General features: G+C 49.6%; 1 protein-coding gene across 1 annotated transcript; it reads right to left on the bottom strand.

The window, feature by feature from the left end:
- Window positions 1–25610: 25610 nt before the first annotated feature.
- On the bottom strand, window positions 25611–68844 carry XYLB (xylulokinase). The gene is made up of 20 exons (XM_029243645.1): window positions 68743–68844; window positions 67432–67514; window positions 64349–64418; window positions 62483–62563; window positions 60393–60483; window positions 60090–60226; window positions 59630–59758; window positions 58763–58828; window positions 57012–57084; window positions 54880–54998; window positions 52082–52163; window positions 48053–48093; window positions 47355–47470; window positions 46445–46560; window positions 45718–45791; window positions 40896–40992; window positions 35493–35551; window positions 33930–34017; window positions 31335–31429; window positions 25611–26017 (listed from the first exon to the last, which is right to left on the bottom strand). The coding sequence occupies exons 1-20, from the start codon at window positions 68797–68799 to the stop codon at window positions 25940–25942; spliced, it is 1752 nt and encodes a 583-aa protein (XP_029099478.1). The 5' UTR covers window positions 68800–68844; the 3' UTR covers window positions 25611–25939.
- Window positions 68845–71246: the final 2402 nt, after the last annotated feature.

The following is a 71246-nucleotide window of genomic DNA, read 5'->3' as shown; positions in this document are numbered from 1 at the left end:
GAGACTGGGAGACTCCATGCCCCCCTCACCACACCCAGGCTCTGCTGCCAGCTGGAGAGGGATTCCCCCTCCTCCCCGGCACTCCGCTTCTGCACACACTCAGCTATTTATAGCCTCTGGCACCACTCCAACCACAAGGCTGCCTCCGCCTTTTAACAGACACAGGGTTCCTGCCCACACTCACAGAGCCAGGGCCCCCTGCAGAGGAGGCTCCCCGATCCCAGCCCACTCGCCCATCCCTCTCACGTGCTGCCTCAGAGCCCCGTGGGGAACCTCCCCCAAGACGCCTGGGCAAGGGGCTCACTCTACCCCTGAGCACCAGCCAACCCAACCGGTAGCCTCCAAAGGAAGCAGGTATACAAGCGTCAGTGTCCCCAGCAGGCAGCCCTTATGTTCCAAGGGGCCTACACCTTGGTAGAAAGATGCCCCCAGTGCTCCCCTAGCCCCCAGTCCAGGGAGAACAGAGAAACCCCGCTCCTGGACACGCACCACCACCAAAAGAAAGAATATATGCAGATTCTACTCAGAACCCACATTCCAGGAGCGGGATGAACCTAAATGATGGGCTTTGATACTTGAGGTCAATTTCCCAAGGCCAGCTGACTTTGGATGTACCCGACTTGCACTGGGGAGACAAGGGGAAAATCCAGTAGGCAGAGGAAGAGGGATGAAGAGGTGAGGCAGAGCCTTGGTGGGAGGGTTTGGAGCTAGAGGGGCCACGCCTCCCCTGGGGTCCCCCGAGCTCTGGCCTTGGGGTGCATCTAGCTCAGCCAACAACTCCCAGAGGTAGCGCGGACCCCAGTAGCCAGTGGGCCACTGCACCCTGCCCCTGGCTCCTGGAGGCCCTTCGGCAGCCCCCGCCTCCCTGTGGGCTCAGCCCACCTACACTGTAGAGTGGTGAGAATGCGATGCCAGCCGCCACCACGTCCACCTCAGGCCCCTTGCACCAGCGCACCCCCCCCAGGAGCCGCCACGCCCGAGGGGGGCCGCACGAGGCGAGCCTAGCCTTCTCCCTCATGGTCCAGCCTCCAGGTCTGCCCAGAGAGGAGGGGCAGCCCCCCACACACACAGTGGCCAGGCTTTCTTCCCGGGAGGCCCTGCTTCAGGCTCCCCAGCCCTGCCCCCTCAGGGGGCCCTGCCATCAGCTGAGCACCTGCTGTCCCCGCAGGTTCCTCCAGAGGAGCCAAGGGTCCTGAAGGTGAGGGTTCCCTGCCACAGTGTCTGTATCCAAGTTTATGACTCCACCTCCCCCAATCCACACAGGAGCATCTTCACCATCTTCCCACGACCAGAGTGAGGATGGCCCGTGGCGGGGGCGGGGGGGTGAATCAAGGGAACCTAAATGGAGGTGAGGGGGTGGGCGAAGGGGAGGGCTAGAGCACGAGAGAGACAGACAGACAGACAGACACACACACACACACACGTGTATGTGTGGACACGCAAGGGTGGAATGGCACATACATACAAGAGGCAGAAAAGAATCCTAAACGTGCCTACGTTTCTTTGAACTTCTTTCACACAAGAGGATAACTCTACCCAAGTTATTTATTGTCAAAACCAGGTTTTGAAACCAGGCAGCCTGGCTCTAGAGTACATGCCCTTTACATGCTCTGTAACGCCTTTACTCTCGGTGCGACAGAACGGTCCACTGTATGGCCTGACCACAAACTAAGTGTCCATCCTCCTGTTGGACCTTTAGGTCATTTACAACATTTACTGACTTAAGCACTGCCTCTGTGAACCCTCCTGAATCCTCTTTTGCGTGTTTTCTGGTGCCCATGAGCGTGCATTTCTCTAGGAAATACAGCCACACGTTAGAGATATGGGACATAAGGATGAGCATCTCCAACTCACTGGATACAGTCACACTGTTCTCCCAAGTGGATGTACCAATTTATGTGCCCAACAGACTCCAGCCCCCCTGAGCCACACCGTCAGCCCCTGGTATGTGCCCACCTGGTCAGGGTGAAATCGTACATCATGGTTTTGATCCACATTTCCTGATTGCTTGCGAGAGTGATCATGTTTGTGTTCATCAGCCCCTTCTGAGAACTGCCTGTTCGCACCCATTCCCATTTTTCTGCTGGGCTGCTTTTCCTTTGGGTTATAGAAAGTTTTTACAGATTCCAATAAAACTTTTCTTCCTACATAGTAACCCCCTTCATTTATGTGTTTGCTCTTTGCCAGAAAGTCTACTTTATGTGACACTAGCATAGCTATATGACATTTCTTGTAGTATTTTCCCAGTTTATCTTTTTCCAACTTTTATTTTAAATCTTTCTGTATCTTTTTTTATCCCAACTCAATCTAACACTGTCTTTGATCCTAGAATTGACTCCTGTTACATCTATGATTACCACTATGTTTAAATTTGTTTTTTCTCTACTGCTACCACCTTGGATTATCTTTTTAAATTCCATTATTTCAGCCACTTCTGGTCTGGAAGTAATGTACCCTATTTCTATCCTATTATAAGCTAGCCTTTAAGTTTTAATATGTACATTTATGCTAAGAGCCTGAAGTTAATCAACATCTCTTCCATCCCTCATTAGAACTTAATTGTTCTAACTCCAATTACCTCCTTCCAACTTACATTAAATTAGTTTAACATAATATCTGTGTTCCACATTTAATCAGTTGTTCTTCTTATCCGCCTCCCAAAGCAGATATTATCTGTGTTTTATAAAGTCAGCATTTTCTTTTTTTTTTTTTAATTTAATTTATTTTTGGCTGCATTGAGTCTCTGTTGCTGCGAGCAGGCTTTTCTCTGGTTGCAGTGAGCGGGGGCTACTCTTCGTTGCAATGCGCGGGCTTCTCATTGCGGTGGCTTCTCTTGTTGCAGAGCATGGGCTCTAGGCGTGCGGGCTTCAGTAGTTGTGGCACACAGGCTCAGTAGTTGTGGCTCGCGGGCTCTAGAGCGCAGGCTCAGTAGTTGTGGCGCACGGGCTTAGTTGCTCTGTGGCATGTAGGATCTTCCCAGACCAGGGCTCGAACCCGTGTCCCCTGCATTGGCAGGCGGATTCTTAACCACTGCGCCACCAGGGAAGCCCAGCATTTTCTTATTAGTCCATACATTCTCCAGCTTGTCTGCTCACCCTTCCTAAAATGAAGATCTCCACTCTTCCTTCTAGGACCACTGTCCTTCCTGACGAACATCTTCCTTCAGTAAAGATCTTTTGGTACAGAAGCCTTTGTTCATCTTTCTGAAAATGTTAGTTTGTTCTTTTTCCTCACTGACAGTTTAGAAGAACATAAGCTTTTAGGTTGAGTTATTTTCTCTCAGCATTTTGAAAATATTATTCCACTGTCTTCTGGCTTCCATCATTATTGCTGAAACGTCTACTATTAGTTTAACTTTGTACATACTCTGTCTTTTCCCTCTGGCTGCTTTCTTAGATCTGCTTCTTGCAGTTTCACTATGAGCTATGTGTCTAAGTCCATGTTTAAATTTCTTTGTACTGCTTGGAAGAATATGCTTTTAATCTGATGATTCATGTCTTTCATCAATCCTGAAAAATTCTTGGCTTTTATCAATTTGAATATTGCCATCTCCCTATTCTATGATTCTGAAATTCCTATTACAAGTATCAGACCATTCCCAGTCTCTTAACTCTGCTTTCACAATTTTCAATTCTGTGTCTAAGCACCATTACAGATAATTCCACAGGTCTAACTTCCAATTCATTAATTTTCTCTTTAGCTGGGTCTAATCTGCTGTTTAGTTCTTCTATTTAATTTATAAATTCAATTATAAAATTCAATTTTTTTATTTCTAGAAGTTCTATTTTTTTTTTTTTCTGGCTGCATTGTGTCTCCATTGCTGTGCGTGTGGCGAGTGGGGGCTACTCTTCTTTGCAGTGTGCAGGCTTCTCACTGTGGTGGCTTCTCTTGCTGCAGAGCACAGGCTCTAGGGCACACAGGCTTCAGTAGTTGTGGCACGCAGGCTCAGTAGTTGTGGCTCACAGGCTTAGTTGCTCCGTAGAATGTGGGATCTTCCCGGATAGGGATCGAACCCAGGTCCCCTGCACTGGCTGGCAGATTCCTATCCACTGCGCCACCAGGGAAGTCCCTATAAGTTTTATTTTTTTAAAAACCTTCTTGGTCAATTTTGATACTTCTGTTCTTTGCCATACTTCCAAATCCCTCACTTCTAATTCCATAATTTAACTTCCTGGACATCTATTTCTGCCACTTGTTACTTCTGATGATTTCACTCATGGTATCTTGTTTCCCTGTGTGTTTTGGAATTTTGGATTCTGTTTTTGGATATGCTTGTGTTCAGTGGGGGCCTTTTCTGTGGGAATAAAAAGTGAAGCCAAGTTTGAGGGGGCAAACTTCCAGAGTTAATTTATATTTTTGCTTCTGCCAAATTCTGCCAAATTCTCTAGGACATTACCAATCTGGAATCACTTTAATTACTTAACTCCCAGGAAACACAGATGGTATATACTCCAACTCCAAGCTCATGGAAGCACAAATCTATGGTTACAAATTCTCAAATGAAACTACCCACCCCCGACCAACCAACAATTTTATTATCTATTCCCTTTATCAGCAAAAGAATGTTCCCTCTAGTCCATACTTTCACTGAATGAATAATGCTGTGGAAGTCTTATCATGTGAGAGCCTCAGTCTCAATTCCACATCTTATCTCCTGTGCCTCACACACTGCTACTAAACCCACATCTCTAAATTATGGAGAGAGGCAAAGTCCCCCAGGAAAAAGCAGCTTTAACCAGTGAAGCGGTACAGCTCTAGCTTCCAGCCCACTCTTGCTTGTCCCTTACTTTGTTATATATGCAATCATGCATATACATTTAAAAAGGATATTTGGGGCTTCCCTGGTGGCGCAGTGGTTGAGAGTCCACCTGCCGATGCAGGGGACACGGGTTCGTGCCCCGGTCCGGGAAGATCCCACATACCGCGGAGCGGCTGGGCCTGTGAGCCACGGCCGCTGAGCCTGCGCATCCGGAGCCTGTGCTCCGCAACGGGAGAGGCCACAACAGTGAGAGGCCCGCGTACCGCAAAAAAAAAAAAAAAAAAAAAGTAAAAAGGATATTTGTTATACTTTATCCAGCATTTCTATGTGTCTTGTATGAAGAGGTTTTTCAGCTGTTTTGTTCACTATTATTGCCAGAAATGGAAGTTCAAGAGCAATCTCCAAGGGTGACGAAAGGAGCTCTATCAGCCTAGGAACAAGGAATCAAGCTAGGTCACCTCAAGTCACTTCCAACCTCGAACTTTGTAAACAATTCCTTGGCACCATCCACGGAACAAGGTGTGGGTCCAGGGCCATTCTCTGAAACACTTGCCTTTCTCCAGGGCCCATCATTCCTGAAGGACAGTGGTGAGAGAGCTTCCAGGTAAAGGGCAAGGATTATACACAAATGCTATTTTTGCTCTCTCCTGTAGCCCCACTAAAACCACAGCAAAGAAAAGGTTTTTAAGGACAAAAAGAATGGGAAAGCACCACAGAAATGAAGTTCTGAAGTTGGAAAGCCAATATAACAAGTGGCCACTGATCACACAGACTCCTAATCTGTCTGTGGAGAAAGCTGAGAAGCAACATGATTTCTACCATCTCACATCTTCATTCCACTTTAGAGTTTGTCTTCTTTTGCCTCCCCCTCACCTCTACATCTTTGGGGTCCCAACCCAAAAAGAGGGGCTCACTATACCCACCCTCTCTTTAGAACTCCAATTCCTGTCTTCCTAGCCCAAGGCTATCAAATGCAAGGCTCAGCTTTTCAGGTGCCCGTATGGAACTGAAAACAGAATCAAATGTAAAAGTCACCACCCAAGCCCTCTTTTCTCACACATATCCTGGCCTGGTAGGTCTCAGCATTGAGAGATAGCTGTACAATGCTTTCAACCAGAGATGTTTTCTCAGTTTGTCCATCTTTTCAGGTGCTTTCAGAAAGAGGGTTGGTCCTGATCATCAAAAGAGGAAATCTCCATATCTACTTTTAACCCAGGTTTTAGATATATTTTCAGGACCATATATAATACCCAAAGGGGATACCCCTACACAAACACAACAACTGAGATACCAGTGTAGAGATAAGACTACCCATAGAAAGTGTCAATTGAGAAGAACACTGACCCCAAAGCCAAGTCCTGAAAAAAGTAACTTCCATTCCAAAGTGTAATTCAAGAGGAAAATTCACTTTCAACCAACTTTATTATTTCAGACCCTTAGGAACTGAATTGTGTCCCCCTCCAAAATTCATAACCACCGATGTGACTGTCCTAGGAAATAAGGTCTCTAAAGAGGCAATTAAGGTCAATTAAGGCCATATGGGTGGGGCCCTAACCCAACAAGACTGATGTCCTTATAAAGAAGAAAAAGAGACACCACGAGTGTACACACCCAGAGAGAAGGCTGTGTGAGGACACAGCAAGAAGGCAGCTATCCGCAAGCCAAGGAGAAAGGACTCACCAAGAACCAATCCTGACAGCAACTTGGTCTTGGACTTCAAGCCTCCAGAACTGTGAAAACTAATTTCTGTTGTTTAAGCCACGCAGTCCGTGGTATTCCATGGTATAGAAGCCTGAGCCGATTAATACACAGACAGTGCACATCACCTGTACAATGTGGGAAAGCTGACTGGGACATCATTTACACTGGAAACAGTACCCTTAACCCACTTCCACCTACCTCCACGAGCAGGGCCTGACATGGGAGCTCACACAAGGAATCCCAGTAAAATGGTAGTGAAAGAGTAGAGTGCACGCTGAAGAAGGGACTAGGAAAGCAGGGGCTTTGGAGAACAAGTCGTCTCAAATTGTCTTCTTTAATTCTTCAGCCAGTTAAGGCAGAAGATCGTGCAAGGGAACGCGGCACACGCTCAGCCAGGGATTGAAGCTCACCAGAACCCGTTCTGGTGTGAAAAGCCTCTCACCAGACTCTAAAATAATTCTTTTACAAGTTTCTCCCATACCTCCTACCACCATTATCATCACACGTGACTTCAGGATCCCTCCATGCCCAGAGCCTGTCAAACACACAGGGTGCACCAGTATAGCCCTGCTCCCCACCACCTTCGGCAAGAGCCTCAGTCTCTCTGAGAGGTGGAGGCAGCATGGAGCCTAGCTAGTGAGCCCACATAGACACACACATGCACAACCACCCCAAACCCAGACCATATCCTGGCTAGTCCACTGCCACCTCCCCTTTGTCGGCACAGTAACCAGGAGCCTCAGACATGGGAAGCAGCCTCTCTGGCGCTCCTGAGATACCAGGTCAGTGGAAGTGAGCACCCTCCCTGTCCGGGCACCCTTCATCAGGTGGGCTATTTCCAACCTCTATAATCTAACATTACACAGGACACACACACCACCACCATCACCACCACCACCAAGACACAGTATAACCATGTATAATCGTTTCTCGATATCTATCAAAATTTAAAATACACATGTCCTGGGGCTTCCCTGGCGGCACAGTGGTTAAGAATCCGCCTACCAATGCAGGGGACATGGGTTCGAGCCCTGGTCCGGGAAGATCCCACATGCTGCGAAGCAACTAAGCCCATGCGCCACAACTACTGAGCCTGAGCTCTAGAGCCCGCGAACCACAACTACTGAAGCCCACATGCCACAACTACTTTAGCCCACGTGCCTAGAGCCTGTGCTCTGCAACAAGAGAAGCCACGGCAACGAGAAGCCAGTGCACCGCAACGAAGAGCAGCCCCCGCTCACCACAACTAGAGGAAGTCCAAGAGCAGCAATGAAGACCCAGAGGGCCAAAAATAATAAAAGTAAATAAATAAATAAAAAGACTGAGGTAGATCCATATACATTAACAAGACTGCCAGAACAGATCTCTGAGTTTAAAAAGCCATGACAGGGACTTCCCTGGCAGTCCAGTGGTTAAGACTCTGCACTTCCGATGCAGGGTTCATGGGTTCAACCTCTGGTTGGGGGAACTAAGATCCCACATGCCGCATGGCACAGCTAAAAGAAAAAGGCCATGACACGCGAGAACACGGACGCAAGTCACAAAACATGGTGAGCAAAAGATGGACATAAAGCAGTTCATCCTGTAACGTTCCATTCATTTAAAGCACAATGACAGGCCAAAATAACATATGCTGTTAGAAGTCGGGATAGTGGTTACCCTTAGGGGTTTAGGGGTAGAGACTGGAATGGAGCAAGAGAGGGCTTGCTTGGGGAGAGGGCAGTAAATTTCTGATTCTCGATCTGAATGCCGATTACATCAGCATATTCAGTTTGTGAAAATTCCTCAAGATGTCACTTATGATAATTACGCTATCCTATACATATTTTATATTTCAGCTAAGTATTTGAAAAAGAGTAATACCATTTTAGGTTCAAAAAAAAAAGCTTTATTTCTCTAAGTACTTCTATAGATACATATGTCAAACGTCTAGAAGATATCCACCAACCTGAGAAAGCTCACTTCTGGAGGAGGACTCAGATGGCGGACCAGGCTGGTAAAAGAGACCCCGGTTTTATCTGTAATATCTAAATTTCTGCAACTGAATCCGTATGTATTACTTGTAAAACTAAAAATTAATAAAATTTTAAATGGGAAAAGAAGTTATGGCCAATGTGACCACCACTCAACTATATGTCAGGGTGGCTAACCAGGAGACCCCTGGATGAGGGGAGACTTGGGAGGGGTTTTTCAGGGTAGGGGAGACAGGACCACATTGCCCTGGCTCTCCTCCCCCACGTAGTCCTGCAGGACCCACTCTCAGGTAGCGGGTTCACAGGAGGGGCCAGCCAGGTGGGAAGGGAAACCAGAATTCACCTAACTTCTCTGCCCCTCTATTTTCTAAGCCCCAGCAGCAGATGGACCCTGATCTCCTCTGCCCTCAGGGCACAAAGGGCTCTACTTATGAGGCCTGGACCACAGGGCTCTCCTCTAACTCCCACCCACACTCCCACCCAAGCCAGCAGTTCCAAGGAAGGCCCTGGTCTGCCTGGCTTTTAAGCACCTGAAGGGAATGTAAAACTTGGGTAAAAAGGAAATTCCCAAACAGGATATAAAGTAAGGGTTTCTTAACCCATGATTGCCAGCCCAAGGCTCTGAGAACTCACGCATGCTTTCTGAATCAATGAGGGGGAAGGGGGAAGGAGGACTGTCAATGACACTGGACATTAAGAGGCATTGTCCTCATACCTAAAAACACTGGGCACCACTGCAAGCCAGAAGGAAAAAACATCCTGGCATCAACACTCAAGAGCGTCAGCTTCCAAGTCAGCCTCCTGTTTTCACTGGTTCAGGTCTAGGAGGTAAGCAAGGGCCCCTCCCTCTCCTCAGATGGACAGACAACAGCTGTCTGGTCACATCTTCCGAAATGCTGGGTCCAAGCCCCAGGAAGCAGCCTCCTCCATCCTCCAGCCAAGGGCTTGGGTTTCCAAGCAGCCTTCCTTTTCCTTCCCCAGAACTAATTTTAGCCTCCTTGTTGTCAGAGTGGAACTGAAATAGTCGGTAGAGAAACGTTTGCAAACAAGAACATGCGCTCACCTCACAGAAAGCCTCAGCTCCAGCCCAGAAACCAGGCAGAGGAGAAGTCCCACTGAGTGGCAGGCCCAGCCCTATAAGGCCCCTGGGAGGAGGACTCACAGGCGCCCACTGGGGCAGGCTTCCTTTCCAACCCCCAGTCCCAGCAATCACGTGCCCATGAATGAAAACACCCAGCTAGGGCTGCCAGTCCCTGAGAGAGTTTGAAAAAGGCGCATGTATGTGTACAGCCAGACTGGGATAACCAGGGCAAGGCATGGGGCTGTCCAAATGCGGGAAGCCATGACTGATCCTGGGCCAGGGGAGGCACAGCTGACCCCCAAACAACCTCAGCCTGCATTACCAGTTGGTTTCCAGTACCTACCATTGTCTCAGACAAAAACAGCACTGAGAAACTTTAAAAACAGACTCAGAAGAGGGCAGCGGACTCTACTCTCCCCCATCCCCGCCCCCACCCAACAACCTAGGCCTCCAGGAGCAGCACCACCAGGACCTCAAGGACCAGGCACCTCTGGGGCTGGGATGGCAGGCCTCTGAGTCTGGTGGAGAAAGGCCAAAAAGGAAGCCCCAAATAAGGGGGTGGGTGTCTATTCCGGAACAAAGAACAGGTGACAGAATGGAAGGGAAGGGAAAAAAAATAAAGAATCCTGAGATGGCAACAAAGTCCACTTTGGAAAGACTCCAAGAGATGGAAGCAGAGTCTCAACCCCAGCAAACAAACAAACAAAAAACCTTTAAAATAAGCACTTCACACACCAGCGACATGGAGAACTTGGAAACTGAAGCTTTGGGAGTGCTTCCTCCTACTCTAAGAAGCGTCTGTAATCCGTTGCCAGTTCAGCAAGCTGTGTTTTGCCGAGTTCAAGATCAGAGAGGAGACCCCATAAAGCTCCCCAGCCGAGCCACGAGTAGGTGGGGGGAGGAGCGGAGGACGAACACGGGCTGCCAGCCTGCCAAGCACAACCAACAGGCGCCGGTAGAGATCAACCCCGGGGTCTGGGCCCGCGCGGTGCGGGCGCAGTCCCGTCTACCGCACTTCCCCGCGGCCAGGGTGGAGCCGCGCACCCGTACCTTTGGGGAGAGGCGGCGCCCCCGCCCCAGGGTCCACGGGCTCGGAGCTCCAGGCCCAGGGCGGCGCCGCCTCCCCAGGGCGCCCGGCGGCCAGCCCGCTTGCTGGGCTCGCCGGGGAGGACATGCCCGGCGCTCTGCTAGGCCCACGTCGGCTGCCAGGTGCGCGCACAGGGCCGCCGCGCGGCGCAGAGGCCCCGGCCCCTCGGGCGAGGCGCGCTGCGAACCTGGCGGCGGGGTCAGGGTGGTGGGCGGGGGCGGCAGGCAGGCTGCCCGGCCACCCACAATCGCCGCCTCCCTGAAACCCGAACCACTTCTGAGAAAACTCAAGGACGCCAGGATTCTTTCCTCGGTGGCCAGCAGGACTCCCAAACCACGAGTTCGAACCAAACCCTGAGGCTGAAGCAGGAATCTCCTAGGTTTTGAGAATCCAACCTCCCACCCTGAATCCGATGGGGGGGGGGGCGGTGTGCGGCGGGGGGTGTATTAGCCATTAACCCCACCGCCCACAACTCTCTGTCCCTTTAAAGGGATGAGAACATTCTAGATCAGGTTCTCAATCAGGCGATCTGTGCCCCCTCCACTCAGCATTTTCGGTTTTCGCGATTGGAAGCGCTACTAGCATTTAGCGGGTAGAGGCCAAGGGATACTGCTAAACATCCTACAATGCACAAGATGCCCTCCACCCCCCGCACACACACACCAAAGAATCATGGGGTCCAAACTGTCAACAGTGTCAAGGTTTAGAAACGCTGCTCTAGAATGAGGTCTACCCAGCCAGGATCCTGCCTGAGGGCTGTCTACCCAGTGTCATTCTCAAAAGTATTACCCAGACCAGCTGCCCCCGACCTAAGCCCCCAGATCCCAGGCCCTGGTAACAGGCCAGTATCTGCAAGTAGATCTAAACTCGGACCTGACGTCTCTTGGTCCTCACTTGCACTACCCTAAGCCCCCAGGTAGCAGTACACAGGCACTCAGGGGAGGGCTTCCTGAAGGAAGGGGGGGTGGGGGATGGATCAGGGCATGTGAACACTGGGCAGGGTCACAAAAGGCAGAAGTAAAGGAGAAGTCATGCCCAGTGCCTAGAACAGGGTAGGTGGAGGCAGCAGTGTGGGAACTTGCCCAGTGCATAGCCCCCGGCCAGGACTGGTACAATGGGCAGGGCAGACAGGGCAGACAGGCCTTCACGGAGTCCAATCCAGGGGGCCATAATTAGCTGGTATCAGTACAAACAGCGAGTGTGCACAACGTATGCACATACTCTCACATGGGTTCTCTTTCTTATTTGCATTTATTTTCTGCGGGGGAAGGGTCCACAGCTTTCATGAGATTCTCAAAGGGGCCCATGGTGTAGGATGGGCACTCTTCACTGGGCTCCCTAGAAAGGAAGTTCCTTAGGCGAAGTGCCAGGGGAAGTCCAGGTGCTATTTGGGAATTGAGATGCCCAGAGCAGTGCACCACAGCAGCCCACCCAAGCTGTGGGAGGCCATGGGGTTCCAGATCTTATGTCTTCACCCAGGTGGAGAGCCAGGGAGTCTGGGTGAGTTTCTTACATCATCTACCGTGGAAGCATCTCTAAGAGCTGAGGAGGGTGCCCACTCCTCCCAAAGGGCAGCCCAGCCAGCCAGACAGGGCAGAGTCTGGAATTCTTAGCAGGTACAAGGACAGGTAGCAGAGGACACCCTTCCCTGGGGAAGGGCACCAACAGCCCATGACTCTGTGGTCCGTGTCCTTGACACCTACCACTACACTGGGCCTGAGGGTCACTTCACTCATTCCACACACACTTCTCCCCTGAGGAAATGGACAGTATCTTTGAGTCAGAGAGAAGCCCACCTATGAGGACAGCTTGGAGCAGTCAAGGCCTGCACTTCCCAATGTGACAGACAGGAATCAGGTCCTCCTCCCCAGCCAGCGGCTCCTGACATTTCACTCAGAACACTCTCCAACCCACAGGCCCTGATCTAAACCCCAAGTACAGAGACAGATGTCAGGAGTTCTTGCAGGATACACAGATGTGTGTCTGGGATATCCACTGCAAGGCAAGAGCCAGATGACTTGTCTCCCAAGGACACTGGGCCAGGCACAGAATACAGAAGACGTGCAAAACTAACACTGATCTTGTAACAAGTACCCTGGACCATTACTGCAGCATCAATTCTGCCTCTTCTTTTAGGCCTGCACCATCCAATACGGTAGCCACTAGCCAAATGAGACTACTGAGCATCTGAGATGTGCAAAGTCTGAATTGGGATGCTCTATAAGTATAAAATACAGAGTGGATTTTTATGACAGTACAAAAATTGGAGAATGTCTGTTTTAATACTGATTACAAGTTGAAATGATTATTTTATATACATTAGGTTAAATAAAATATACCATTAAAGTTAATTTGACCTCGTCACGGACTGAATGTGTCCCCTCAAAATTCGTACATTGAAACCCTAATGCCCAATGCGATGGTATTTGGAGACGGGGCCTTTGCAAAGGGTTAGACTGGTTCATGAGGGTGGAGCCCCCATGATGGGGTTAGTGGAAGAGGAAAAAAAACCTCACAAACCCCCCACCTCCCCACCCCAAGCACCAGGTAAGCCCATGTGAGGATGCAGTGAGAAGGCAGCCATCTGCAAGCCAGGAAGAGGACCCTCACCAAAACCTGACCATGCTGGCACACTGACCTCAGACTTCCAGCCTCCAGACTGTGAGAAAATAACTTGTTGTTTAAGTCACACAGTCAGCCCAAGGAGACTAAGACACACCTGTTTCTTTTTCCTTTTATTAACATAAATACCAGAAAAACTTAAAGTTACATGTGTGGTTCACACTATATTTCCGTTAGACAGTGCTGTTCTAGATCCTCCTTCTACAAGGGCACTGTGTGCTGCGGGGGGGGGGGGGGGTACTTCTAAACAGCAAGCCAGGAACTTGAAGGAAGGGTATCAAGAAGTCAAAGGAACAGGAGGGCCAGCTCTGCTCCCACCTGGGCCTGTCGAGGCTCTTCCCATAGTTCTTCACAAGTCAGGGCAGTGGCCACCAAAGGACTGGCTGGTGTCACCACTAGAAACACCCAGTGACCCCCACTTTCCTCCAGGGCAGGAACACAGGTTGGTGGACTCTGTCCTAACTCTGGCTGCCCCACGTTGCAAGATGCACTGCTGAGCACTGCCCAAGCCAGGGAAGAGGAGGGAAATACAGTCCTTCCAGGGGTCCAATCCCACCCTGGCCCTGGCCTGCATAATCAGGGAGGGACCTGAGACTGGCCAAGCCAGACAGAGATAATTAGGGAGAGGGTTTTGGTCTGAGGCTGTCCTTGTCCTGGGAGGAGGCCCCCTCTGCAGACATGGTCTTGGAAAAGCCCAGCACCTACAGGAGGGATCCACAGACAGTCAGGTGAGCTGCTGCGTGCCTAGTAAGTCGTCAGGCTGCAGCCCTTCCCTCTAGAGGCCAATGCCTTCCTTTCACTTCAGAGATCTCATTCTTGGGGAAAAGCAGCTCCAAGCAGCACTTAAAAGGCAGAGAAAGGAACAGGTTCAACACCACCAACTCTCGGCATCTACGACAAAGGAAATGTCTCCACAAGATCCATGACACCCTTTCCATATTGTGCCCAGGTACCAATAAGGGGTCTCTATCCTTTGGTCGCTGCACTCAGGCTACACAGCTCCAAAGCCCCACTCGGAGAACTCACTTGCCTTCGGTGCAGACAGCTAAACCCTGCTACACTGCAAAGGAGGCGCGTAGAGTGGGAGTGGGGATGAGCTGGAGATGCGCGTTCCCCACCCACTCAGCAGCCGGGGGATCCCAGCCCCGCCCCTGAACGCCCGGCCCCGCCCTTCGCGGGTTTCCCAGACTCTACGCTGCTGCCACCGCGGGCGTCTGGGGACCCGCGCTGCATGTGTAATGGGGGCTGGGAACAAAGACGCGCAGGACCAGGCTCCCGGGCTGCAGCACACCGGCCTCTGAGACCGCCCCGGGCTTCTCCCTGGAGCTTTAATGCGCGGCTCCCCACGCTTCCCAGGGCTGCCCGGAGCCGTCCGAAGCCGAGCGCGGAGCCCGTCCCTGCGCGCACACTGGAGTAGGGCGCGTCCCAGCACCGCTAGAAGAGGAAAATCAGTGCTTCGGCCTGGGGGAAAAGCGGTCTCCCAGCGGAACTCCGCTTTATACACCCGCAACCACACACCCTCACACACCCTCAAACACCCTCACGCGAGCCGAGCGCTGGCCGCGAGGGTCACCCACCCCCGCCACGTGCTTCCCGGTGGCCAGAACGAATAGGGACCTGTTGGTTTGTCTTCTCTCCCCACCTCCCCTCCCAGGAGCCCAAAACAAAGCAGTCCCTCGGGGTGGCCGCACCTCGCGTCCCGGGGCGCCGCAGGGAAAGCGGGCGCAGGTAGGAGCTGGCGCCAACGGCGCGCCTCCGGGGGAATACCACGCAGACGCTGGTGGGATGGGGTGCAAGTGACTCCTCCGGGCTGTGTGAAGCGGCCCGCGTCGCTTCGCTACACCTAGTGGCTCTGAGGGTCAAGCAATCCTGCCCCCAGCCGCTGCTGCACCTACAGTCCCGCTACCCCCCGTATTAGATCTGCCTGCCCCGCTTGACTACCTTCCTCATGCTTGGGATTTTCTCTCACTCTCCCTCGGTTCCACGCACCTGTGTAGCCTGAACCCCGACCCTGGGGTCGCCTCCGCGAACCGGAGCCCCGCAGGCCGCCGCACAGGCAAGATCATCCCCCCAAGATCAGCTAGCAGGGCGCCCCGCGCGCCCCCCGTCCCCGCCCCGGGAGATGCAAGCTGGGTGCAGGTGGTGCGGCGAGGAGGCCGCGGGCCCGCCCTTTGTTGGTAAACACCGCACGGCGCCAGAAGCCGCCCCGCGCCCCCCACGCCGCGCCCCGTCCTTACCGGCGCACAGCGATCCCCAGAGGAGGGCGAGGGCCGCCCAGGGCGCCGTCATGTTCCGCGGCGCCGCCCCGCGGACACCCGGAGCCCGCGGGCAGGGCCGCGCGGCGCTCCCGGGGCGCGCAGGGCCCGGCGGCGGCTGCGCTCTTCTTCCCGCTCCTTCCTTCGGTCTTGTTCCCCGCGCGCTTCCCGAGCCTTCGTCCCGGGGCAGCGTGCAGGCTCCAAGGGCCGGACGGCGGGGCCGGGCTCAGGGCCACTGCGGACGACGCAGGCTTCGGCCCGGGCTCCGGGGCGACGCGGGGGCCGGGGGGCGGCGGCGGGGCGCAGGCCGGGGCGCGCCCGACTCAGGCATAGCGCGGCGGGGCTGGGCCCGGGCCCGGGGCGCAGGGGCCGAGTCCGGAGGGGCCATGAACGGGGGGAGGGGTGGGGGGAGGGGAGCTGAACTGAGTCCAAAATGGCTCCTGAGCCGCGGCCGCGGAGCCGAGCCAGCGGGGAAACCCGGATGTTGGATACAAAGAGGCGGGCGAGCTGGGAGGGGAGGGGGTGGGAGGCGGGCCCTCCGGCCGCGTGGTCCGCGCCCCCCTCAGGGGCGGGGCCCCAGAGAAACAACAACACGGAGGCCCCGCCCCACGCCCGCGCCGTTCCCGAGGCGCGTGCAAACTGCAGGACTGGAGGGCGAGGCAGGGCGAGCTGGCAGAGATCGCGGTTTGAGCCCGGGACTCCGGGACCCCGGGACCCCGGGACCCCGGGACCCCGGGGCCGCGGCACCGGGATTCTTGCTTCGCGCGCTGGATGGAGCCCAAGCTCCTGAACGCAGCCTGCCGTGCGACCCCTGAGTGCTGGGCCGCCCCCGGACTCTGGCCTGAATTCTCCTCTGCGCCACCGTTTCCCCACCTGAGATGGGGGTCACAGTGAACCACAGGAGTCGTGTCTTTATTGATGGATGAACTACTCGGCAGAAAAAAGTCTGATTTCTCTGAAATGACAAGTGGTCCCCCACGTCTGCAACCCAACCCCCCCCCCCCCCCCCCACACACACAAAGGCACAGCTGGGGATCTTGGAATTGGACCCATCCAAGTGAGAGAGGGTGCGAGCCCCGCCCTGCAGAGCAGCAGCAGGTGGAAAAAGGCCTATAGCAACTTGCTTCTTTACCCTTACCCCAAATGTTCTAAGCACTGCCACCCACCTGCCCTCCCCACCCCTGCACTCTGCACCTTCAAAACTTCTCAGTTGCCTCTGGTCCCCGCAGTTGAACTTGTCTAGCGAATGTCTCGGCTATCTTCTTCACTCCCCAGCTTCCTCCTTGGGGGCCTGTTGTTCTCTGTCTCAGATTCCTCCGTCCTTACCACAATCAGAGCTTGGGAGGGGGCATGCTGAGGCTCCCAGCTCAAGAGGGAAAGCCCCCTCACAGCTCGGGGATGAGGCGCAGAACCCTCGGATACAGAAATTGTCCTCCCGCCTCTCCTGATTTGCCACAGCCTCTCTCGGAGCAGGGCAAGAGCGGCCAGGCAGGAGGTGGTGCCTGGAAGTCTGAGTTGTTTCACTTCTGAGCCTCAGTTTCCTTCTACAGAAAGTGAGGAGGGGACGTCCCTGGTGGTCCAGTGGCTAAGATGCCGCGCTCCCAATGCAGGGGGCCCAGGTTCAATCCCTGGCCACCGAACTAGAGCCCATATGCTGTAACTAAGAGTTCACATGCAGCAACTAAAAAGATCCCGCACACCACAACTAAGGATCCCACATGCCACAACTAAGACCCAGCACAGCTAAATAAAAAAGTATTAAAAAAAAACACCAAAAGTGAGGAGGCTAAATATATAAGGGGGGAAATGTGAGGAGGCTATACTTTGCATTATTTTAAATATCAGGAATCTTATTCAAACGAAATCTTATGTAAAACTCCACCTTGTAGAACGTTTATTGCCTTGATTGAAGTTGAAATGAGGGTCCACCACCCCCAGTTTCCACAGCACCAGGAACACCTCAGGGACCACACTTTGGAGTCACTGATAGACTATAGGAGGCTATGCTGATAGACGCATGATGGCAACTATGTCTTTTCTAGGGAAGATAAGTCACTGCTTCCTTCCTACTGGAAGGTAGCGACTATAATCCGTGTGCCAACAATTAGATTGGCTGGTTCTTCCCTTCTGCTTCACATCAAGTCGGGTATCGCAATAAAGGCTCAGGATGGTCCAACTTGCCAACACATCTGTGTCTCCCACGCTGACATCTCTGGGAACTCCAAATTTGTATAACCAACTCCCTACTTGACATCTCTATTGGGCAGCCTATCAGGTATCTCGAAATTGCCCTACCTAAAGCAGAGTTCCTCATTTACCCCATAAAGCTACTCCTCCAGTTGTCCCTGTCTGAATCAATGGCATAACCAGCCAATTGCTCAAACTGAAATTTTATGTCGTTCTTGATTTCTCCCATATTCAGTCCATCAGCAAGTTGGTTTCAAAAACACATTCATGGGCTTCAGGAAGCCACGGGAGGATTTTGAAGAAGGGGCGAAATGTGAAGTGAGTTCCTTTTTTTTTTTTTTTTGCAGTACGCGGGCCTTTCACTGTTGTGGCCTCTCCCGTTGTGGAGCACAGGGTCAGCGGCCACGGCTCACGGGCCCAGCCGCTCCGCGGCATGTGGGATCTTCCCGGACCGGGGCACGAACCCGTGTCCCCTGCATCGGCAGGCGGACTCTCAACCACTGCGCTACCAGGGAAGCCCGTGAGTTCCATTTTAAAAGATAATTTCAGTTGCTATGTAGAAGATGTATTTTAGCCGGGCGAGAATGAAAGCAGGTGACAAGTCACGATCTCTTTCAGTTCACTGCTGTTGCAGTGGTCCACATGTGAGATGCTGGGTGGTGATAATATATATGGAAGAGAACTGGCTTGATGCTCGATGTGTTGGGGGGTTTTTTGTTCGTTTTTTTAAAATTTATTTTTGGTTACATTGGGTCTTTGTTGCTGTGCACGGGCTTTCTCTAGTTGCTGCGAGCGGGGGCTACTCTGCAATGCAGTGCATGGGCTTCTCATTGCCGTGGCTTCTCTTGTTGCAGAGCACGTGCTCTGGGCGCGCGGGCTTCAGCAGTTGCCGCATGCAGGCTCAGTAGTTGTGGCTCGCGGGCTCTGGAGCGCAGGCTCAGTAATTGTGGCACACGGGCTTAGTTGCTCCGCAGCATGTGGGATCTTCCTGGACCAGGGATTTAACCCGTGTCCCCTGCATTGGCAGGTGGATTCTTAACCATTGTGCCACCAGGGAAGTCCGATAAACTCTTAAAGTAACCACAATTTTTGTAATTTTATTTGGAGACCTCTTCACTTAAATACACAGAAGTGGCCCCAGACTCTCTCAGCTCCTGAAAGGCCCTTGGTTAGAGATATGCCACAGTGGGTAATTATGAGAAATACAGGGCGATATACATTAGTATATATTAGTGGGTAATTTAGGTACAGCAATGCATTAAACAATTTCAGGGGGTACCATTAATAGGATGGGTGCATGGCTTTTTTGGCAATACAATTCCCCCAAAACTTACCCATTTATTTCCAATCTGTCCCATGTGCCGTCAACATCAAAAGTTATTTCCCAAACATTTCAAACTGTTTTCTTTTCTTCCTTGCCCCCATAGTTCTTCTTCCCACCCTCTCTCTTAACTTAATGGTGGTTACCTTGAGGTCAACTAAATTAATTGTCTTGGATGGAAAGGTAACTGTCTGTAACTCTCAAAACAGATTAGGTTATGCTGTGCTAATGGAAAATCCCCAAACCCCAGTGGCTCAAAACAACAAAATTTATTTCTCACTCATACTGCGTGTCCATTGGGGGTCACCAAGCAAGCTGTACTCATTATAATAACTTAGGGACACAGGCTAATGGAGGCAACATTTTGATATGTGCTTCTTTACTGCAGAGATAGGGGAAAGAGAGCCTGGTAAATTACATCCAAGCTCTTAAAACTTCTACCAGATTCCGAGAAGATGGGGGGCTAGGGTGGTGGCTGCATAGCTTTTGAATCTTCCAAAATTCTCACAGAGCAACTACATAGAAGAAAAAAAAAACCCAGAAAATCCATGCACATTTACAGTAAAACTAGGTAACAAGGTTTCCCCCAAAATACCAAAATACAAGCAAATGGAGATAACTACAAACTATCAACAGCAATAAAAAATTCATGGACTAGTATCTGTACAAGGGGAAGCTGAGGAACACGGTGGAAGAGGTACCTGGGAAAAACAGAATCCCAAAATAGCTAAGAGATATTCATTGGAAAGCATGGCTCAATAACTTTAGAACAGTAGGTGAAACTAGGAGGGGTTTTCTCCAATCCAACAGCAAGTGAATGCAAAGAGACTCTGGTAAGAATAGAAAGAGCTAGAACAGTCTGTCCCTGTGAACTCTTAAAACTGAGCAGCCAAGCCTCCCTTTTAGGTCAGGCTCCTCCAAAGAGGAGAAACTTCTGGAAGTGGCACCAAAATCAAGCTGGATAAGATGTTTTACTTCCAGCCATCATGCAGTAGCTGGAACGGTGTTTGCCCTTTGGAGCCACAACAAGAAAACTGGACAAAATATAGGCAGCAACTATTTATTTCTGGACCTTGTACAATCCTCTAATCCCTGGGGGGAAAAAAGGCAGTCAAAGTGAGGCTTATGATTGCCCCTGCTTTCTGCCTGGAGACAAATTCCAGTCCACAATGCAGGAAGTGCACCCCAGGCAGAGCCTGGCAACCTTGTCGAGTTGGGGACAGAGAGAGAGGTTGGAGCTCGGGAGATGGGGAAGGCTGCAGCAAACTGACGGGGCAGAGTACAGGGTGGAGGGAGCTGCAGAGAGAAAGCTGGAGGTCTTGCAGAAGAGTCTCCTTGGGGCTTTTGCTGAATTCTAGGTTTCACATACATAGAATGAAACTCCATGAGGTGAGGGAAGAAAGCAAGCAGGCTGAATAGCTCCAAGACTGGCACAGGATAGATTTAGTTCTAACCAGCCAAAGTGGAAAGTCCTCACTGAACACCCAGGACACTGAGAGTAAAGACTCAGAGGGTTACTCCATGGCAGCGGAGCTAAGCTAGCCCTAGAATCAAGGCTACTGTAAGCCCACACTACCAAGCCTTGAAACGATCAAGCTGATCCATAAGTAGCTTAAATACCTACCAGATAACAGGTCAACATTTTTAAAGGAATTTAACAAATCTGGCACTGTATAATAAAAAAAATTTAATTAAAAAAAATTTTAATTACTAGATATGAGAGGAGGCAGGAAAATATGACCCATCAGGAGAAAAATCAGTCAACAGAAACAGAAATGACATAGATGATGTCATTATCAGTCAAGGCATTTTTAAAAGCTATTATAAATATGCTGAAAAATTTCTAGGAAAAGTGAACGTAATGAAGAGAGAATAAAATATCTCAGAAATGGACTTTCTAGAGAGAAAATAACTAGTGTCTTTCTAAAAAAAGATTAATTAGGTGGAATTGCCATTTTTTCCTAATGCGTGATCTGATCTTCATTACTTCTGTCTTTTTTGTTCACTAGTTTATTATTATTACTGCTTTTTAAGTTGTATTTTTAATTCATTTAACTCTTACACTTTTATTTGTATCAATGTTACTGCATTTTAAAGCTATACTTCACCTATCACTGCTTTAATTATACCCATAGATTTCATTATGTCTTTTTTTTTTGGCTGCACCACGTGGCTTGCAGAATCTTACTTCCCTGACTAGGGATTGAACCCAGGTCCTGGCAGTGAAAGCACCGAGTCCTAACCACTGGACCGCCAGGGAATTTGCTCAATTTTTTTTTTTTTTTTTTTTTGCGGTACGCGGGTCTCTCACTGTTGTGGCCTCTCCCATTGCGGAGCACAGGCTCCGGACGAGCAGGCTCAGCGGCCATGGCTCACGGGCCCAGCTGCTCCGCGGCATGTGGGATCTTCCCGGACCGGGGCACGAACCCACGTCCCTTGCATCGGCAGGCGGACTCTCAACCACTGTGCCACCAGGGAAGCCCGCGCAATCTTTTTTTTAGACGCTCCGTAATTTTGGTTTATAGTTTCCCTTTGCCCTAGTACTTTCATAGAAAGTATGGATGGGACTTTTAAAAACATTTTATTAATTTCTCATTCTATTCTATTATGATTAAAGAAGATGGTATTATTTCTTTTTTCTGGAAATTATAGAAGTTTTCTCTGTGGTATATAGTAAATGTTCATTTTTCGGTGAGTGAGAATAATAGGTATATTCTCTATTATTTATTTATTAATCCTTATTATAAGGTGCAAAGTAATCTCTTCAGAAGACATATAGATTCTGTTGGAATCTATAGGCGGGAATCAAAGAATTTCATTTAAAGGTGACAAGCCAAATCATTGAGGCTGTAACATTCATAACTCGTATATCTTCACTGTGAATCGTGGCTTTTAGCATTACAGTGTCCTTCTTTGTCTTGTCTTTTTCCCGAATTCCACCTTGTCAGATATTGAAATTGTAAGCTTTGCTTTTTTTTTTTCTGCGGTACGCGGGCCTCTCACTGTTGTGGCCTCTCCCGTTGTGGAGCACAGGCTCCGGACGTGCAGGCTCAGCATCCATGGCTCACGGGCCTAGCCGCTCCGTGGCATGTGGGATCTTCCCGGACCGGGGCACGAACCTGCGTCCCCTGCATCGGCAGGCGGACTCTCAACCACTGCGCCACCAGGGAGGCCCGTAAGCTTTGCTTTTTATAATTTGTATGTGCCTGGTATATTTTTGTCCACCCCTTTACTTTTTAGCCTTTCTGGATCACTTATTTTAGGTGTGTCTCTTGTAAATAATAGACGGTAAGATGTTAGTTTGTAAGCCAAGCTGAACTTTTTTTTTAAATGATGAGTTTTCATTTACTGATACGACTCATATGTTTGTCCTTATTACATTCACTCTGTATGTGATGCTAGATTTACTTTTTCCTTATTTAAGCATTGATATTTGGTTTGTCAACTTGAAATATTCTTTGACTTGCACATACTGCCTTTGCAACAGAGCTCTTTGTACTTTTTCCTTCTTTTTGATTTATTTAGTTACGTTACTTCTACTGTGTCAAAGCACATGCCATTTGATACTCTTCTTCCACCCTTATCCCCACTTTCACTTTGGTCTTAGATCTAAAACTATTCAATGCTCACTATGAGTCCTTTTGCTGAAATTTCCCCAATCATCTCCTAGCTGGACGAAGCTTGTTTTAGTAGAATCCTAAGGGGGTTATGAGTACAATATTTCCTGAGCTCTTTTTAAACATCCTTGTTACTTAAAGGGCAGCTTAGCTGGACACAAAACAATTGGTTCATATGTTTTCTTTGAGTTTCTTGAAAATGTTGCTCCATTGCTACTTGCTTTTTGAAAAGTTTGATGCCAACCTGATCTTTCCTGTGTAAGAGACTAGGCCTTTTGGCCTAGAGAATATTCCCCCTCACCTTCAAAGTGTAATAGTTTGCTAGGACGTGTCTCAGTTGATCATTCTGGGTCAATTTTCCAAGTAACAAGATAGGCCCTTTCAAGATACAGATTCAGGAACTTCCCTGGTGGTCCAGTGGCTAAGACTCCACGCTCCCAATGCAGGGGGCCCAAGTTCTATCCCTAGTCAGAACATGCCACAACTAACACCCAACGCAGCCAAATATATAAATAAATATATATATATTTTAAAAAGATATGGAGTCAGGTCTTTTGTTTTCAGGAATTTCTCTGGGGTTAGTTTTAAATATTAACTCTGCTCCATTGTCTTATATTTTAGCTTCAAGAGCTCCAACTTTAACTGTGTTAGTTTTTCTTTGCCTGTCTTTTTTGTCTGTCATTTTCTTTCTGGGCATTTCCAGGTCTTCCTTTATATTGTTTTTGCTGTCTTAGCTTTTTTCATTCCTATCTTCTATACGCTTTATGGTACTTGCCATCGTTCCTGTTTTCATTTGGGTACGTTGTAATGTAGTCTTCATTATCTAGGGTGATTTTACCTTTTTGTTCAAATTCTTTCCCAAGTTTGGTCAGTTATCTTTCCATATACGCTTGTTGCTTTTTCATTTTTACTCTGAGTTTCTGATCTGTGGTATTCTTTCATATCCACCGTTGTTTTTTATTTTAAAGTTCATGTTGGAGGGTTGTTAACAGTTTACCCTCTTTGTTCCTTTTTATTTGGTGTATTTCATTAGCTTGAAAAGTTATGATTCTCACTTTGTTTTCTTCCCATATTTGTATAAAGTGAGTTCCTTTTTCTATTTATGTTGACGTCCTTGTAATAATGGGCAACTCTATGGGGGCAGGGGTAAAATGGGGAATGGATTGAGTGGCTTTCTGTTTCTTGGTAGAAAAGAGACCTTTTATTGTTGGCCAATAATGTAATTTCTTTAATAAGTAATGTCTAGGTGGTGGTGGTGGGGAGAGTTGTCTGTTTTCTTCTGAATCTTTTTTTTTTTTCTTTTTTGGTGGTGTCGGGTCTTAGTCGCAGCCCGTGGGATCCTTCGTTGTGGCACATGGGCTTCTCTCTAGTTGTGGTGTGTGGGCTCTAGAGCATGCAGGCTCAGTAGTTGTGGTGCAAGGGCTCTAGAGTGCACAGGCTCAGTAGTTGTGGCGCACGGGTTAGTTGCCCCGTGGCATGTGGGATCTTAGTTACCTGACCAGGGATCAAACCGGCATCCCCTGCATTGGAAGGCGGATTTTTAACCACTGGACCACCAGGGAAGTTCCTCTTCTGAGTCTTTGACCTGTTGTTGATAGGCTGTTATCTTCAGCTTCTTGTTTCCCTTTTTGCCTTTATCCACCAAGCCCGCAAGGGACACCACTCCCTTTCAAGATGACTTCAGCTTTCTCACAAGTGATATCTCTGGTCCTACTCATTTTCTAAACCTCTTCCCTTGACTTCCCACTAGGGTAGTCTCTGTCTCTGCTCTGATCCACTAGGTCTCAAAGCTGTTGCAGCATTTTTCTACTCTGGGTGAAATCACAAGTAGTTTGGTTTAACTGAAGTCCCAACATAGGTGTGGGCCTGCGGCAGAAGAAAAATCTGGAGGATTTTGCAGGAGGCAGACTTCCTATGGAGGCTTCTGCAATAATTTGAGCAAGGAATAAAGTAAAACAGGGAGGGATGGAGAGAAAGGAACTGTTTTAAGAGTTACCAAAGCAATAACAAAAATCACTTGGTGACTGATTTGATGTGGGAAAGCAGATATCTGAGTTTTGGGTTTGGGTTCCTGAATGAATGAATGAAAGGATGGTTGGTGGTACCAATTCACTGAAACAGGAACTCTGGAGGAGGAGGTTTGGGGAAGGGCAAGGGAAGATAAGCAGAGTCTGGGGCTTCCCTCATGGCACAGTGGTTAAAAATCCGCCTGCCAATGCAGGGGACACGGGTTTGAGCCCTGGTCTGGGAAGATCCCACATGCCACAGAGCAACTAAGCCCGTGTGCCACAACTACTGAGCTTGCGCTCTAGAGCCCGTGAACCACAACTACTGAGCCCATGTGCCACAACTACTGAAGCCCGCGTGCCTAGAGCCCGTGCTCCAAAACAAGAGAAGCCACCGCAATGAGAAGCCCACTCACCACAACAAAGAGTAGCCCCCACTCTCCACAACTAGAGAAAGCTCGAGCGCGGCAACAAAGACCCGAAGCAGCCAAAAATAAATAAATTTAAATAAATAAATTTTAAAAAAAGATTAAAATGACTCAAAATTTAAAAAAAAAAAAAAAAGGATAAGCGGAGTCTGAAGTACCCCTGTGAGAATGTTGGCTGACTCCAAGGAGAGTTGTGGCTGGAAACATAGAGCTGGGTGTTACTAGTATATAAGTAGCAGTTGAAGCCCAAGGCTAGATGAAATCATCCAACAAGAGAGAACTGGAGGGAGAGAGGAATGAGAACAGAGATTTGGGGCCCAGCAATCATTAAGGAGTAGACAGAGCAGAAGTAACAGTAAAGAAGAAAGAATGAATGGTAGATCAGGAAAGTAGGAGAAAAGTTGGATAGTATGGCTATCAGAAAGAAGACAAGGAGAAAAATAATTACTCAATGGATTAAGACATATAAAGTATGTCAAATGTATCATATTGATACTAAAAATCTAGCTGCTGTTAGAGGATGCTTGGCAATCAACTCATCATCCTGAAAACTAGTGAATAAAGAGGAAAGAATCTATTTATTTTGCTTTGTCTCTCCCATTCTGCTGATTTAGGTCCCGAAAGGGGAAAAGTCACAATTTTTATTGGACATATCCCAGGCTCAGTGTTATCTTGCCTCCTGGGATAAAAGACAGGAAGAGAGATGCTTTCCTGCCCTGGGCACAGGGACACAAGCTGTGTTCAGGAGGATGTACTAAGGTGGGCTTTAAGGTGGTCCTGGGCAGGTTGGAGCACCGTAAGGAGTCAGGTGGGCAGGCAGAGCTGCTTACAACAGGGAAGAGGTTCCCTGCTGTCCAAGGCCACGTCTCCAAGTGGAATCAGTGAGGCTGGGCCTGTGGAATTCACTCCGGAGGCCCCCGGGTCTGGGTCAGGATTCTCTGCTCAAGCATGGCATACCGCTGGAGGAGGGCCTCGTAGACCTGGAGGGGTGGAAAGAGCAGTTTAGGACGGCGAAGGGAAGGTGCTCTTACATCTCTTTGCAACTTGCAATTTAAAAAATTCTACATCCCATGTATTTGCAATTTAAATTTTTTGCTGGGCAGAAAAAAGGAAGTGTCAATTCACAAAACAGGAAATGCTAGTAGTTCTCAAACCTATAGTTTAAGATCTTTAAAAAAGGCAAATTATGACAAGAAACCAGTTTTTGTTATCAAATCTACAAAATTTTAAAAAATTCTGATGAAGGTACCTGGAAATGGCTGTTTCATCGCACAGTTGGTAGAAGTTGGTGGTGCAATCCTTTTGTAAATCAATTCAACTTTATATTTGTATTAAGGGGCTTGAAAATGCCCATGGCTTTTGACCTAGTTATTCTACTTCTGCAAAGCTCTCCTAAGGAAGTAATCCTAAGTGTAGGGTGCTAGGCACACCAAAGGTCCTCTTAGACACCACTAAATGTTCAGACTCATAAGACTACCATGGGCCACACCTTGGCCTTAAAAAGGATACACTGGAGAATCATGCGTGTTGGCACAGTGGCTGCAGGAGACCATGAACAGTTTGCACAGGTGTCCAGGAAAGGGTATCTCTGCCTCCCTTCCTTCTTCCCTCCTTGCCCCCCAGGTTACAGCTCAGGTGCAAGGAGACGAAATCCACATCTTACAGGTGCAAGAACCACCCCGGCTTTGAAACCTCACTCCCCACAGGAGTATCCCTTGTTAACAACTCCATAGACAAGAGCCATGCCCGTGAGAAGTCACTGCACTCAGGGAGCCCTAAGTATGACTTCCACTTAGGTATTTATGTTTTCCCATTCCAGATGCAGTTTCCTAATTCAGGGCCATTTTGACATAGCAATGTTGCCTAGTAACACTGTTGACATTCCACTTTTATTGCAGAGCTAGAACATTAACCAAAAGTCAAATTCTCATGCAGAATAGGGAAAGGTTTTGTTAACCCTTTACCCACATAGCGTTAATTATAATAATTGAAAAACTAGAAGCAACTGCTCTAAGACATGGAAAATGCTCGAGAAAATATGGTTCATTAGCCAGATAGAATATTATGCAGTCATTAAAAATAACATGTATGTTCCATGCAAATTGCATGATTAGTGTCTTAGTCCATTCTGGGTGCTATAACAAAAACACCATAGATTGAGTAGCTTATAAACAACAGAAACTTGTTTATCACAGTTTTGAAGGCTGGGAAGTCCAAGATCAAGATGCCAGTAGATTCTGTCTGGTGAGAGCCTGATTCCTAGACAGTCATCTTCTTCTTGTGTCCTCACATGGGGGAAAGGGCCAGAGATCTCTCTGGGGTCTCTTTTGTAATGACACTAATCCCATCCTGAGTGCTCCAGCCTCATGACCTAATCACATTCATAAATTCCCACCTCCTCATACCATCACTTTGGGGGTAAAGATTTCAATTCATGAATTTTTAAAATTAGTTAAAAAAAAAAAAACCCAGTGGAGGCTAACACAACATTGTAAAGCAACCATACTCCAATAAAAATTAATTAAATGAATTTTGGAGAAGCCCAAACAGTCTGTAGCAATTAGGAATTTATCTTTTTTATGTGCCATTATCTCCCATTATATCCCAAACATACAAGAGATGGTGTGTTTGGATTCCTAGAGCTTAGCATACTGCTAGGCACACAGTAAGAACTTAATAAATGGCTGTTAAATAAATGACTATGTGCAAACCAAAAAAAAAAAAAGTATGTATACCTTTAAGAATATAAATTCTTAGCATAGTAAAAGTCTGTAGTAAAGAAATGTTTAAAAAAATAGTAATAATATAACATGTAAAATATGTCAAACATGAAGAATATTTATGACAATGTAAACACAAATAATATAATAAATTGTATACTGTGAAAAAGAAAAGAATATAAATACTTACACTGTAATGTAGAATATTTAAAGCAGGCTATAAAATTATATATACAGTGTGCTGTGTAATAAAATAAAACCAAAACCAAAACCAAAAAACCAACAAGGGAAAAAGGACCAGAAAGAAACACAATCCAACGTTCTTCCTCTTCATTCTTTTTGTTTAAAGCTGTTTTCATCTGTAGCTCTGTAAGCCTTGCACTTTAGGTCAGCGCATGTGGTCTTACACACAAGCAACACAAGGCTGGCCAAGGGACCCAGATTTCCTTGGGACTCACATATACCACCAGGAGGTCATGCCAATCCCATTCCTTCTTTTTTTTTTTTTTGCGGTATGCGGGCCTCTCAGTGCTGTGGCCTCTCCCGTTGCGGAGCACAGGCTCCGGACGCACAGGCTCAGTGGCCATGGCTCACGGGCCTAGCCGCTCCGCGGCATGTGGGATCTTCCCAGACTGGGGCATGAACCCATGTCCCCTGCATCGGCAGGCGGACTCTCAACCACTGCGCCACCAGGGAAGCCCCCATTCCTTCTTAATTTGGTTTAATTGGCTCTAAAGTCAAGGCCTTTAGTAACTGATTATGCAACTAGGGCCTACTCTTGGTGCAGTTGGAGCAGCTCTGCCTGTGAACTCAGACGTAAGAGGGCTGTGATATCCTCTCCAAGGAGGAAATTGTAACATTCAGTAGCGCCTACAGGGAAAACACTGTTACTGTTTTGAGTTTCCACTTGAGCACACAGAGGTGCCACAGGAAGCAAACAGAGGATGTTGTCCTGCTCTCAAGGTATTTACAATCCAGTCCTCAAATAGGTCACTTATGCCAACAATCACAGACTGTCACTTCTTGCCACCTGGTGTTGAGAAGGATTCCGAGGTTACACTTGGGTTTAATGGTAAAGAGTTCCACAAGCTATTAGTGACTTTGGTCATGGGCAAGCCAGGGAGAGTGGCGGTACACACAGAGCATCTGCCACCTGTAATGAGGCAGCTGCAGCTGTTTGTTGCCCTACAGCTTACCCTCACTGCCTTCTTCCTTGCTGGCCTCCTTCTAGAGAGGATGAAAGAGCCAGACTCCACTTCAGCCTTTCTTACAACCAAGGTTGACAGTATAACCAAGTGGTAGTCTCTTGGGGGAGTTGAGGGAAACAGACCAGTATGTGTCTCCCTGAAAAGCAAGAGTGTGTGAGGAGAGACTCCTTGCCTAATACCACGCTCTGATTTCTGCCTATGAATACAGGTGAGGGGGAACATGATGTTAGGAGAAGCTGCATACATCCTGTGGTCATGTGGAGCATACCTAGTACAGCACTATCCAATATGGTAGCTGCAAGCCACATGCGGTCCTGAGCACTTGAAATGTGACGGGCGCTATTAGGAGGAAATGCACACCAGATTTCAAATCTCAGCCAAAACAAAAAAAGAAGTAAACTATCACATTAGCAACTTTTCTTATTGATCACATGTTGAAATGACAATATTTTGGACATACTGGGTTAAATTAAATACATTAAAATTAGCCACTTATTTATTTTTACTTCTTTTTTCAAAAATGAGACTACTAGAAAATTTAAATGACTTATGTGGCTCTTATGATGTTCTCACTGTCCACTGCTGATTTGGAGAACTTCAGAAAACCTCACCCGTAGCCCTGACACTGTTGAACCACTGAACCAACATGGCAACACCGTCAGACTTCCTGTTGTATAGTAAAGCCATGATAGGGACTTCCCTGGTGGTCCAATGGTTAAGACTTCGAGCTTCCACTGCAGGGGTCGCAGGTTCAATCCCTGGTTGGGGAGCTAATTAAGATCCCGCATGCTGCGAGGCGTGGCCAAAAAAATAAATAAATAAATAAAGCCATGATAGGCAAGGATTGTCTTTAACCCTCACAATTAGCAGGTTAAAAGTAGGCCAGACAGATGTCCCCACTTCCCAGATGAAGAAACAGAGGTTCAGAGATGAGGAGTGCCGCTCAAGGTCATGTGAAGGTCACACGGAGAGGGAGAGGCACGATAAGAATCAGAACCCAAAGGCCCTTTATCTCAAGGTAGGATCTTTCTACTTCATTGAACTCCCTCTTAAACAGAAGGGCACACAACAGAAAGTAACAGAAGCCTGGGCAGACCCATGTGTGTGGGTTATCTAGTCACCTGGATAGCATGAGCTTCTGCTTCCAAGATAAGCTGTGAGACAATTCTCCAGGGTGTTTCTATATGTCTTGTGACAGCTTTTGTTCCAGACTATCTTTTCAAGGGTGTTTGTATAGCAAACAGCCTTGGAAGATAGGGAGAGGGAAAATTTGTTTGCTGACCAGGATGATAAAGATGTGTCCTTTGGACAGGTTTGCTCGCAGCTCCTTTATAATGCGCAGGGTCCCTCATTTGTGACACAGACACAGTGTGTGCACAGTATCCACCTGGGTCCACTCCACACCGCCCGATGGCACTTCGGGGCCAAGGAAAACTGATGCAAACGTGAAGCTTATGCTGCCTGCTGTACTGTGAGTAATAAAGTCCTCTGTCTGTGTCACCCCCTGCTCCTGGACTGCAAGAACCTTGTGCAAACAGGAAGGGTGGTGAAATGGATGCTATGGCATACCACCCGGATTGCCCTGCAGGAACAGAGAACTTATTCTCTCAGCCCTCAGCTGGCAGCCTCCTTTGTGGATTGCTTTGGCTATAGAGAGCTGCCTTACCCCATCCTGGGGTGGCCTGCAGGCAATAACTGATTGACAAGGGGTATAAAGGCCCGTCCCCCTCACCACAACTGGGTAAAACTCCAGAGTCATCCCAGCTTCAGAACTTCCTGTAGGATTGACTGAGGGCTCCACTGAGATCGCACTGCAGCTCACTTCCTGCCTCTGCCCAGCCCTGCCTCTTCCTTTTTCCTTCAACAGATGCAGATCCCAAGAGTGCCCCCTAATAAATCTCCTGTATCCTAATCAACAACTCAGGGTCTGCTTTCCAGGGAACCCAACCTGTAACAAGTGGGGTCTGCCTTCCCTCTGACTGAGTGAACACACAGTTTTCTTGGATCCAGATTTCAGATCTGAATGGTAGAAACCCAGCACGTCTTATGCTTAAGTGACAGAGTCTTTCAGTGGCCTCTGTAACCCTGTGAATTAGAAGGGCGCACCCCAAGGCATCTGAGCAAGGAAGATATGCCCAGTGAGCCATCTGATCCCTGGGGCTATAAGATCAGCCGTATCTCTGAATCTCAGAGACAACCTGTCTTCTTTTGCTCTGTTTCCTTGACAATTAAAAAAAAAGTAGATTTCCCCTTTAGTTGAGCACATCAACTATAATGTAGGTGATAAAGAAAAACTTACCTTTTGGAAAAAAGAACGTAGTTGATTTTCACGATGCAAATGCCACGAATGAACTCTGATGGTCTCTTACCTGAGACGCTCCTGGGGTTGGGGCAGCAGCTAATCTGGGATTTGGGGCTAACTTCACAACCTCTGAAAAGGGCACATCTGTTCCAGCTGCAAGGCCTACAAGGGAAAGCTCATTTCACGTCAGTGCCTGTTGCAAATGAAGGTGTTACCCGGAAATAGCATTTTATCTCTGGAGTGATAAAATGTTCTAAAACTGGATTATGGTGATGGTTGTACAACTCAGTAAAGTTAACTAAAAATCACTGAATTGTATGCTTAAGTATGGGTGATTTTTATGTTATATAAATTGGGCCTCCATAAAACCATCTTTAAAAAAAGAGAGAAAGAGAAGAAAAGTTTCAAGTGCAGGCCTCTTCTCAGCAGGGCTTTCTTTGTCTGAAGCACATGTGGGGAGGCAGCTAACCTCTGACCTCTGACAGAGGGGAGGGTCCGCCCGCCTCTCCTCCCTCACGTGGCTCCACTCTCCGAGTCGATCACTGCATTCCAGCCACCCCAACTGCTCTCAATTCCTTCTGCTCAGAGCCTTTTCACTGTGTGGAATGTTCTTCTCTCTTCTCAGAAAAGCTGCCACTAGGAACATCCCTTCCAGCTCTCAGCACCATCCGCTTTCCTCAGGGCGCATCTCACTACTTCTGCCACAGATTTGTTTAAGGTCCCTCCCTTCTCGAGCCGGAAGCTCTCAGAGGCCAGGACTGGGTCTCCACTGGAGCCCTGGTGCCTGGCACACTGCCCGCATACAGGAGGCACTCCATAAATGCCCACCAAGCAAAAGAGTGGCAGGGCTGGAAAAGAGAGAAGGTTGCCATAGGTGGGCAGGAAACAGTAAGGGATTTCCGGGCAATTTAAGGAGCAGTATCAGACTGAAGGGAAACTCAAGACCACCGAGAGGGGAGGAGGGCCCACTGAAGATGTGAGGCCCAGTTTTCTCTCTGAAGGATGCTGGAATATCCCAGCCCAGAGCTGTGTGGATGCGGGGACACAGTGGGGTGGGGTAGCCACTACAGAGACTACTTGAAAGACTCTTGTCCCCCTCCACTCACTCACAGACTGGCTTTCATCCCTGAACCCAGCTGGAGAGAATGGATGTCCACATAAAGTGGGAACTGGTGTGCTGGGACCTAGCTCAGGTTTTAGTTCTGGAGGGCAGAGCAGGGCAGTACCCCCAGGTAATGTCTGACAACTAAATAGGCGTGGAAAAGGAAAAATAAGAAAGAAACACAGAGCAGCACAGCAGCAGAGGCCCCAAAGGGTAGTTCCTTTTCTGCTTCGGCAAAAGGAGGAGTATAAAGTAAACCCCAGACTCCTCATGGGCAACACTGAAGGCTGGAAGCTTATGGAATGGTGTTTTCAAAGTTCTGAGGAAAATATTTTAGAGTCCTTTGTCCAGCCAAGGTAGCGTTCTTTGGGAGGGTGAAACCAAGCCCTTGCTGGACATGCAAGCCCTCAGAAAATTATCACCTACTGAATTTCCTCTTAATTATGTATTCTGGCTGTATATTCCAAAAACACCAGCATAGAAATGAAGGAAAAAGAAACTGCAGAGAGTCAGAAAAAAAAGACAAACATACGTAAGTGCAAATAAAAGCCAACATGTTGTAAAGTTTGATTAAAAACATAACAGCCTAGAAATAAACTGCCCGTTCCCTGGTGGCCTAGTGGTTAGGACTCCATGCTTTCACTGCTGTGGCCTGGGTTCAATCCCTGGTCGGAGAACTGAGATCCCACAAGCCGTAAGAAAAAAAAAGAAAGAAAGGAAAGAAAAGAAAAGGAAGGAAGGAAGGAAGGAAGGAAAGAAAGAAAGAAAGAAAGAAAAAGAAATTGCCCAATGATCTTGATACAGGCACAAGGTGGGGCAAGGTGGATAGGGTGGAGAGGGAGGGGAATGAAAGAGTAAGAGTTTAATTATTAAGAGAAGTCTATGGTCCCTGATTAATTCTCAATGTTGAAAGAAAACATACAAGTTTAAATAGGTGTGTTAAAAAGTTAAGGATAAATGTGTGAAGAATGCAACCGCTAGAGGGAAAGGACAACGCCCTTGAGTTACATGGGTGGCCGGAGGAGTGGCCTGAGCAGGCAGAGGACAGGGCAAGTCGACCACATGGGTGGAAGAACGCCCTCGTGGTCCTGTGCTGCTCCCGCAGTTTCAGGGAGGCCTCCATCAGAGCCTTGGTTCCCCACTGCCCCCAAGGAGCTGTCCAGGGTCCTGGACTGCTTGGCTCGGAAGCCTCCACCTTTGTCTCAACTTCTGCTCTTGTTGAAAAGATGGCTCTGGACTTTATCTACCCCTTCCTGCCAACCAGCTGTCCAGACCCATGCCCAAGTGCCCTCAACCAATGTCCCTGGGCTGAGTCTGACTCTGACCAGGCCTCATTTAGTTAGGACCCTACCTCTCTTTCCCAGTTTAAGTAAAGCACAGAGGAACAGAGGGTTTGGGTTGGTTCCCCCCTGCTGGGAGGGGAGAAAAGTGAATCTAAAGACCCCAAGCCTCCCACGTCCCTAAAGACTGGGAACATCCCAATCTCCCCTTTCCACTGTCCTCAGCCCAGCCAGTGCCCCAACCGCTTCCAGAGGCATCTGGCGCCATCCACTGACCTACCATGGAAAGCTCGGTAAGCAGAGCCCACACAGGCTGAGTTGGCTGTGTCTATGACATACACTGGGGTGCCAAACACATCTGCCAGCACCTGGAAAGGACAGAAGTTCTTACTGTGGTGAGTCATTCCTCAGAGGGAGCATGCACACAGACATGCATTTTCTGGGCTCTCTTTTCTAATACGTCTTCTGATACCTTCCATTCCACCTCTACTGCCTTAAAGGAAGTACACTTGGCTATGCCACCCTGGTGATAATAGGGTCAGGGTGACCTGGGAGAAGTCTCTAGTGAAGGGCCACAGCTCTCTGGGTTGTCCCTGCATTGTTTAAGGAGAAGATTTAGAAAGTATGCTTAGCAACAAACAATCAAGGTGGAGATGGCTAGGTCTCAGACTAATATTAACAAGGCCAAACAAACCCACACTAACAAATGCATGTCTTATAGGAATAAAGATAAAGTTTTCCATGTAGGTCCCCAAAATAAATTGCATAAATTTAGAATAGAGGATGTGTACTAAGGGGAGCTCACATGGAAAAGACTTGGGGGTCTTAGTTAACCAGAGATATTGTTGATGCCCCATCTGGATCCCCTTACTGGACCGGTGTGCACCCTCACCCAGATGCTGTTGCGTATTGGCTGCTAATGGCTCACAGCTGCCCCTCCTCAAAAGAATTGCTCTTTACTGAACAGAGGCTGCCTCTCACAGGAGGTTATTCGTATCTCTTCCCACGACAGCCAGTTGGCCCTCTTACCCCAAGGTGGAAGCAAGTCTGCGGCATAGTTCATGGACCATATCTCCCCATGGGATGGAGCTGAAGCTGACTCCAACCAAAACCACATCCTTGCCTATCCTTCTTCCCCTGCCCTACCTGGATCCCTCACTCCCTTTCTCCTGGGAGCACTCTCCCAACAAATCACTCATAGAATAATTTCCATTGCAGGCTCTGCTTCTAGAGAATCTTACCTAAGACAGGTATACTATTGTACAAGTCAACAGGCGATTCAGTTACTCCAACAGCTAAGGCAGCCTCGGGCTATACCCTAAAATTCTCAGTGTCCCAATAAGACACTAACAGCTCCATGATTTGGGGCTAACAGCTTGATTGTCAGATATCTGCAGGTTGATTCTACTTTGGGTCATATATATGTCTAGCATAATGAAGGACCAGAAAGACAGTGACAAATTCTGGCAACTGTATTATAAGAGGAATGGCTGGGAAAATCAGAGATGTTTAAATTGGAAGGGGGAAACCTTGAGGAAGACAAGAACATTGGCATTAGATGTCAGAAGGTTTGCCATGAAGGACAGGCACTTTCTGTGTGACTCCAGAGGCCAGTGCTGGTATCAGAGTGGAGTTGTACAGGGCAGTGGTTTTCACTTGAGCGTAAGATAGAATCTGCTTGCCATGTGCGCTGTAAAGAGCTGGCTTCCTGGGAAAGAATGAGCTGTAAGCTCCCCATCCCTGCAGGAGCGGGAACAGAGGCAGTGTTACTGCTGAGTGTCTGGCCCTTAGAAGTATTAGACGTGGAAGAGGCCCTAGCTCAGGGCTTGCTACCGGCACTTACCTGCAAGATGTCTCTGTTGTGAGATGCTCCTCCGGTGGCCAAAATCTTTGTCTTAGGCACTGTAAGGAAAAAGAAAACAAAAAACAAAAAATGGCTGTGACAATTCCCCCAAGACAGAAAAGGCTGCTTTCCAGAGTTCTTCTACCACAAAGAGCTAGTGTCAGGCCAATGCCTCTTGCTTATCACACAGGACTGCGTGGGAGATCTAAAGCTGGTTCTCTCCACGCATGTCCAACATGAAATTTGCTCGTGAGGCTGCTTCCTCATCCACCTCTTGGGGATGCAACTGAAGAGGGTACACAGGACAGTTCTAAGGTTCTGGCAATGTTCTATTTCTTAACCAGAGTGCTCTGTGAAACGTGTTTGATTTATTAATATGTTTCACAATTAGCTGTATGAAGCATATATTCTACTGTATGCATTTTTTTTTTTTTTTTTGCGGTACACGGGCCTCTCACTGTTGTGGCCTATCCCGTTGCGGAGCACAGGCTCCGGACGCGCAGGCTCAGCGGCCATGGCTCACGGGCCCAGCCGCTCCGTGGCATGTAGGATCTTCCCGGACTGGGGCACGAACCCACGTCCCCTGCATCGGCAGGCGGACTCTCAACCACTGCACCACCAGGGAAGTCCTGTATGCATATTTTTCACAATAAAAAATAATAAACCACAGTCTAGTAAAAGACATATAGTTCCACTTCGGGTTAAAATGGAGGTGGTCAAGAAAGAACATCCCCTGTGCTGTGACAAGGAGAGAATGCTGAATAAACAAACAAAAACATATTTTTATTTAATGCTATCAAAAAGTTGTAAATGCAGGGACTTCCCTGGCAGTCCAGTGGTTAAGACTCCGTGCTTCCACTATAGGGGGCGCATGTTCGATCCCTGGTCAATTGGGGATCCCGCATGCCACGTGGCCAAAAAAAAAAGTTGTAAATGCAAAGAAGTATAAATAAATTAAGTCCTAGAATGAGATGAGCCCTTAAGCGCTAACTTGCTGTACCTGCAGTACAAGATAGATGGCATAGTGATCCTCCAGAGGCACATAAACTTTGCCAGGACAGAAAAACCAGCCAAGCATTAGGTGGTGTCGGTGTGGGAGGGGCGTCCCAAAGGCAGAGCTAGTCCTCCTCGCCCCGACCTCTCCCCCATGGACCGTGTAAGGGGTGATGCAGAAGCCGGGGGCAGGGCAGAAAAACACAGCGCTCTGTAATCTCATAGCGCTTAGATCCCTATATTCCTGTGTCACAGGACTCTTTTACAATGAAGAGGTATTCATTTATTATGCAGGTATTTAAAAACAAATGTTATGAGGCTCTGCTGCCACCTCTCAGCCTCCCCCATCTTCACCCTCAGCCATTAAGAGAGTACCTGGGGGGCTTCCCTGGTGGCGCACTGGTTGAGAGTCTGCCTGCCGATGCAGGGGACACGGGTTCGTGTCCTGGTCCGGGAAGATCCCACATGCCGCGGAGCGGCTGGGCCCGTGAGCCATGGCCGCTGAGCCTGCGCGTCCGGAGCCTGTGCTCCACAGTGGGAGAGGCCACAACAGTGAGAGGCCCGCGTACCGCAAAAAAAAAAAAAAAAAAATGTAGCTGGGGACTTCGCTGGTGGTGCAGTGTTTAAGAATCCACTTGCCAATGCAGGGGACGCAGGTTCAAGCCCTGGTCCAGGAAGATCCCATATGCCGCGGAGCAACTAAGCCCGTGGGCCACAACTACTAAGCCTGCATGCTAATGCCTGTGAGCCACAACTACTGAAGCCCATGTGCCTAGAGCCCGTGCTCTGCAACAAAAGAAGCCACTGCAATGAGAAGCCCGTGCACCGCAACGAAGAGTAACCCCCGCTCGCCGCCAACCAGAGAAAGCCTGCACGCAGCAACAAAGACCCAACGCAGACAAAAATTAATTAATTAATTAATTAATTATTTTAAAAAAGAGAGAGTACCTGGGCCGGGAAAAGGGGAAGGAATGTCAGCGGCTAAGGAGACAATCCAGGACATGGGAAGATGTTCCAGTGTGATTCCATGTTGGAAAATCAAAACACGCTTCATTCACGACTGCAAGAAAAGTCAGCTGGGCATGATGTAAAGCACCATGAAGACTCTGACACACTTTTAGGTTTATATGTCCTCTTTTTTTAAAAATTTTTATTTATTTATTTATTTTTGCGGTACGTGGGCCTCTCACCGTTGTGGCCTCTCCTGTTGCGGAGCACAGGCTCTGGACGTGCAGGCTCAATGGCCATGGTTCATGGGCCTAGGCGCTCCGCAGCATGTGGGATCCTCCCGGACTGGGGCACGAACCCGTGTCCCCTGCATCGGCAGGCGGACTCTCAACCACTGCACCACCAGGGAAGCCCTATATGTCCTCTTTGTAGGTACAAAGGGAATAGGGCCCTGGCTTTATAAAAAATAAACTCATAATGGAGACTGGAAAAAAACGGTCCTAGATGGCAGGAGTGGTTGGGGTGAGGGGATGGGATTATAGGTAGTTTTCTTTCCTTTATTTTCCAAACTTGCTATTATAAGGTTTTTCTGCTCTTATAAGTCAACCTAAACAAAATGAAATATACATCGAAATATAAGCTGAAAAGGGACGATGGCTTTAGCCCCGCCCAGCTGGGTGCATATGTTTCACAGCGTCCAAACATCAAGAAAGTGATCATTCCTTAAAGAAAACAGAGGTAACCCCGTGGTTCAGAACCCAGAGTCTGAAACCAGACTGGCTTGGTTCAGAAGCTCTGGGCAGGTGATGTAACACTCTGAGTCTTGGTCTCCTACTTTGTGAAGCAGGAGTAATACCGGTACCCACCCCAGAGACTTTGTTGTTAATAAACATAATGTGCTTAGGAACCAGGCTGGGCACACAGTATGTGCTCAATAAATGTTGGCAGCTATTATTATCGTGATCATCAGTTTTACTTCAAATGTCTTTTTATTCTTCTTAGATGTTATTAAAACGAGATTATGACAGTTCAGGAATGAAACTCTAGGGAATTCCCCGGCGGTCCAGTGGTAAGGACTCCACGCTTTCACTGACAGGACCCAGGGTTCAATCCCTGGTCGGGGAACTAAGATCCCGTGATCCCAGACTTCCCTGGTGGCACAGTGGTTAAGAATCCGCCTGCCAATGCAGGGGACACGGATTCGAACCCTGGTCCAGGAAGATCCCACATGCCGCGGAGCAACTAAGCCTGTGAGCCACAACTACTGAGCCTGCTCTCTAGAGCCCACGAGCCACAACTACTGAGCCCACGTGCCACAACTACTGAAGACCGTGCACCTAGAGCCCGTGCTCCGCAATGAGAAGCCACCGCAATGAGAAGCCTGTGCACTGCAACGAAGAATAGCCCCCGCTCACCACAACTAGAGAAAGCCCGCGCGCAGCAATGAAGACCCAACACAGCTAAAAATAAATAAATAAATTTATTTAAAAAAAAAAAGATCCCACGATGCCACAAGCCATGCAGCCACTGGGAGCATGATGCCTACAGTTCGTGCAGCCCTTTTGCCCTTTTAGGTTCAAGCGCATTCATGCATGTGATCTTGTTTGAGAGGAACCCAGCAGAGCTGGCAGGACAGGTTTGATTCGGCCCTTAAGCTTGCTAAGAGGATAAGTAACCTTATGCTGTTTTGCACAAGAATCGCTTCAGAGGCACACTAGCTCCCTGGAGCCCAGGAGGGCCCCTCCGCCCTCACTGCCTCTCCCCTCACACTGGGCTGGTGGAGACAGCCCCCCAGCCGCCCAAAGTGCCCCCTCCTGACGACCGGAAAACCCTTCGTGCCAGTCATTCACGCCCACCTCAGCACCATCTCTGCCCTGCTCACCTGGGCTCACTTCTCAGGGACCTTGGAAGCCTTTGGAGACCTTGCGGGAATTTCTTTTTACACTCTGGGTGGGGGGATGGAGAGGAGTGGGACTGTTTATAAAGTTCATTCTATTTAAAAAATTCTGTTGAACTAAAACATACATCCTAACAAATGTACATACATACCATAAGCTGACAGCTTGACACATTTTCACAACTAAACACACCTGTGTAACCTAAGAAACAGAGCCTCACCAGCACCCCAGAGGCCCTCCATGCTCCCCAACAGGTAACTACTAATGATCCAGACTTCCAACGACAGCAGATGGTTTTGTCTGCTTTTGAATCTGACGTCCACGGAACCTGCCACGCGTACTTTTGGGTTTGGCTTCTTTTGCTCAGCGTTTTCATTTGTGAGATTCATCCATTTTGTTGCACGTGGCTAAGGCTGGTTCATTTTCATTTCTGTGTAGGATCATGTCGCCTGAACACCCCACAAGGCATCTATCTCACTATCGATGGGCACTGTGTGGTTTCCAGCATGGGGTGCTAAGCACAGGGCCACCGGCAGTGTACTCCTGCACGTCTTTAGTGAACACATGTCCACATCTCTGTCTCGCATCCACCGGGAAGTGAAGCTGCTGGGTGGACGTTTATGCAGCTTTAGTAGATGCTGCCTAACAGGTTTTCAAAAAGGTTTACCTAGTGCTTATTTTTGAAGTATCCTTTTACTTATTTGGTTTAAAGGCATAAAACATATACTACATAGGATTGTCCATAAAAGTATCATGAGGAGGCCTTCAAGCTAAGAGGATTCAGGGGTTTTCTACCTTCTCTTGACCACGGCTGGCCCAGAGGGACAATACATCTTGGAAACCTGGACTCCCTGGTCGGCGGGTCCAACCTCCTTCAGACGCCCCCCCTGCCCCCTGCCAGACCACTGCAGCGCCATCAAAAAGGGGAACTCGCTGACCTCCTAAAGCTGGCCACACTCCATAGCTCAAGTTCTTAGAAGACCCTTCCTTCCCCATGGGCCTCCCCTGGCCCTGGTTCTGCCCTCTCCATTGCAGGTCTCTCAGTTCTGACAGTGGTTCTACATCCCCTCTCTTCCCTGTTCAAGCTGAAATGTCCAGAGCTGTGCCCCACAGGCAGATGGGGCCTGCCCAGGATAGATGGTGAAGGTGAAGGTCCAGTGATGGCCCCAGCCCAGACCTTTCCCACCTGCGTTGCCCGTGCCCTCGGGATCCAGAGCTTAGGACATTTAGTCTGCAGGTTGGAGCGTAGGGTTACAGAAAGATCTCCCAAGTCCTATAGCTCCTGGCCAAGGAGGTGAGGCTCCTGGGGACGCAGCAGAGATGCAGGAACAACCTGCCCCCTAGTCTATGCCTGTGCACAGTGCCAGTCGATCGCTTTCTCACCCCACCACCAGGAGCCAGGCTCCACGTCCCTCCTGCACGAACAGGGACCTTGTAATGGAGCCTTAACAGACAGTGTCCACTAGGCCTGGCCTGAAGCCCAGGAAGGGCCTCAAGCACCTCAGGGTAGGAGCAGAACCCTTAGCGCCCACCCCAGCACACAGCCCGCCAGCAGCTCACTTACTGACTCGATAGCCCAGGCCCTCGGCATGGATCTTCTTGGCCATGAACTGTCCTTCGATCAGTGCTCGAATCTCCACGTCCCAGGGGAATGCTGAGACCTGATTCCAGGAGAAAGTGGGCAGAGTGAAGAACTCTCATTGTCCACTCACTGTGTGTGTGTGTGTGTGTGTGTGTGTGTGTGTATGCGTGTGTGTGGTGTCTTTTTAACTGTAGCCCAGATTCAGAGCTCATGACTCAGGCCTCCACTGGAGCTCACCCATAGTTGTGCTCTTGAACCACTAACTTGTTTGTCACACACTCGCACACACACACACGTGCTCACGGCCTCACGCGTGTATCACTCTGGGGAGTCAGAGGATGGGAGAGCTCAGCTTCAGGCTGCCGAGGGTTCCAGTTCTGCCTCTGCCATTCAGCTCTATGACCTTGAATAAGTTAATGTAAATCTTATTGAGCCTCATTTTCTTTCTTTTTTTTTTAACACCTTTATTGGACTATAATTGTTTACAGTGGTGTGTTAGTTTCTGCTTCATAACAAAGCGAATCAGCTATACATATACATATATCCCCATACCTCCTCCCTCTTGAGTCTCTCATTTTCTTTCTTAACAGAACTGAGGTAATGGGAGCACCTATGTTTCAGGGTTGTTAAAAAGCAGACAGCAGAGCCTGGTCAATGTAGCTGATGCTCATGAAGGGAGAGCTTGTGCTGAGAACCCACAACTGTGGCGCGCCCTTTGCCCTTCCAGCTAAAGCTGAATGGCACCAACTCCAGCCTCACCCTGCTCCCCAGCCCCTGAGACCAGTGACGGACGCCACCGCTCCCTCCCTCAGGAGCTGCTCCAACCCAACTCACCTGCTTTCAGTTCCTAAACTTCTCCCTCTGCCAGGACTCCGCCCTAGCTTCCCATGTGGGATCTCTCTCATCCTTCAAGTCTGCACCTAAAGGCCACCTCCTCAGGGAGGCCCACCTGGTCACCCTATCCAAGGCAAGTCCCTGGCACATGCCCTGCTTTCCCCTACGTCGCTTTGTTCCTTCCCGTCTGAGCCACATCACACACCGTAATTGTGTGTGTGTTCGTTCACCTGTTTACATCCTCCTAGACACTGGGCTCCGTGGAGCAGGGACCCTGTTTGTCTTGTTTGCACCAATCATACATATCTGTTGATTGAAGAAACGAACGAAGAAAACTCCCTTCTTGATAAACCCAGACAGATTTACACAAAAGAGAACAGGCGTGTCTTCTTTCTACGAGCAACAGAAACCAAACTGACCCCCACCAGAAGACTGAGATGAACTCCCTATACTTTAGACAAAGCTTTCCATCTACAATACAATATGTAATACCATCATCGGCATATAATCCAACACCAACTCTGTTACACTTATTAGACAGAGTGACTTACTGAAATTCCCCAGACACCTTTTAGGGTCAGAAAAGTCTCTCAGGTCCAATCCAAAATGTGGTGATGACTCTGGTAACCATCTCACAGAAAAGTCAATTCCAAGCAGCAAGTATCAACCAAATCCCTCCTGGGAAAGGTTGCGTGGTGGAGGGCAAATAAAATAGTGGCTTTAGGGCCAGAAAGGACTGGGTTTGACCACCTCCACCACCTAGGCCCTGGTGCCTTGGGTGAGATATTCAGTTTCTCCATCTGTAAAGGGGATGAAAATACCTAATTCACAGAGTTGCTCTGAGAGGTAAATGAGGAAGATAAAGAAATCCACATACATAGTGCCTGGAACTAAACTGTGCTCAATAAACGTCAGCAAATGTTAGTGTCTCCTGTGCCAGAGGCTCTTTCAATCAGGAGGAAATTCATCATCTGGAGATGGGAGGTGTAGGATAAGGCTCGCCAAGGAAACAGGCTCCAAAATGCTTAATGACAATCAGTGGGAGCACACGTTAGCTCAGGGAGAACACTTAGGTGTTCCACACTCCTCTTTGTGAGAAAGTACAGCGTCTGTCTTATATCTTGCTGATGCCCCAGCATTTAGAGTGCACCCTAGCACATCAAAAGTATTGCTTTATTATGACAAACCCACAGTCAACATAATACTCAACAGTGAAAAGGTGAAAGCCTTCCCACTAAATTCAGGAACAAGATAAGGATGCCCACTCTCACTACTTCTATTCAACATAGTATTGGAAGTCCTAGCCACAGCAATCAGACAAGAAAAAGAAATAAAACTGGAGGGAAGAGGTAAAACTGTCACTATTTGCAGATGACATGATAATTTACATAGAGAACCCTAAAGTCTCCACACAAAAACTATTAGAACTATGGGCTTCCCTGGTGGCGCAGTGGTTGAGAGTCTGCCTGCCGATGCAGGGGACACCGGTTCATGCCCCGGTCTGGGAAGATCCCACATGCCGCGGAGTGGCTGGGCCCGTGAGCCATGGCTGCCGGGCCTGCACGTCCGGAGCCTGTGCTCCACAACGGAAGAGGCCACAACAGTGAGAGGCCCGCATACCGCAAAAAAACAAACAAACAAAAAAAACTATTAGAACTAATAAATGAATTCAGCATGGTAGCAGGATACAATTTTGTTTGTTTTTGGGGGGTTTCTTTCGGCAGCATGCAGGATCTTCATTGCTGCGTGCAGGATCTTTGGTTGCGGCATGTGGAATCTAGCTCCCTGACCAGGGATCAAACCTGGGCCCCCTGCATTGGGAGCGAGGAGTCTTAGCCACTGGACCACCAGGGAAGTCCCAGGATACAAGATTAATACATAGAAATCTGCTACACTAATAATGAAATATCAGAAAGAGAAAGTAAACAAACAATCCCATTTAAAATGGCATAAAAAATAGAACCTAGGAATAAATTTAACCAAGGAGCTTAAAGACCTATATGCTGAGAATTATAAAACTAAAGGAAACCGAAGATGACTCAAAGAAATGGAAAGATATCCCATGCTTTTGGATTGGAAGAATTAATATTGTTGAAATGGCCATACTACCCAAAGCAATCTACAGATTTAATGCAATCCCTATCAAAATACCCATGACATCTTTTCACAAAACTAGAACAGTCTTAGAATTTATATGGAACCACAAAACACCCAAAATTGCCAAAGCAATTTTGAGGAAAAAGAACAAGGGTGGAAGCATAACCCTTCCGGACTTCAGACTATACTACAAAGCTACAGTAAAAGAGCATGGTATTGGCACAAAAACAGACATATAGATCAATGGAACAGAATAGCGAGCCCAGAAATAAACCCACTCACCTACAGTAAATTAATCCGTAACAAATGAGGCAAGAATATACAATGGAGAAAAGATAGTCTCTTCAACAAGTGGTGTTGGGAAAGCTAGACAGCCATATGTAAATCAGCGAAGTTAGAACACTGCCTCACACCATACACAAAAATAAACTCAAAATGGCTTGCAGACCTAAATATAAGACATGACACCATAAAACTCCTAGAAGAGAACATAGGCAAAATATTCTCTGACATAAATCATACCAATGTTTTCTCAGCTCGGTCTCCCAAAGCAAAAGAAATAAAAGCAAAAATAAACAAAGGGGATCTAATCAAAGTTAAAAGCTTTTGCACAGCACAGAAAACCATCAACAAGATGAAAAGACAACCTGTGGACTGGGAGAAAATATTTACAGATGATGAGACTGACAAGAGGTTAATCTCCAAAATATACAAACAGCTCATGCAACTCAATACTGAAAAAACACCCCATCAAAAAATGTGTAGAAGACCGAAATAGGCATTTTTCCAAAGAACACATACAAATGGCCAACAGACGCATGAAAAGATGCTCAGCATCACTAATTATCACAGGAGTCAGAATGGCCATCATCAAAAAGTCAACAAATAATAAATGCTAGAGAGGGTGTGGAGAAAAGGGAATCCTCCTACTGTTGCTGGGAATGTAAACTGGTGCAGCCACTATGAAGAACAGTATGGAGGGTCCTTAGAGCTACCATATGATCCAGCAATCCCACTCCTGGGCATATATCAGGGAAAACTCTAATTGGAAAAAATACGTGAAGCCCCAACGTTCACAGCAGCATTATTTACAATAGCCAAGACATGGAAACAACCCAAGTGCCCATCAGCAGATGACTGGCTTAAGAAGATATTGTATATATACAACAGAATATATATTTTTAAAAATATCTTTTGGCCACGCCACACGGCATATGGGATCTTATTCCCCAACCAAGGATCGAACCCATGCACAACTGCATTGGAAACCGAGAGTCTTAACCACTGGACCCAGGTAGGTCCCTATACAACGGAGTATTAGCCATAAAAAAGAATGAAATGTTGCCATTTGCAGCAACATGGATGGACCTAGAGAGTGGTATACTTAGTGAAGTAAGTCAGAGAAAGATAAATATCATATGATATCATTTATATGAGGAATCTAAAAATACAAATGAATCTATATACAAAACAGAAACAGACTTGCAGACATAGAAAACAAACTAATGGTTACTGGTGGGGGAGGGTGGTGGCAAATTAGGAGTATGGGATTAGATACAAACTACTTACTATACATAAAATAGATAAGCAACAAGGATTTACAGTGCAGCACAGGGAATTATATTCAATATCTTGTAATAATTTATGATGGAATATAATCTGAAAAAAAACTGAATCATTTTGCTGTACATCTGAAGCTAACACAATATTGTAAATTCACAATATTTCAATTTAAAGAAAAAATTTTTAAATACTTGTTTTATCAATGGCTGAGTAAATGAATGAGGTCCCTAAAACTAGCATAATTTGATAGGCATTTGTTAAATAGTCAAAAATGGAGCCACTGTAGCTCCAATACTAGTAACACACGTACCTCATGGTTTTCTGCACTAAACCTATGACGCCCAATAATTTCAGGGGTGATCTCCATTACATCAAAATAAAAACCTGAAACAAGACCAGGAAGAGATTAGTTGTCAGTGGTCAAAAACAAAAGATCAGCTTCTCAATAGCCTTAGAAAAAAGCAGGGTGAAATGACCCTATATCCCTGTTCCCCGGGACCCCCTATCCCCTGGAGACCTGTGAATATTCTCAGGTCCTTCTCTCCAGCAGGACGGAGGGCAAATGGAAAGGCCTAGGCTAGCTTTTCGTGGAGACAGCTCTTCCAGCTCTCATGCAGCCGCCCAGGCCAGGAGACAGCTAGCTGTCCAACTAACCCTAAAATACCAGCATGGGTTTGACCAAGGGAGGCACATCCCCTCCCTGCTCAAAAGGCCTGCCCCAATGCTGGGCACTTTTCCCAACAAGACCTCGTGTCTGGGGCAGAAAGCTGCATATGGGCATGCACCAGGGCAGAGTAGGCACTGTGGCTGCCATCTCTGATGCTGGCACCAGGGGCTTCGAGGGGCACAGAAGATGCAGCTCTGGCCTGATCTGCCACTCCCCCATCTCACTCAGATCATGGGGTCTCACGCTAGTTTTAAGGCCCGTGGAGCAGAAGTGCAGACAGTCAGGGCTCCCCTTGGCTTCTCCCTGGCCCTGCCCCTCCCCGTAGCAGCTGCTGCCCCTTCACAGACCCCGGCATCCCCAAACAGCCTACCCAGGTTTCCGCAGTTCCCCATCTCTGTGGACTGCAGCGCCTTAGAGAACTCGCTCCAGGAACTGGAAGCCAACTCATCGCGGATCTTCTCTCTCATGAGGGAGCCATTTTTAAAGCTGCAGAAGTGCACACAACCCTGAGGGAGGGACCTGGTGCTTGCTGACTGGACCCACGGGCTTTGGTGAAGAGTCCCAGGTAGAGGGGCTGCAGGTCAGGCTGGACCACAACCCCAGCCAGTGCACAGCAGGGATCTGAGGTTCCTCCTCAGGTATCAGACCCAGCGCATGTTCCTGGGAGTCACCAGGAAATGCACTTGTCGTGGGCTCTGTTTACAGGGGAGGTTGCCACAAAGGAGCCCCAGGGAGAGACACAGCTGTGGTTTCAGCACGTTGTACCACCTGGACAAGGGGCAGGGCTGGCCAGATTTACTAGACCTACATATTCTCCAGTGGTTCTTGGAATTTCAAGGCCAAAAACTCTCCCTTAGTAGCTTCCAGCAGGTCCCCAAATGCCTGTTTGGAGGGTGCAGAACAGACCCCTTCCATGAGAACCGTCAGGAAGCAGGATGTCCTTGCTACCATTGGGTGAAGGTCCACCATGTGCCAGACATAGCGTAACAACACTATGAAATAAACCTCTTATTCTCCGCATTTTATGAGCAAAGTGTGGCTCAGATATGCTACGGCATCTGCCTCAGGCCACACAGGGTACAGGTGTTGGGGATGGGATCTGTATCTGGGTTTGGGAGAGACTTCAGGTCCTGGCTGCTTCCCCACCCAGCTCTGCTCTCAGCAAGACACAGTGAGTCCCTGGGGTCTCAGCTGCCCCCAGAGCCTGCGCAGTGGAACGACCTGGGGGGCTCCACATGGTGCCAGACCTGCCCGCGCCTCCTCCGCCCCACCCGACCTACCACAGGAGCGCCATGTAGTGCTGGGGGTCAACCGGGTTGCAGAAGATGTGGCCTTCCAGGGTGGGCGTGGGCTCCTGGAGCCAGAGAAATAGGGTGTCGCTGGTGCCCAGGCTGACCTGCAGAGAGACGGGCAGAGGTGAAGCGGCTCCGTCTCGCCAGCTCCACGCGCCCTGACCCCCATCGCTTCACTCCTCAGGCTGCTGACCTCGGATTAAATGCCACCTCCTCAGAGGAACCTCTGCTGACCCTCCCACACCAAAGTCCAAAGTCAGCTCCCCAGATTCAGGCTCCCATGGATCCTGCGGGCCGATTCTCTAGAACTTACTACAACTACCTCTAACTCGTGGTTCGGGTGACAACGGGTTTCCCACTAGAAGCAGAAGGGTCTGGGTTATGTCGTCATCACCTAGGGAGCTCACAGTCCTCTAGCCCGAGGTCTGACCCTTCTGCCACTGTGCCCACCACGACCGGCCACTGTCAAGGCAGGCAGGGGACCTGTCTGCTCAGCAAAGGCAACTGACCTTCTAAGAGAGGACCTGTGGGCAGGTCCTGGAGCCTGGGTCTCCCTATCCCCTCTCTCAGCTGCCTTTTGACCCTGGAAGCCCCTCTGATAGGCAGCAAAGATGCTGCTGAGACCCAGCACCCTCGTCCCCTGGGGCAGAAAGCTGACCCTGCCTGGGAGTGAGTGGTCACCTTACCGCAATGTCACCTTCCTCCAGCCTCATGCCTGCCAGCGACGCTGAGAACGGGAGGGGAGCCTGTGGTTAGCAGGAGGTCACATGACCGCCACAAAGCAAACCAGTCACCCCCCCACCCCGCCAGATGGGAGTGCAGCCCCCATCTCCCACCCCAGTCCACAAGCTAAGGGAGACGCAGGAACAGGGTGAGGCAAGGGCTCAGGACGCCCCAAGGGCTACAGGGTGGAGTCTCTGTGGTCAGGGTCTCTGATTTGGACTCAGAAACCTCACCTAAATGGGTCCAAACTCCCCACCCACTGTTAGGCACTCCCAGGAGTGCAGAGGACCAAGGGGGCCAAGTCAAGACACCAGGATACACACGGCGGAGAAAGACAAAGGCGAGGCCGGAGTGAGAGGCTTTCCCCCACCTCAGTGGTATGGAAAGGGGCAAGGTAATGTTGACTGTCCCGTTTATGTGAGGCCCATGACCGTGATGTTTATCTGCCTTCCTCACTGATACACCCTGGAACTGAAAGAAGGTCTGCCATGTAGCAGCAGGCCTAAACGTTGAGCAAACGAATGAATGAAGGATAAATGTGGGCAGGAACAGGTGTACTCAAACACTGCTGCTGAGGTACGATCAGCAGAGTGCCAGAGCCCTGGATTCAGGAATCCTACCTCTGAGAGCTTATCCTATAGGCCGCAGGGGTCCCCAACGCCCTACCGGTCCGCACAGCAGGAGGTGAGTGGCGGGCGGGTGAGCGAGTGGAGCTTCATCTGCCGCTCCCCATCGCTCGCGTTACCGCCTGACCCATCCCCCCCCCCCACCCCGTCCATGGAAAAACTGTCTTCCATGAAACTGGTCCCCGGTGCCAAAAGGGTTGGGGACCGCTGCTATAGGGACAAGGGACAAGATAATGTTTGCATGGCCTAAACGGTAGAAGCCACGCCTACCTCCATCTCCCAGCTCCATCTAAGCGACATTGGCAAAGTAAATGCCAGGACAATGGAAACCTAAACAACCACTAATGATGTTGCACAAAAATATTGCCTTGGTTGGTTAAAATAAACTGTTTATTTATGGGCATAGGAAAAGAAGGTTGGAAGGACAGCCCTCAAAAGTTTGACTGTGGGGCTTCCCTGGTGGCGCAGTGGTTGAGAGTCCAACTGCCGATGCAGGGGACGCGGGTTCGTGCCCCGGTCCGGGAGGATCCCACATGCCGCGGAGCGGCTGGCCCCGTGAGCCATGGCCGCTGGGTCTGCACATCCGGAGCCTGTGCTCCGCAACGGGGGAGGCCACGGCGGTGAGAGGCCCACGTACCGCAAAAAAAAAAAAAAATTTTAACTGTGGTTATCTCTGGGTTAAGAGATTATGGATGATTTTTTTTACATCCTTCCTTTGGTTTGTCGGTACTTAAAAATTTTTTCTGCAATGAAGAGGTATCCCTTGTGTATAAGAAAAAGCATAAGACTAATGCATTACTTAAGGCAGCAGCAAAGTGAAGGTCAGGTTTAGGCAGGGACTGGCTGAGGGCTACCTGCCTGGTATCTCCAACATTCAGCCTGAAACCGCAGTCCAAGAGGACGGTTTAGGAAGCTGCTCCTTTGTTGTTCCCTCTGCAACATGCCCAGAAGCTCATGCTTCTGTGGTTCAAAAGCAGGCCCATTATTCTCCCTGACATTCTTCCAGTTGATAGAGTAGGTGTAAGAATATACATTTTTCTAACCAGACTCAGAAACTTAAGAAACAAACTTACGGTTACCAAAGGGGAAAGGTGGGGGCAGGGGGGAGGGAAATACTGGGAGGTTGGGATTAACATATACACACTAATATATATAAAACAATCAACAAGGACCCACTGTCTAGCACAGAGAACTCTACTCAGTACTCTGTAATAACCTATATGAGAAAACCATCTGGAAAAGAATAGATATATGTATATGTATAACTAAATCACTTCGCTGGACATACAACATTGTATATCAACAATGCTCCAATATAAAAAAACAATGCATTTGTTTCTAACAAGACTTGATGAAGTTACTTTCATTTTGAAAGGCAAACAAACGTGGCCCACAAAGCATAGAATTGTCCTGAATCGGTGCTTGTGCACCATCTGTTACTTTCTGAGGGTGACTCAGCTTTTAGGGCAGAGAGGAACTGGGGCCTGGCATCCTCCAGGAGCCAGGGCACCAGAACATGCCCACCACAGGCCGGAGCTTCCTCTCAAATCAGGCACCCAGGGGACAGAGCGACAGGCTTCAAGCCTTGCTCCTGCAGGAATTTGGCCACTGTCTACCAGCCTCTATCTCACCTCACCTCAGACCAGGAACATGAGGGTCCCTTCTCCAAAACCTGCTCTGAGTCTGGGTTTGTGCCTTGACAACAGGGCTCCGTGTGAAGTTCTACAGAATCTGTGCAGGGACGGGGAGACCCTCGTCTGGCTCCTGGGGGTTCCCTGCAGATGCCAGAGTGGAGGCCACCCCAGAAGGGAGGGGGCACAGCCAGGACCCTGATGCAACCACAGGGGTGGCGGGGACATCCTCGCTGAGCCCTCAGCTCCAAAGCAGACAGGCCTAAAGCAGACTTAGGAGCACCACGAGTGTTACTCATAGTGGTGGCAGAAACAGTAGTAACGGTGACTTAAATGTTTTTTCCCGGGCACAAAAATACACATAGATACTGCAGAAAATACGGCACATAAAATCATCACTAGGATGATGAGTGAATTTTAACAAGACCTTCAGCTCCATTTCCAGGCACACAGCTCCACGCCTAGACGCGTGTGCCTCTCTCTTTTTATTTTTTGCTGTCCACATCCTCATCTGTACAACCAGTAGGAGGTAAGTACAGGGAGGCTCACGGGTGTGGAAACCAGAGGAAGGGCTGAAGTCAGACCCCGGCCTCCACCAAACCCTTCCATATGTACCTGAGACTCGCGGCCTTAGAGAAGGAATGGCTGCTTAGGATGGCAACTGGGGGTAGAGCTGCCAGATAAAATATAAGACGCTCAGTCACAGTTCAAGCTCAGAGAAACAATATTTGGGACACACTTACACTGAAAAATCATTTGTTATCTGAAACTCAAACATTGCCTGGGACTTACTCATCCTACCTAATCATTTGTCCTTCCTCTGAATTCAAGTTTAACTGGGTGTCCTGTATTTGTATTTACTCTATCCAGCAACCCTGATTTGGTGGCCCATTAGGAAAACGGCTGCAGAGGTGGGGTGAGGGGCAGCAGTCTGGTGGTACTCATTGTGACCACTCGGCCTTTCTTTAGAGACCTGTCAGCCCCTCCGGGGTGGGGGGGCCTCAGGAACCCCCAGAGGAGAAGAAAAGGAGGAAGAGGAGACAAGGGGCTTGGATGAAGTCGTACCTATAGGTCAAATGATGGGGCAGAGACTCAAAGCTGGGTCCCAGAGGAAGGGTTGGGGGAACTGAGATGTTTAGCTTGGAACAGAAAAGGCAGGTGAGCAAAATCCCACCCTTGGACGTGTTGAAACTGGAGGAGGTTTTGAACTGCTGCTAATTCTGAGGCTGAGGGTCTGGCACTCTAGCACCAGCCACCAGGGCCAGGCAGGCGTGTAAATAAGCTGTATTTATTCTGTCCTTGAATTTGTCTTTTCATCACTTTTCTTCATTTTTCCTGTTTGTCTTTTCCCAAACTGATAATGTTGTAAATATTTGTTTTAAATTAGAAATTTAATAAAAATTAATGGCTGTTGCTAAAAAAAAAAAAAAAAAAAAAAGACAAGACAAGAAAAGGCAGGTGAGGGAGGGTGGGCACTGTCTTCCTCAATCGCTGATCAGGTTTCTTTCACCTGAAGGTGCAGCACTCAGTGGCTCTTGTGGGCAGAGTCAGAGCCAAGGTGGGGCAGGTACAAGGCATGAGAGTTCAGAGCAGCAGGCGGGCAGGCACCAAGGGAGGGAGGGCCCGCCCCGGACAGGCTTCCCCAAGAAGCCCCAAGAAGCCGGCTGGCATTCTCCAGTGTCCCACAAGGACCAAGGCGGGCTACTGGGAGGGTGAAATCCCCTGAGGTGCTCACCTGGGTTGTCCCCAGTGAAGGCCACCACTTTGCATCCTGGAGGGAACCCATAGCGCTGGACGAAGTAGGAAGAAATGGCCCCCTGAGGAGAGAAGGCAAGCACGCTCTGCTGAGGCAAACCCCACCTGCTCGACACAACTGTCCACACCTCGGGCCACAGGAAGGCCACAGGCCTGGGTGGGGCCTACAGTCGCATCACACCTGGGACGTCCCTCCTGTTCACAGAACACCAGAGGAGCCCAGCACAGGGCTGCAACCACGCATGTGAGGTCATCCCACTGCCTTGAAGCCCACTTAATTTTGAGATTCAAGGCAACTGACCAGTTCCCATTGTGGATGTAGCATTAAAAATAAAGAAATAACAGGAGGAAATCATTAAGCAAACTCATAGAAGTAGATAATGCCTTGCACACACGCTCTATCAGTCAGATTAAGAGTCACTGGACATGTTTGTGCAGAGGTCAACGTTCTAAAGAAAATAAAGCAAGGAAAGGCTTCCACCAGGAACCACAGCTCTCAGGGCCTCTCCAAGACCGCCTGTGGGATCAGAGGGCAGGGATAACTTCTGGACAGACCTACAGTCTTGAGAGGGCACGGTTAAGAAAAGAAAGCATTTTCCCCCCTTTCCCTGTCTTGGTTCCAAAAGTGTAAAATAAATGATGGGATTTCCTGGTGTCTGGGAAGAACATTTTACTCCATCCAGCCAACTTTCGGATTTACATCAGAATAAAGCCATCTCCTGGGACATAACTGTCTTGGCTTCTGTTGCCTCAGAAAACGGAGCCTGAGTCAGGGCTTGTGCAGGTGGCTTATTTGGGGAAGTAACCCCAGGAAATGAGAAGGGGACAGGGAAGAATGAAACAGGGAATGGGGAAAAGCCCACCCCAGGGTCCTCTGTGGAGCTGGTCATGGCTGTGAGCTGCGTCTGAGGAGCTGCATGAAATGCATGGGGGGGGGGACTATCCACCTGGGGGTAGAACAGGGAGCAGCTCTCCGTAGCTCCCCACCAGTGAAGGGCACACGTGGGGTGCTAACTCCCTGAACCTCCAGGCTGGCAGAGCACAACTGTGGAGTCCCAGAAGGCTCTGGGCAGAAGTGAGGCAAATGAGATGCAGCTCAGGCAGGGTTCTGCTAGGCGACACCTGCGTGAAGCCACAACGGCTGGCAAAAAAGTGGGCTGGGAGGATGCAAGGTGGGAAGCGTCTGCTACACTATATCTCCAAACATTTTCCTGCAGAAAAGGAGAGAAAGCCATTTGGGCACCACCTTCAGAAAAAGGGATGACAGAAAACATGGATTTTGGTTGTTTCCCCCCATCACGTGGGTACCTATGTTACAAATGAAAATACACTTTTCACCATCAGTTTTTTTCCATTCCTCAAGCTGCTGGTGTCTGCACGGGCTACCTCTTGGAGGCATGTGTTTGTGGCATAAGGCAAACAAAGTCGGTTGCCGTGGACAAAACACCGCTTTCCATCTCACTTGAAACTAAAAGCTGTGTGTGGACTACCAGTCCCAGAGGCTTGGCTGTTTTCTGTTAGCGCTTCCTTTTTCTTTCTGCTGTGCATCAGCCTGCCTGGGTCCTGAACTGTCTGCTTCTACGGGGCAGCACACCCTTAACTTAAGCTCTGTGCGCTGGCCTCACGGCACCCTCTGGAGGATGACGATTTGGCTTTGAGATTCTGCTCATGGTGGCAAAGGCTGTTTTCAGCAGGTCACTGCTCATCTCAGAAAGTGCTTCTGTGGTTGGGACTCCACACGTGAGGAGTGAGGCACTCGTGATAGCCTGGTTCTCCTGGTGGCCCACCCCTCCCAGCTCTGTGACTCTCCCTGGGACTCAGGGGCCCTTGTCCTTCCTTCGCAGCCAACGCTCTTCACCACCCAGGGGTTCTGCTTGCTCTGGCTGTGGGGGACATGCTCCCCGCCAAAGGGCCGAGTGCAGGGCCCAACCAAGAACTTAGCCGGCCAACTAGGGGAAACCAGGGCATGGACAGCCAGTGTCTATTCCGAACGTGGGTGCCACACTGATGGTTAAAGGTTTTTTGTTTTTAATAAATTTATTTATTTATTTTGGGCTGCATTGGGTCTTTGTTGCTGCACATGGGCTTTCTCTAATTGCGGCAAGCGGGGGCTACTCTTTGTTGCAGTGCATGGGCTTCTCATTGTGGTGGCTTCTCTTGCTGCACAGCACAGGCTCTAGGAGTGCGGGCTTCAGTAGTTGTGGCACGCAGGCTCAGTAGTTGTGGCTCACGGGCTCTAGAGCACAGGCTCAGTAGTTGTGGTGCACGGGCTTAGTTGCTCTGTGGCATGTGGGATCTCTGGGACCAGGGCTCAAACCCATGTTCCCTGCATTGGCAGTTGGATTCTTAACCACTGCACCGCCAAGGAAGTCCCTGGTTAAAGCTTTTTAATTGAATTGTTTGGTTTTTTGCTGTTAAGTTGTATGAGTTCTTTATATATGTATTGGATATTAACCCTTTATCAGATATATAGTTTGCAAATATTTTCTCTCATTTGATAGGCTGCCTTTTCACTTTGTTGACCGTTTCCTTTGCTGCGTAGAAGCTTTTTACTTTGATGTAGTTATTGCACCTGAGTATAAGACACTGATACAGACATTTCGCTCTGAATAACATCAAATACTTATCTTGTACTAGACAAAGTCACATGTGTGTGTGCCCGTGTGTAAATGGATGTGTGTGTGTGTGTGTGTGTGTGTGTGTGTGTGTGTATACTACACAGCTTCCCCAGTAGCTGCCAGCTCTCCAGTGAGCCGCGTCACTGGGCAGGGAACCTACCACAACTGAGCATGACGGCACCGGCAGGCCGAGCTTCTCCTCTAGATGAGGCGCACAGGCACCAAGGCAAGCCTGCGACCAGACTTTGTCCTGGATCCGCAACAAGTTCATTCCAGAACCTAAGGAAGGAAGGAAACAAGAAAGAGAAATCTCAAAAAGAGACCTTTTGTAAAAATGCACAAATCTGGCCGAGAGTGGATCATTCTTGCAGCAAACGTATACCTGGAGCTCTTTCCCGATGGAACGTATACAATGTGCCTGGGTAACTCTGGAACCAGAGAGCCATAGGTCAGCAGGGCCCTTAGAAACACATGCCTCCACCCCCCCCCCCAAACATTCCTCACGGGCTTAAATCCCACAGTTAGCCTGGAAATCCATTGCTCTAAGACCTGGCTGGGGGAGGGGAGCTCCCACCAATGTCACCTAGGATGGCTCTGCGTGTCCCCTGGGGTTCAAGGCTAGAGGCAGCCCTGGCACTTATGTGGGTCAGCTCTCAGGGATTTCCCAATCACATCTAACTTTTCGAGGAAAGCTCTCAGACGCCTCTAAACTTCCTCATGCTCGTCACTAAGATCAGCTAAGTCTTCCCTAAAACGATCTACTTCTCCCAAGGTTCCCCTGAGGATGGGGAGGGAGGAGAGCCCAGAGCTCAGGTGGACAGCCCTCCTCCGCTATGGGCCCAGGTGGAGGCAGGCAGGTGGGTCGGGTGCTGCTAGAGCCCCATGCCCATGTGAGATGGTCAGACTGCTGGTAAATGAAGAGGTGACTTCTGGACAGTGAGGGGAGTGGGTGGAGACCCAGCTGAGGATGAAGCTCAGGAATGTCTAGAGCAACAACGTAACCTTCCCCAGCAGCACTTAGTGGCTGGCTGGGGTGAGTGTGGAGGACACAGGTGGATACAGGCTATTCCACGGGTAGGGCTCTGCTGGTCTGAGCTCCAAGAAGCTGGGTTCCTGTGTGGGACGAAGCTTTTCTTCTCCAGATTGTGAGTGAAGCTTCGGGACCACTCCTTAGTCACCCTCCGTGCCCTGAAAACTAGAGTAGCGTCTGGTACACGACAGCACTCACACACTTCAGCTGAGCTCCCAGAGACTCGGAGCAACTCGAGGCTCTTCCGAGGCCACCCTCCCAGGCCTGGGCTCTTGCTCTGCATTCTCCTCTCTCCATGCTAGTCTCACCCAAGAGCTCCTGCAGCAACCTCCTCCCAGCTCTCCTTCTTCACTGGCATCGTCTGCATTTATTTGTTTGTTTGTTTGTTTATTTATCAGAGTATAGTTGCTTTACAATGTTGTGTTAGTTTCTACCGTTCAGCACAGTGAATCAGCCATACATATACACATATTCCCCTCTTTTTTGGATTTCCTGATCATTTAGGTCACCACAGAGCACTGAGTAGAGTTCCCTGTGCTATACAGAAGGTTCTCATTAGTTATCTGTTTTATACATAGTATCTGCATTTTTGTTAGGGTTTTGATTCCAGAAGCTCACCACTCTCATGAGTTCCCCAAATGTGGACAAAAACTTCAATAAGTAACTCCTTGTGGGAGCCAGGCTCCAAGATGATCCCTACTCATGCCCTAGTGTTCACACCGTTTGAGGTCCCCTCTCCCTGTTCCCGTAGGCCTGTGTGACCAGGGACAGGGATGTACATCACTCCCAAGATCATGTGAAAGACTCTGCAGCTTCTGCTTGGCCGCTGTCTCCTCTTACCCCTTGCTTGGGGTGAATCCAGCTCTCATATGGGGGAGGGGCTCACATGGCAAGGAACTGAGGCCTCTGGCCCACGGTCACGTGCGTGGCCTGGAAGTGGATCCTCCAGCCCCAGTCAAGCCTTTAAGTGACCGCAGTGCTGGCGGCCAGCTTGAGTGCCACCTCCTAAGAGACCCTAGGCCAGAACCATCCAGAGAAGCCACTCCCTGATTACTGACCTTCAGAAACTCTGTGAGATAATAAACATTTATGACTCTCGGCTGCTAAGCGCTGGGGCCATTTGTTACACCGCAAAAGATAATACACTCCCTTCTTGGCAACAGACGGTAGGGCTGGAAGACTGGCACCCACCCGGGTGCATGGGGCTCACACTGCCCGCACACCCGCTAAACAGACCCACACCATAGACTCCGAAGACTTACCATCACTGTAGTCAATAGGAGAGTGAGACCCAAGGAACAGAGAAGCAGCAAAACTACTGACCAAGGAAATTCTCTGCAGAAGAGAGAAACACAGTGAGATTTATGACTCACTTCCATAAACAACTGACTACTTCTGACACACACACAACAGGACAAGAGTTTTAAACTGGGGAGGGAGGTAGAACTTTTGGGCACGATGCCCCAGCAATGTGAGGGACTGAGTACCCCTCAGTCCTTCAGGGTATTTTGAGTGGCTGGAACAGTCCCCTTGTTCTGCAGTTTCTGACAAGCCATAAAACTGTCAAGTTCAAAATGAAAAAAAAAAAAAAAAAAAAGGGAGTTCCCTGGTGGGAAGGATTCCGGGTTTTCACTGCCTGGGGTCTGGGCTCGATCCCTGGTCAGGGAACTAAGATCCCGCAAGCTGCGAGGCACTGCCAAAAATAAAAACCAACAACAAACCAACCAACTACAAAACCTTATAAAAAAGCCACGCTTAGGGAAGCAGGTTTTCACCCAGAATCCATATGCCAGGGAGTGTGGTGCCCTGATTTCCCTCCTCCATGTCTGTGGTCTTTATATCTAGTCACAGAGGAAGTGGGATGCGTGGCCACAGGATTCAGAAACAACAAACACAGTCTCAGGGGTTCAGAATGAGAAGGGAAAGCCGGCCCCTCAGAAGCCAGAGGCGCCAAACATGAACGGGAGGAACTGATAATGGATTCTAAACGTCACCCTGAGGGTCTCTGCTTCCACGTGGGAATCGCGGGCCCTTGGACCAGGGGAGAGAATGCCATCACCTCCTGTCCCCAGTTGGGCCACCTTTGTTCCACACACAGAATTCAGAGAATTTTTATCACCCCCTCCACCCAAAACCTTCATTAACGGCTAAAGCTGCACAGTAATCTGGAACCTTGAATCATTAAATTAAAAACCGCATGTTAACGTCCAGGGTTTAAAAGGCAATTCGGTTTGACACAAGCTGATCATTTTCCAATTACTCAGAGAGGACAATCACTAGCCAGGATGTTGAGCTGCTTCTCAGGCAGCACTAGGTGCTGGCTTTCAGCAACTGTGGATCAAGGAATGAACCTGGGTTCCTGGCTCTGGCTGAAGGGCCACAGCTGGAGACATTGGTCCAGCCTTACAAATTTCCTAAGAAAACAGTGACCCCACACCAATCAAATGCAGGTAACCACCCTGCATTAACCACGGAAATTGAGCAGACAGAGCCTAAGGGCACCCAGATCTCCTACTCAGGCGGTCCCAGGAAGCCACCAGTCCCCCTGCTCCCACCCTGACCCTGACCTCCACCCTTCCGGTCAGGAGAGCCCTGGAATTCTCTTTCCCACAATTCCGTTCTTTCCCTCCTCTTTGGAAAAAGCCTGACAATGAGAATAAAAGCAAATTGAATATATATCATCTTTAATGTCTGCTAATCAATGTTTTTAGCCCATGCACATGAGATTTATTTATGCTGTTATAAAAGGAATTCAACTGTGACTTTCAATCAAAGAGGAATGTTTAGGGACTTCCCTGGCGGTCCAGTGGTTAAGACTTCGCCTTCCAATACAGGGGGTGTGGGTTCGATCCCTGGTTGGGGAGCTAAGGTCCCACATGCCTCGCAGCCAAAAAACCAGAAACAGAAGCAATATTGTAACAAATTCAAGAAAGACTTTAAAAATGGTCCACATCAAAAAAAAAAATCTTAAAAAAAAAAAGAGAAAAAAAAAAAAGAGGAACGTTCAACCAACCTCTGTGTGTGAGTAGGCCTCGGGGTTCTGCTGGTAAAGCTTTGCAATTTGGTTTCCTGTAAATCGCTGGAAAAAGAGTGTAAATTCTTAAAAACCCAAATCCAACAGGGAATGATCAACTTCATAAAGTAAAGTTCGTGTAGCATGCTCTGAAGATTAGTTAGCATAATGAGAGCTTAAGGCCTCAAATCTGGAAATGTCTGATGTCTGCTGAGCATCCTTAGTAATAACCTCGCTCCTCACACAGGAGGGTGTCTGCTCTGACCAAGGGCACCCATGCAGGGGACTCAGGTATTATCCCCGCCCACATTCTTCTTCCTTAAGGCAACCCAGGTGGAGTTGGTCCTATTCCCCAAACCTCTGCTCCAGGGAGTATCGAATTACCCCAGCTGGGCCAATAGCAGCCACCCTATGGGATGGGGTAGGACCATGGATGAAGCCAACAGGAAAGAGGCACTTTTATTTTTTTTACTTTCCCAGGAGCTGCACTAAGCATCTTACAAACACTGACTCCTTTCAGCTCCCAAACTACCCAAAATGTAAGCGCTATTTTTATCTCCAAGTTAAAGCGGCTGAAACTGAGGTGCCATCGTCACCCGCATACACAGCACAGCCTGGGTCAAACGTCAGCTCTGACCTGGGAGGGCTGAGGCGCAACAGGAGGTCTGCCCGTGCCCGCTGAGCGGCACATGTGGCCTTGCTCAGAATGGCTCCACAGGGGTGGCACCCACACAGCCTCACGTGATCCCCACAGGCACAGGTCACCAGCCGTGTCCTCCCAGACACCCAGGGACAAGGCACCAGAGCCAGCAACCAGACCTTCCTCCTGGCCCAGCCCGTCCCCAGCCAGTGGCGGGCGTCGCCCACCTCATAGGCGCGGGACCCGGTGAGGCAGCTGAGAGCCTGGGCCCCACCCACGGTGGCCTCCAGCTGGCGGCACTGGGCTGTGGTGCTGGAGTCCATCCACACCGGGCAGTCACTGATGGAGAAACAGGCCTGGAAAGAAGGGGCAGAGGCACAGGCATGAGCTCCGCCCACTTACTCTGGGGGCCGCCCTGGCGCTGGCAGTCACGCCCATCACAGCAGCTGTGGACGCCTCTTCCCTGGATGTGACCTTGGAAGACCCATGCGCAAGCCCTTCATGTCCAAACCTCGGCCCGGCCTAGCGGGGTCTCTCCCCAGAAAGCTCAAGGTGGAAGGTTCTGGCGAGGACACTTGAGCACCACAGGCAATACCAGAGATGGGCGGTGAAGGGCCAGAGCTGCAGCAAAGGGCAGGTTGGCGGGGGCCTGTGGAGCCTGGGAGAAAAGGAGACGCCAGAGCCTACCTTCCCAGCATCACCGGGAGGCATCACGTCCCAGGAGGAGATTCCTGAGGGGGGAACTCGCAACACAGTCCTGCTGGGCTGGAGGGGACCAGTGTGATGTGGGCTGTTAGCACCTGAGCCTCTGTCCAGACAGCAGGGATGTCTGTGGCAGGCAGGCAGGGAAGACCACGCTCACAGGCCTGCTGCCCAAGCCAACTTCCCACACCCTTGACGATGCACAAAAGCCCCAGGCTTCAGGGCCCACAGGATTCGGGGCCCTTCTCCCCACTACGGAAGTTTCTCAGATTCCCACAGCACGGCCAGTTACCTGCAGCTGCTCGTGCAACAGGAGGTCCGGTGACAAGCTTGCCAGAACCTGGCTGGCCCCAGCCTTCCAGTACACGCTTCCATGTTGCTGCCGAGGGAAAACCCAAGCCCATGTTCACGTGGCTGTGGCCACACACCTGTGTCAGCCTCCTGGAGACCCAGAAAGACCCCAGACCACACACCAAAGAACTGGACTCCAAGCCTGCCCCGCCACTTGTAAGTCGCAGAGGTCATTACCTTTATGAGACTTGGTTTTCATTTCTATAATATGGGGAGGAACTCTGCCCTGTCCACCTCAAAACTTGTAGGAAGGGTCCAAGAAAGAACTATCGGTCTGGATTTTGGTGGCTTTGTAAAACTGTACTTAAATATATTGCTCATAATACTACCTGACATTCACTCATTCATTCACTTACCCATTATTCATTCAACAAACATTGATGGATCACCCAGATCGTGCCAGGCATGGGACAGATGACTAGGGTAGTATTGTTGCTACTCTGCAGGATACTGGAGTTGAGTCAGGGAAAAGGACACAAACGGACAAAACCCTATTAAGTGCAGTGGCAGGGCTGTGGGAACACAGAGGAGGGGAGGGGCATCTAGCCAGCTGGGGGTACAGGTGGGTAGAAGTGGATGTGATAATTAGGGAAGGATCCCGGAGTTGAGGGTGGAGGTGCTCCACGCAGAGAGTAACCACAGCTGAGAGAGGCTGGCAGGTGCACGGAAGGGGCCTGAGGCTGGGGCGGGGGGCAGTAGGGACTGGACGGGGAGGTGACAGCCTGAGCCTTGACATCCATGCTCGGGAGGCTGGGGTTTGTCTTGGGGTGATGAGAACTCTGGATTGGCAGGGGAGTGACATGGCCAGGGCTGAATGTATGAAAGGGCTTGTGGGAGTCATGGAGAAGGTAGGTTGGAGGAAAGGAGGAGAAGCAGAGGCCCAGAGAAAAATGATGGGTACTAGGCCTGGGGCAACAGAGGCGGAGTTGGAGAAGAAGTGGCAGACTCAAGAGTCATGTACAAATCAGCAGCACGAGGGGACCCCCTGCATGTAGGGGTGGGAAAATGGAGGGGTCAGGAATGACACCTGGGTTGTGGCCCCGGTGGAGAAGGAGAACTCCCCAAGAAAGGACACCGGAGGAGGACATCGGGGGAAAGACAGTGTGCTCAGTCTGGGACATGATAAGTTTGGGGTATTCCTGGGACACCCGGCCAAGGGGGCGGAGGGGATGTCTGGGAGGGAGAGGGTGTCCAGGCCTGGGGTTCAGGTGAGAGATGTGGACAAGATCACCAGGGACTCTGTTTAGTGTAACAAGGACACAATCAATACACTCCTGTTAGGTCAGGGGAAGAAGAGGCCTCTTCAGAAGCATCAGTAAGCGCTCTAATGAGGATGTGAAGACACGCTAATCCAGCATGGAGCAAAGTGATTCGGGGGATAACACTGGACTTGAATCCTGACCCCTCCTAGCAGCTATGTGACCTTGGGCAAGTGACATCACCACTTGGTGCCTCTGTTTCGCCATGTAAATGGCAGTGACAATAAAAGCAGCTAAAGCTTAAAGTTTTCTTGCCCTGTCCTATGTATTTAACATTCACATTGACCCTACGGCACATGGATTAAGTTAGTGCATGTCAAATGCTCAGTACTGCACCTGCCATACACTAAGTGCTCCATTGTTACTAATATCTCTACTACTAAAACTACTATCATTATTAGCATGATTTCTGACTTTGCTTTTACTTCCAAGAAACGGAAAAGCAATTTTGTGCCCTCAAACAGTCATAGTACATTCATGTCAAATGCTTCCTCTTCCCCTTAGAGGACCTCTATCCAGTGCCTCCTCACCCTGTGTCCTATTTTGTATAACGCTTAATTGTAAGAACTGTCTCAAATCCTTTTGCAAGAAGGGAAGTGATATATCCACCAAGGTGAAACAGCTATACGGATTTTCACTGCAACAAAATGTGCGCTGTGGCTTTCAAGAACAAGCAACTTCCCTCGAGGGAAGCTGTCACCTCAGCACCTGCACTGCTGCCCAAGACAGATGCCCTTATGCCATAGACGGAGGCTGCAGCAAACAAACCTGGCCCGCCCCAGACAAGGCGAGGACTTGAGAGAAGTCAAAGCCCGAAGCCTTCATCTTCTCCAAGATGATATCCAAAGCCTGAGAAGAAACACAGAATCCACCGTGACTGTCCTGAACCACGGAACCAGGCTAACACACAAGCCTTGATTTGGACTGTAAGTGCCTGCCCTTCCAGCGGAGGCAGAGAAGGAACTGAGGACTCGGGATTTGGAAGCACTAGAATAAATACATCAATTAAACAAGTAGGCATCAAGCAAACAAAAAAGTGAGCTATGCTAAAAATATTTTAAATAAATGGAATCAGAAACCAGCACTCCTCAAATTTTGCTTCTCCAATTGGTGACTTCCAGGCACGCAGGAAGAGCAAAAACGAGGTGGCTCAAATTTCGGTTTCTTTTATCTGCGTTTTCAACCCACCATATTAGTGATATAACTTCACTGCAATGGAGAGGCAAAGAGCAAAGCAGAGGCTCCCATCAGAACAGGGCTCCAGGCCCAGACTCCTGTGTCCGAGAGTACAGGTTGGAGGGAGGAGGTAAAGATGGTGACCATTTGTCCCAACCCCCTATTTCCCCCTCCACCATCTGGTTGGAACTGCCTTTCTGGCAAGACCCCATGTGTGGGATGGATGGTGCCACCCAGCAGAGCCTGACACTTCCCCGGGAATTAGATACGTACCCCAGGCTGTGTTTTCTTCAGGGTACAGAAGCCACTGGAGCTTTGGCCTGACCCTCCCACCCCCATCCTATGCCGGGAGGGCTCTTTCACAGTCCTGGCTGCGGCTGCCAACTTGGCCCTGCTTGCCAAACCTCAGGCAGGGAGTGGGGCAGAGCTGGGGAAGGGACTGGCAAAGCTAGAACGGGTCCAGTTCTGGGGGCCCCTCAGGAGTAGCAGTTATCCTGGTCCCAACCCCAAGCCTGGCTCTCTACTCACTTGCCACCTCCCCAAGTTATGGCCTTGGCCCATCCGAAGCCCCTGACATCCTCAGTGGGACCTCCAGACAGCGACTCTTGCCGGTTACCCCCACTGCCACTGCCCTGTGCTCCGGCTCAGCCCTCTGAAGTATTTCCCCGGCAGCCTGTGCGGCGCAAGTTCATCCTTTACCCCCAATCCTCCAGTATGAGTCAGGGTTAGGCCGATAAAAAAGAAATCATCCTTGTTACATTAACAGAAAGAAGTTAGTACAGGGAATCGGTTAAACAGGTACTGGAGGACTGAAAAAGCTTTGGCCAGACACATCCAGTGCTGCCTTCGGCTGGCCTCTAGTTTCAGGGTCTCAGGTCCCCTGCGGCCCATGAGGCAGCCCTTGGCTCCTATCATACCTGCCTGTGCTGTCCACACACCCTGGCCCTGTGGCCCCGTGGGTCACCCGGATGTGGCAACAGGCATCTTCCTTTCTCGCTGGTCCTGAGCGAGCAGGCCTGGTTGGGATGGATCTGAGCCTGACTGGGCAGGTCACAAGCCACCATTCTGAAGGCCCCTGCCCCTGGAGTTAAAGAGTCTGGCGACTGAGCTCTAAGAGAAGAGCCCAAGGGGCATGTTTGGATCTCAGGGTTCAAGGGTGGCCACAGGGCCTGAAATCAGAGTGTTTGGGAAACGTTTGCTCTGTGGCATTTTAAAGATGGTCACTGGCAGGACTTTCCAGCTGCTCTGGCTTCAGAACCTGGAAGCCCTCTGTGAGTCCTCTCAGCTCAGGGGTACTGAGGCTGAGTCTGGCCCTAGGACCATGCAGATTCCACTTCCCCAGGAGGACCTCTCAACAGAGGCTCTCATGGGCTGCCACCTTTGGGCTTCCTAGCAAATCGCCAAGTCTGCTGGTAAGATGGGCTGGGAGAGGAGAGGGACAGGAATCCCTGTACTTACCTGGACCCACATCAGGACTGGAGAAGTCACTGTCAGCCCATCCTCGTGAACATGAACTCCACCCTGAGTCCTACAAGCAGAAGAGAGAATGTGGGATAGAGCCTCAGGCGGAGGCCCAGTGATGGCAAACCCTGGATGCCTCCTACAGAAGGAGAAGCACCCTCCCACCCCCGCAGCCTTGTGTGGGAACTCTAGATTGAACAGGGAAGATGCTGGGCAAGATGGAGAGAGAAGGCATGGAAATTGCCCGGTGTGGCACCAGAGGTGGCAATTCTCGGAAAGCACCAGCAAAAACAAGCCTTCTAAGTATAAGGGGTTCACCCTGCAAGGCGGTCACTTGGAGCAGTGGGCATGAAAGGACTGGAGAAATTTGGGGTTGGATTAGAAGCCCTCCCAAATCCACTTCATAATCTTGGAGTGAGGAGGCCTTTTAAACAATGACTCAAAACCAAGAAGCAACAGAAAAAGAGACTGAGAAGTTCAATGACATAAAAAACAAAAACTCAAATATGGCAACAACAGCAATAACCCAAGCAGAAGAAAAGAAGTAATTAAAATTAGAACACGAGCCAATGAAAATGAAAAGAGAAAATCAATGAAACCTAAAGCTGATCCTTTGGAAAGATCAATAAAATTGATAAATCTCTAGCCAGGCTCATCAAGAGAAAAAAGAGAGAAGACACAAATTCCCAACATCAGAAATGATAGAAGGGTCATAACTACTGTTCCCATAGGCATCAAAGGACAATAAAGGAATATTATGAACAACTCTATGGCCACAAACCTGATAGGTTAGATGAAATGGACCAGTTCCCTGAAAGACACAAACTACCAAAACTCTAACATGGGTGGCCTGCAGTAATATAAAGTATGAAAGCAAGGGCTTCCCTGGTGGCGCAGTGGTTAAGAATCTGCCTGCCAATGCAGGGGACACGGGTTCGAGCCCTGGTCTGGGAAGATCCCACATGCTGCGGAGCAACTAAGCCCGTGTGCCACAACTACTGAGCCTGCACTCTAGAGTCCGCAAGCCACAACTACTGAGCCCACGTGCCACAACTACTGAAGCCCCCGTGCCTAGAGCCCGTGCTCCGCAATAAGAGAAGCCACCGCAATGAGAAGCCCGCACACCACAACAAAGAGTAGCCCTGGCTTGCCACAACTAGAGAAAGTCCGTGTGCGGTAATGAAGACCTAATGCAGCCAAAAATAAATAAATTAAATAAATTTAAAAAATATATATATGAAAGCAAGGTGGCTTCCAACCTCAGCTCAAAGGAGACACATCAGCTGGGGGAGAAATAGATGGCAACACAGGTGATGGGCAGTGAGAGGGAAAGGCCAGCAGAGAAGGCTTCAAGAAGGAAGTGACATCTAAAATAGACATGGAGGGAAACTTCTACCAGGACCTCTCTGAGACACCTCAAAATCAACAAATCCACAGCTGTTATGGACTGAATTGTGTCCCCCAAAATTCATAAGTTGAAGGACTTCCCTGGTGGTCCAGTGTTTAAGACTCCATGCTTCCACTGCTGGGTGCACAGGTTCGACCCCTGGTCGGGGAACTAAGATCCCACATGCCACACAGCGCGGCCAAAAAAAAAAAAGAAAGTTTCTGGAACTGAATAAAAATGAAAATACAACTTATCAACTTAAAAAAAAAAGATCAGGACACAGATAACATAACTGGGAGACACCAGGGGTGCACTCACACAGAGAGACAACCATGTGAGAGGCAGCAAGAAGGCAGCCATCTGGAAACGAAGGAGAGAGACCTCAGAGGAAAGCAAGGCTGCCAGCACCTTGAAATTGGACTTCCAGACTCCAGACCCATGAGAACATAAATGTCTGTTATTTAAATCACCCAGTCTGTGGTATTTTATACTGGAAGCCCTACCAAACTAATACAAAACCTAAACTCATGATCTTTCTTCTGGAAACCAATTCTCTTTCATAGTCTACCACCCACCCTGAATGCCAGCCAGAAGCCTCACCTTCATATCTCACATTCAATTCTGTACCAAGACCTGTCAATTTTACCACCCAGCTCTCTCTCCTCCAGTCAACATCATTTCTCATCCAGATGATCTTGAAAAACCTCCTCAGTAGTTTTCCAACCTGTATTCTGGCCACATCCCACCTGCTTTCCCACTGCACCAGAGAGATCTTTTCAAAACACAAATAAAACCATGCCATGCCTCCCCGGCCCCCCCATTCCTATGGCCCTTCAGTGGGTGACCATAGCTTTTAGGATAAAGACAAACTCTATTCCATGGCCTATATGGCCCAACCCAGCTTCCACCTCCCTCTCTGCTCCCCAGCCACTTGGCCTTCTTCAGTTCCATTAATGAGCAGTGTTCCTTGCCACAGGGCCTTTGCACATGCTGTTCCTTCTGCGTGCAAAGCTCTCTACCTTCTATCACCTGGCTAACCCCACTCATTCAGATCTTGGCTTAAGCACTACTTCCTTAGGAACATTCCCTAAACTACTCTCACAAGTCTAGGTCACATTCCTTTACAATAAGCACTTGAAGAAGTGAGTTTCTTTCCTTCAATGGCCTTCTCTGAGTTTATAAACAAACAGTCTTTCGTTTTTTTTTTTCTTTAATCAATCAGTCTTTGATTGATATCAATCCCCCCCACTCAATGGGAAGCTCTGGGAAAGCAAGGACAATGTCTCTTTTTAGTTCACCATCCCAGCGCCCAGCACAGTGCTTGGTACAAAGTAAGTCTCAACTGATACCTACTATACATATATGAAGCAATAAGTGGAATTGGAAAGGAATGCAGGAGCGTGCATTCTAGGCATAGAAGAAAGATGCTGAGAGATTTATTAAGACAACCCCTCCTGCAGTTTGAGGAAACCAGAACAGTGTGGTTTATAAATGTAAAAGGTTGAAGGAGGGGGAGTTCCCTGGTGGTCCAGCGGTTAGGACTCACGCTGTCACTTGGTGGGGGGGGGTGCCCAGGTTCAATCCCTGGTGGGGGAACTGCAGTCCCGCAAGCTGCACACGGCACAGCCAAAAAAAGGTTCAGGGAGGACCTCAAAACCAACCCCCAACACACACATGCACACTGGGTACATACCCAAATTCTTGAAGGTCTCTGTCAAAATGCACACTGTCCTCATAGAAGACATTCAGCTCTGCATCAACTGCAACAACTTTTACCTGGAAGGCATTAAAAAAAAACAATGTATAGAATTTTCCTCAGCTTCTACACTGGTCCAGGGATATGAACATCACCAAGTGAAGCCCAGCCCCCTAGAAGTGGTTCAGTCTGGAGACCTCCTTGAGGCTGGGGTGCATCATTGTAACCATGGGAACAGAGGCCTCATCTGGGGACATATCCAAAGACTTAGTAAAATGGAGAAGCTGAGGCTAAGCAGAAACACCCATGTAGCTCAGGGAATTTTTGCCCTCCAAACAGCCAAAGCCAAGATGCCCTAGAGGTAGATGTCCACAGATAAGCTGGTTCCTGTGCCAGGCAAGGAGGTCTGAGAAAGTCCTAGAGGGGAAGGCATGGGAGGCAAGGTTTTGTGGTGTCTCTTGGAGGTCCACGCTTGCAGACATCTGAGAGGCAAGGTCCCTGGTCTGTTCCCACAGGCCATGGTCAAGGACCAGAGACACATGCCCCAATGGAGCAGACCTCCAAACTCAAGGATACAACTCCTTTCCTGGACAGATGGAGAAACTGAGGCCTAGCAGGACAACCTGACTTATCCAAGGTCCCACAGGACTTTGATCAGGGATTGGCCTTGCTCCCTTGACCCATCCGAGGAGGGGGATTTCACTGCAACTGTGTTGATTTCCCAAGTTAAGGAGGAGCCAGCCCCTTGGCACCCCAAGCCCAGTTTGAAGACAAATTTTGACTCTGCTTGCCTGTCTGACTGGCCCTGAGAGCAGCACAGCTGGGCACGTTGACCCGAGCACGCTGGTGCCAACCAAGGGCTGTCACAGGGTGGAACAAAGTTCAGGTGTACACTGTGCCCATTTCACTTAAAAAAAAAAAAAGCTTCTAGCGGTGATATGGTTGCAGTTCACTGGTTCTGCCTGCGTGTCTGCCCGTCTGTCTGGTCCTCTGTTTACAGTAGCTGAGCTCCTTCGGGTCCCTGTCAATCGGTGCCCATGACGGCGCGCGAGCCCTTCGGGTCCCCCCCAGCCTTCCGGGCATTTCCCCGCCACGTGCCCGTGGGTCCCTCGGGAGAGTGGGGGTGGACGCCCTTTCTGGGAGTTCCGGGGTCCAGGCCGGGAGGAGGCGCCGGGTCCCCGGGAAGCCCGAGAGGGAGGGGCGCCCGCGGCGTGGCCCAGGGTTCCAGGCGCCCGGGTCCCCCGACAGCCCGCCCGGCGTCGCGGAAGAGGCGGCCCCGCCCGGCCGACCCCGGGCCCGCGCCGATACCTGCTGCGTGCTGAAGTCCCAGCCCAGGCAGCAGCGGCGACCGGCGGGCTCGGCCATGGCCGCTGAGGTTCCAGGAAGCGTGTCGCTCTGCCGGTCCTTCCCGCCGCCGGACTGCCCCCGCGCCCCAACGCTCCGATGCGCCGGGGTCCGCCCCTCGCCCCGCCCGGCCGGACTCAGGCACCCGAGGCCCCCGCGGCCTTGCGCTCTGGCGCCGCCTGCTGGTGAACAGGGAGGGGACGCACCGCGGCTCGGCCTCCGCCTGCGCTTCGCACCTGGGCGACCGACGGGTTTCCCCTGCGCAGCTCGCTCTCTCCAATCCCGCCCCGCCCCGCTTCCCATCCAAATGTGCTCCCTGCACAGGCCCGGCCCTAACGCTGCCTGCCTTCTCTCGGAGGACGCCTGGGCCAGAGGATTCAACCTTAAGCCGGCTTGTCCCTGTCTCTCGGGGCCCTGAGCCTGGGGACTTACATGGCCGTCCCTCTCGGGTACTGCAGTAGCTGTCCACTCATAGTGGTGAGTTAGGGGGCACAGGGAAATGTGCCCTGGGGTTGGAGGCATGGGCTCCAGCAGGCCCTGTCCTGACCCAGTAGATCTCAGTAGTTCCCCAGCTCTGACGTGTGCCGCATCCCACCTCTGCATTTATCCCCAGTCTGACGTGTGCCGCATCCCACCTCTGCATTTAAAGTCAGAGCTCCTGAGCCACCTCGCCCCCACTTCCCCCGGAGGGGGCTCCTTCGTCACTCCTGCGGTCAGCTGGTATTCCAGGCACGGTGAAGGGGGATGAGAACCAAAAGCAGACTCACTCCTTCTCTTCCTGGAGCTGAGGACCCCTTCTCTTCCCCTCATTCCACCTAGTGTGTTCCGCAGAAGCCTTCCCAACACCCACCCAGGTGCTCCGCCCAGGAGCCCCCAGCGCAGCAGAGCCCCTGAATGCAATGGTCTTATTACCCACATCTCTCTTGCTGAACTTGAGCTGCTTGGAACCAAGATCCTCTTCTTAGCCCAAGGTCCCAAGGTCAGTGGCAGGGCTGGACCCAAAGCTAGTGAGTTCGGGTGCAGAATTTACATGTTTAACCACTAAACAAGACAATTTGCTGGGCAGCCTTGCGAGAAGGCCCGTGGCAAAATATAAAAGTCTCTTGAAGGCTGAGGCAGCTGGCTGTTTCTCAAGCTGCCTCACAGGAAGACCTACTCTTGGTCAGGGGTGCCGTTCTCTATGGGTTGTGGCATCTCTACCCCATGCTGGTGACTGGTGACTCATCCTTTCTCATGATGTAACAGCACTTTCACTGTGGCCACAAAGAAGACTACAGGTCTGAGAGCCCATTTGCCTGTTTAAGGAGACTGTACACCCACGATCTGATCCTCTAGCAAGGAATAAAGATGGAAATCTTAATTCCAGGTTATCAACGTGTCTCATACTGTCTTCCCTGTTGACGCCCTGAAAAGGCCCAGCCAGTAGTAGAGGGGTTTCAGGGAACCCTTGGGAAATGCTGCCGTGGCCTGAGGCTGGCCTTTTGCTTATCAGCTCCAACCTTGAACCTGGCTCCCTGCACCAGGGATTTAGGAACAAAGGAGAAACTGCCCTGGAGGTGTCTCTTCTCCATGACCAGGTTGTCCACAGTGCCTAGCAAGGTTCCTTCTCATATCAGGCCCTAAGGACACCACAGCCTGAGGGCGAGGCAAAACCACAGGATCAGATTGGCGTGTAAGGAAGGTCACTCAAGATGCTGTGTGTGGAGAATGGGGGCAAAGGGGAGGAAGGAAAAATGAGTTAGAATGTGGCTGCAGGAGGCCTGAGCTAGGGCTAACACCTCAGAGGTGCTGAGGATGGAGACTAGATGGATTCCAGAGATACTTAGGAAGCTCTGGGAACATTGTGGATTGCGAGAGGGAGCAGCAAAGGTAATGCTCAGGTTCCTGGCTTAGGTGACCTGGTTGGATAACCACTGATGCATAACAAAACACCCCCAAACTTGATGACTTAGAACAATCATCTTTTCTTGTCTCTCAGATGTCAGCAGGTCAGCTGATCTAGGCTCGGCTCAGTTAGAGGGGCTCTGCTCCATGTGTCTCTCATCTTTCCTTTCCTGGGAGCAGCAGTGTCCTACGGGCACGCTCTTCTCTTGACAGCAGCAGGGCAGGGAATTCCCTGGCCGTCCAGTGGTTATGAAACAGGAGGGAAGGGGGCAGGGCACGGCGTTTAAAAGCATGACATAGCCATAGGATATGACGAAAACTGGTTAGAACCAACTAGGTCCAAGATGGCAGAATATTCGACTTCCAGTGGACCTTGAGCCTCATCATATGCTCATTGTAATACATTAGCATAAGGTAAGTGACACACCCTCCAGCGCCATGACAGTTCTGGGGGCAACTATCAAAGACCAAAAAAGTGGGCAGTGGCCCAATTCCTGGAAATCTCCACCCCTGCCCCAAAATAGTTGGAATAATCCTCCCACTCATTAGCCTATGAAATTACCCAGCCCCCAAAAAACTAACCA

Source organism: Monodon monoceros, unplaced genomic scaffold, assembly GCF_005190385.1.
Source record: "Monodon monoceros isolate NGI ecotype Baffin Bay Population unplaced genomic scaffold, NGI_Narwhal_1 Super_Scaffold_3, whole genome shotgun sequence".
Classification (NCBI taxonomy): domain Eukaryota; kingdom Metazoa; phylum Chordata; class Mammalia; order Artiodactyla; family Monodontidae; genus Monodon; species Monodon monoceros.
Note: the sequence above shows the minus strand (reverse complement) of the source record. Positions and strands in the feature narration are given on the sequence as shown.

What these genes read in the sequence shown, in the direction of transcription:
- XYLB (XM_029243645.1), bottom strand. Translation starts at nt 68,799, where the DNA reads ATGGCCGAGCCCGCCGGTCGCCGCTGCTGCCTGGGCTGGGACTTCAGC. An exon ending in AGAGACCTTCAAGAATTTGG is followed by an intron (nt 64,419 to 67,431) that starts GTATGTACCCAG and finishes TTCTGCTTGTAG; the next exon opens with GACTCAGGGTGGAGTTCATG. An exon ending in CCGGGTCCCGCGCCTATGAG is followed by an intron (nt 58,829 to 59,629) that starts GTGGGCGACGCC and finishes CTCTTTTTCCAG; the next exon opens with CGATTTACAGGAAACCAAAT.